Consider the following 72,089-nt stretch of genomic DNA (forward strand, 5'->3'; position numbering starts at 1 on the left):
TCAGAAAAATAATGGTCACATTTTTAGTATATCTTAAGTCCAAATAGTACATGGGGCATAGTTACACCAATGACTTATTCATCTTTTATCCAAATTTCAAATTTAACTGGGCATGGTGTATTTTTATGAATTCAATCAGGCAACCCTACTGACCCAAGTGACTCCCCAAATTGTTCTCAATCACATCACCCTATTCATCTCCCTCATTCAGTCACCACCATTTAAAAATATACATGGACACATTTACTTGTTGATTGTCTCTGTCCCCACCTGGGCTCCGAGCTCTTTAAGGGCAAGACCTAGGTTTATTCCATTCATTAGTATGTGCTCAATGATTAGGATATGATGAAAGTTCAGTACATGCCTAGCAAGGAGTTCAATAAATATACAACAAATGAATAAATGTGTATTATTTTAGCAAAAGAGTGAGCATCCTCTTTTAAAGAACTTCTTCCTAAGTAACATGGCAAAATTTCACAAACCAAAGCAATAGAATATGTAATCACAATCCGATTAGCTCAGTAATTAGACCTTAATGTAACTAAGTTCAGTGGATGGTGAATTGAGGAGGCTCAGTGTTGAGCAACATTAATGTTACTTTGAAATCTTTCCAAATGATAAGAATCACTGGAGGATCATGAGTTCAAAGCCAGCCTCAGCAACTTCGTGAGGCCCTATGCAACTTAGTGAGATCGTGTCTCTAAATAAAACACGAAAAGGGTTGGGGATATGGCTCAGTGGTAAAGTGCCCCTGGGTTAAATCCCCAGTACAGAGAGAGAGAGAGAAGGAATTGTAATCCTAGTACTCTATTTGGCTCAGTGGTGAGAAGTATTTATAAATTAATACTAATTAAGACATTAAAACTGGATTTAACCTAAAATTGTGCTACACCTTTATTTTGCAGATGAGAGGGAGGGAGGAAGAGAATGGACATATAAAATAAAGTTGACTTCATCTTGCACAGTAGAAAATTATAAAAATGAGGATCTAAGAGAGAGCACTATAAATTTGAAAGAGAAATGGAGATAAGTATCAAAAGCAAGAAATAAAATAAGCTTCCAGAGAACTCAAGTAGGGTTGGACAGAGGGGAAGGAAGGTGTGGGATCATCATTTTTAATATTTTGCATTATAGAAATTACAAACATCTTAAATTATATGCATATATTACTTGGATGAAAATGTATTGGACAAAAACTTGCATCAGCAAAAAAAAGGCATAAAACAAAAAATGATAATCTTTCTATTACATGCTGAGTTAGTTAGGGTTCTCCTGAGAAGAATCAACAAATAGTGCACACACACACACACACACATACACACACACACACAGAGAGAGAGAGAGAGAGAGAGAGAGAGAGAGAGAGAGAGTTTGAGTTGAAGGATTTCAGTCACGTTGTGTCAAAGTCCAGAAGTAAGGCTTTTAGGAGCTGATTGAATCATAAGCATAAGGGCTTTAACCTCATTAGTGGATTAATCCATGAAGTGGATTATTGGGAGCTGGGACCTGGTTGGAGGAAGTAGATCATCAGGTCACTGAAGGCATGCCCTTGGGGACTATATCTCATCCCTGGAAACTTCTTCTTTATCTCTCTGCTTCCTGGTTCCCATGAGCTGGGGAACTTGCCTCTGCCATGTCCTTGTGCCATAAGGTTCTGCCTTGGAGCCAGATGACCATGGATTTCACCCTCTGAAATCATGAGCCAAAATAAATCTTTCCCCCGTTAACTTGTTTATGTCAGGTGTTTTGGTCACAGAAAGCTAACACACCCAGCTCTCTTCTTTTCAACTTAGTGGGAAGTGATATTTCATTGCCCTCTGAATCCAATGAGTATTTCTAGAATTAACACAGTAAAATTTCTCTGAAATCTCAAAAAAGTCTTTAAAAACTCAATTGTGTTCATCCCCAGACCTGGAAGGTAGATGATTCTCATTTATAGTTGACTCATCCCACACCAGAAGGTAGGGTCAAAATCTTTTTCTTCCCATCAGTAAGTGCTTTGAGACATTTACCTGTGAAATTCTGACTTCCACCTACAGATAAGAAGGTAGGGATGGAGCTTGCCTTTCTTCTCCTTGTACTCTTTTGGGCAATAAGAAGACAGACTTTCTACCTCTGACCATGATGGCACATGCCTCTAATCCCCACAGTTTGAGAGGCTGAGGCAGGCAGTTCATGAGTTCAAAGCCAGTCTCAGCAATTTAGCGAGGTCCGAAGCAACTCAGACCCTGTCTCTAAATTAAAAAAAAAAAAAAATTTAAAAAAAATTTAAAAAGGGCTGAAGATGTGAGATGTGGCTCACTGGTTGAGCACCCCTGGGTTGAATCCCAGCTACAAGGACAATAAAAAGGAAGACAGACTTTGTATTATGGAGTTTTTTAAAGTTATATAGTAGAGCTCCACGGCATAGTTGATAGAGCGAGCCTTTTCAAATGACTTTTTTAAAAAAGAAAACTTTACAGTCTCAATTTAAGATGAAAAACATCTCTGGACACAGAGCAGCTTAATAAGAGAATAAGAAGATGACTAGGGCAGAGTCCTGAGGATGTCACCTTGTCATTATCGACGGTATTTTCTTCCTTTTTAGCATGGCATAATGTAATCCTCCAATGCTTAGGTACTTAAAAAATATTTTCCCTGCAGCAGCAGGAGTGATTATCATGAATGATAAGTGAATTTGTCCGCATTAGCGCACCCAAGTAGCTCCCATCAATCCACACCGAGACGTGCCTGAGGCTGGGGGACTCCTGAGGCTTGGGCTGAGGCTCTACAGAGCGGCTTGGGTGGGTGCTGTCCTCTGTTTTTCCTCCTAAGATTGCAAGAATATTATGTGTAATCTAATATTTGCTAAAATATTGAAAACTCCTTTTAATTGAATAAATTTACCAAAAAACTTCATGGATTTAAATGGTCTTACGAGTCATTTGCCAGAAAAGATTGATTCCTCTAATAGGATCCAGCTGTAACTTGCCTTGAGCATGGTACAAATTCTTTAGGGGAACTGATGGCTTTTTCTTTTTCTTTTCTTTCTTTTTTTTTTTTTGTCGTTTGTCAGTGTAGTTGAAAATGATACTCAAGAGTTCTATTTATCAGTAGGGGAAACTTGTTTAAACACATTCAGAATGCTGCTCCTGTTTTTATTGAATCTAATCCTTCTGTTTCTCTTGTTAATAAGGTTTAAATATAAACACAATCAAATTTGTTCTTTGTGAGCTGTTAAAGCCCAACAGTAATACAAAGCGAACCAAAATAGCTCTCCAGAATTCAAATTTGAGATGAAATGCTGTTTATTTGTAAGGCGGAATGATAACACCTAAGGAGATCAAAAGGGGACTGAGGCAGAATCTTATGCTCAAGTGAAACTAATGACTGAATTGCAGAATCCTAGACTGAAGATTCCTCAGGACAGACACCAGGTCTTAACCTCATTGTAGCCTGGGTTCCTGGAACAAGCCCATCTCCCTGGAGGTAACTGTTGATTGGCTTATTATTATGGAATTGCAGTGACCACCATAAATAACACCCCCTTCTTCCAACCTGAGACACACAGAGGATCAGACAACTGGAGACAAAAATGTGAGTTTTCATAAGTGGTGTATATGTTGCTCAATTTAGGTTTTCATAGTTGTCTTATATATAGGCCAGAATATTTGGGTAAGATCAAACTAAATTAGAGGACATGGCTGAATCATGCATCCACAGTGGACTTCTTAATCCTTCATCCTGAATGAGATGCACCTGGCCTCTGTGGTGATGCATGTCTCTAGCTGACTAGAGGTCCCCTTGCACAAACAGAGCTGCCTCCTGAGCTCACTGTATGACCAAGACATCCCCTGAATGCACACGTCCTGCAGACATGCTGCCCCAGAGTGAAGGTTCCCAGTATCCTCTCCAACCCACCAGTCAGCTAAGTCAGACCCTTCCAGACAGATAGCTGAAATTGTCCCAAATGCTTTTCCTTCTGGGAGAAGAAGGGAAATTGTTGCTCCTCTATAGAAATACACACCCATGGAAGTGAAAATTTAGTCAAGTGGGGGGTGTTATTTCAAAATTAAATGTTTTATTATTCTCTAAGAACTTCACGAAGAGCTGGAATTCTCAACTTTATTCTTGTTATGACCAGAGCAAAACTGTTGGCAAATATCCCTCCGGTTCACTTTAGTATTCATTCCGATGCTTAGATCCATGTTTGGAATCTGCCTTCTATTTAGATTAAACCATGTTATTGTCAAAGGCATTACTTGATCATACTTTCATGTACACATTTGCATTTTCCTTCTGTTCTCTGCCACGATTGATCTGGCCTACCGTTTTTGTAACCTGTTGCTGGGAAACTCAGTCAGCCTATGCTTAGGCAACTATTTAAATCGGGAAACTGTTCTTTAATGACCTTAATTGGCTGGAAAGAAAAATCCTTGTTAGAGTGTGCCTTCCTATTCTGTTTTGGGTTTCAGAATTTCCGGATGTGTGACAAATATTAAACAAACGATCACTTTGAGTTGGCAGTTCAGGCTCAGATCAAAGGTACCATCATCAAACACTTAGCGAGAGGTGATGAAACCTGTCGTGGCTGCAGTGCAGGCTGTAGAGCCGGCAAGGCGTCCTGGGGTGTCTGCAGTGGCTCCTGGGAGAGTCAGATCAATGAGGAGGACACCTCCGTGTTGATGTGCTGCAGGTGTCTCCTCATGCACCACTCTTTGATTTCCACATGGCTCTTTTGATATTATTCAAGCCTTGGTTCAGATCAGGTTTGACTGCTCAAAACTAAACTACTAGAATTGTGAAAAACTTGAGACCTCCTCTCTGGATTTAAAATGGTATTTTCTTTAAAAAAGAAAAAAAAAGGTAGGGGAGGTGGGGAATGTAAAAGCCCAGATCACTGTATTGTATAATCATGGGAGAGACTAGAGACTCACCAAATCTACCAACCCCACAGCACCCCAATCCTGCTGGGCTACTTCCTTGACCTACCAAATAAGAAAATAGAAGCAAACAAGTCTAGTAACTGGGCAGAATTTCAAGGCTTGCTGGTGAGTAGTTCAGGCCTTCCACTGTGTTTTGACCCTCTGTTTACATTAGTCTCTGCTATTTTGGATACCCAAGTGAGGAACTTCTACAGATCAGTACAGGGAGTGGGGGTGCCAGTGGTAACCTGCCTTCTGCATACTGTGCTCATTTGTCCAAGTGGTAAGTCCTGCCATGGGTTGCAGATTCAGTCCCTCCACATCCCAAGATTCAACCAAGCGTGGATTAAAAATATTTTTTTAAGAAATGCATCCGTATGGAACACATACAGACTTTTTTTCTCATTATTATTCCTCAAACAATATAATACAACGATGTAGGTAGCATTTACAGTGGATCAGGCCTTCTAAGTAACCTGGAGGTGACTTAACATCCATGGGAGGATGTGATGGCGATCAGGGACTTGAGCATCTGTGGATGTCGGTGTACAGGGAAGTCCTGGAATCAGTTCCCGTCAGATACTGAGGGACAATGGAACCACTTTCTAGACCACAGCACGACAGTCCCTTGGTTCACACGCTTTTCCAGTCTGGTCAGCTGTCACTTCCCTTCTAGATATATCCTGCATGATAGTCGCTGCACCAATAGTCCAACTCCACTGGAAAGGTCAAAGCTGAATCTGGGACACACAGATAAGCATTGACCCCTGAGTTTTTGCCTCCTTGCTAGAGTGGACTCAGAACATTAAAAAAAGTTGGCCTCGAGGTTGGCATCTGTTTGGGGAGTTGTTTGGAGGGTCCTGGAGATTCCTGTGGAGTGACAGGGAGGGTTTTGGCATCAACTCTCAAAGTGTGAACCTAAAGAATCAAAGCAAGAGTGAGAGGAAGGGACAGAAGGGCAGGGCAAGAGCACCATCCTGGCACGGGTGGCCTCATCAGAGAAAGCAACCGCAGAGGACCCAGACCCACCAGGCCCCGCATGTGGGGTCTGGAGCCACATGGGTCCATCTCACCCTGGCCTTCCTGCTGTCTGAAGAGGCCCAGAGCTGGACACCTGGGGAGTCTGCAGGGCTCAGGGGAGGAGGCCAGGGGTGGACGCTGACAGAGGGTCCCGACAGCCCCGGAGGGTAAAGGCCCAGGAAGCAAGACTGCCATGTGGCACCACTTCAGTGTAATTAGACAGAGGAGGGGGCTCGAGGCCCCACAGCAGACACCTGGGGGTGAATGCAGAGAGGGCCAAGGGCAAAGGTGGAGACACACAAGCCACCTGGGACCACTGATGGACACTCCCCCCAGGGTTGCCGAGTGAGGAGGCGGGTTGGGGAGTCTCAGATCAGAGGGTGGAGGCAGGCAGCGAGGTGCAGGGTCTGGAGGCACAGGGTCCAGGAGAACCCAACACAAAGGGCTGTGACCAAGGCACTGTCCCCTCTGGGTGTGCTGGGGGAGACATGCTGGTCAGGGGGTGGCAGGCAGGAGGGGAGCATTTTAAACATCTTTAAATTTGTTTTTCCTGTATCTGTTTACTAATAATGTGATTTTGTGAAAGCCAGATCAGATTTTTTCTCCTTATTTCTTATATTTTGAAAATTTCAAACTTATTTAAAAGAAAAATACACTCTCTACCCATACATATATCCTTCACTTAGATTCACAAATTGTTACCATTTTGCTACATTTATTTTAGTTTTCTAGCTCCATACTCTTTTCTAAAATCATTTGCCTGTAAGTTGCAAAAATCAAAACACTTCTAAGTACTTGAACATGCAATTTCTACAATGGCTATTGCATTATATAAATATCAACGTATCTAGGAAAATTAACATTCATTTTACTTAATATACAGTTCACATTTGTTTCCTCAACTGTGTGCCAAATGTCTTTTATTCCCTAATCCAGAACCCGTGATATTTGTGCAATGCATTTGGCTATGTCTAAAACAGACTAGAATCTTTTTCAAATTTGGAACACTTCATTTATTGTTTTTCATAACATCAAAGTTTTTGAAGATAAATGGCTAAAATGGACCATATTCTAGTTTTGTCTGATTGTTTTCTCATGATTAGATTCAAATTAAGTATCTCTGGCAAAAATATTTACCGAGGAGACCTGCCTTTCTCAGAAGGAAGCCATGGTTTAGGAGTTGTATGTCTCAACTCTGTAACAGGAAGAGTTCCCACTAAAGTAGCATTTGGCCTGTTCATTTCTTTGTAATTTATATCGACGGGCTTCTCCCCCTAAAGATTTACAAACTATTCCGGTTACAACCAGATCATTAAAATAATTATTAAACACCAGTTCCGTGCCCAACATTGAGTTTGATGTTCAGATTCCAGCTAAAGAAAACAATCTGGTGAAAGAAACGGAATTCTAGAACTTTGCTGTCCAGCTCAGAAAATTTCAAAAGAAATTCCCAGACTGAATTCCAGAGTTTATGGGGGAAACCTCGGAGAATCTGAGGAGCAGCTCCTTGCTCTGTGCTGTTCCAGCAGAGACAGCATCCGCTTTCAGGGCAGCCTGACTCATGGGTGCCCTGCTGGGACAGCCAGAGGACTCCGGAGGCCAGCTGCACAGTGGGAAAGCCCTTGGCTGCGAACTCCAAGGAGCTGGACTCTTGTTCTTGACTAGGTGTGCGCTCCTTGCCTCTAGGGGAGGGGCTTCCTTGAGGTGCTCTATATATTGTTTTCCAAATACAGACCCTAAATTATTCAGAGAAAGAGTGTCTGAAGTCAAAGTCAGATAGCCAAATTGTCCTGAAATTGATTAAAAGATATATCTTATTTCTACAAGTGGCACATGCATATTGAAAAATTAAAACAGATTAAAGGGGATTTAGGAAAAGTTAATCTGTCTCCCATGCAAATATCTAGTCCGGTTCATCAGAAATTACTGCCATCGGTCTCATCTATTCTTCCAGGAATGTTCCAGCAAATACATATATACACGTTTTAATGTGCAAATCATAGGAGCAATCTCTGCATTTTAAGTCTGTTGCCTTTGTCTCATCCCTTAACAATATCTTGGATATTTTGTCACATCAGCTTATATACACATCTTGTGGCTTTTTACTTGCTGCATAGTATTCAACTTGATAACAAGAACTATTAGACTAGTTGCTTATCTCTGGCTTTCCATTATTAAAAATGCCACAAATGCACATTTTTATACATGTTTTAAGATATTTATAAAACAGAATGCTAGAATAAAATTGCTGGGTCAAAATTGTACATCAGAGATATTAATAGACATTGTGAAATCGCCTTCCCAGGAGGAGCTTATCTCAGTCCACTCTCCAAATGACGCCTATGTTCCCTCATCCCAGCAAGCCTGCACATTCACATGGCTGACTGGTGAAGTGCTTTGCTTATTCTAGTTCACCAAGGTTTATAAAGCTGTTTGGACTTCTTTGGCCCATTCATTTTCTGAATATTTTCTAACAGTTTGTCCCTTTGCCTATTTGCCTATTGACTTAGATTACACCACTTTTGGTTCCAACATTGAAACATTTATAGAGTCAAATGGAAGCATATTTTCTTTATAGAATTTCAGTTTTATGACTTGAATAGAATCTCTTTTCTATGATTATTAAGAAACAAAACAGAACAAAAACTCCTATATCCTACTCAGAACTCCTCATCTTTTATGTTTAGAATTTTAACCCCTACAGAATCTACTTTGGTACAAGGACAGGGGCAGGATTGGAATTTGCTTTTTTCCCAGGTGATATTTCAGTGGCTTCAAGACTCTCCTGATCCATTGTTTCCCATTCTTTGGACCTTTGCTTTCATTTTTGAAGGTGGCTATGTTTCATCGCGTGAAGGCAATTATTCATAGTAAAAAGGCAAATCAGACATCATTATTCTTGTTTCTGAGAAATGTTCAGTTAGTTTTATTTAATTTAGAAGCTGCTTTTTAAAAATCCTTTTTATATTACAACTCAATCTGCTCAGTGATTTGGTATTCATTTTTCTTCAAACCAAAGAATGCATGTGTCATAAATGTTGATGAAGTTTTCTTAAGCAAAATTTAATCCATCTTTCATTTCTAAATGATATGGTTGCAATTCCAGGTAGAAAATGATAGTGAGTTGTTTGCCATGCAGCACCGGAAGGCAGGAAATGGACATTATTGCTTCAATTATTCAAGAACTGTCCCTATACTGGAGATATTTTAGTGTTTTTTTCAATCTTGCTTAGAAACACCTCCCAGGTTTCAATTACATTTATTTCAAAATTAAACTCATAGATGAACTAAGAGAGTCATGCTGGAGTTGCCTGTGAGCTCATCATTAATCCTTTATGCTAGGGAGTGTATCTATCACTAGCTCTTGCCTTGGATCTGCACTAGACAGAAGACAGGAAGTCCTGACCTCGCAGGAAGATCCCAATCAAGTTCTGCCAGCTGGTTCTGCCATTATTAACTCAAGAGCATTTAACTGGATACTTTAACTTGAGTAGGCCTTAAAAGATTTTAAAATGCTCTTCAAAGTGGGAGTGTGGGAGGAAGCATGGACTTCAGGAGCCCCGGGTAGACCTCACTAATTGGTCATGGCATTATTTCTCTTTGCCCATCTTGTTAACACTCTGCATCGTTAGTATTTAGAACAGTGTTTTGTACAAAGCAGATTTTCAGTACATGTTTGTTGGGTGGAGAGAAGAATGGATGGTGAATGTTGGATTGGATTGATGGGTGGATGAGTGTTTTAGTTAGCTTTTCATTACTGTGACCAAAAGACCTGACAAGAACAACATAAAGGAGGGAAATTTACTTTGACTCTCCATTTCAGAGATCAGTCCCTGGTGGGCCAACTTCATAACCAGAGGCCATGGGGAAGGGAAGTAGCTCAGGACATGCCAACCAGGAAGCAGAAAAAACATAAATCCCACAGGCACAACCCTAGTGACTCACTTCTTCCAGCCACACCTTACCTGCCTAGAGTTAACACCCAGTTAATCCACATCTGTGTGGATAGATTAATCCACTGACTAGGTTAAAGTTTTTGTAATTTAATCATTTCACATGTGAACATTTTTTTGCATTGTCTCACACATGAATTTTGGGAGGACACCTCATATCTACACAATAATGACACCGCCAAGTGAAGCCTCAGCAACTTCCACAACCCAGCAGCAACTATTGGCCGATCCATTAACACTCAAGATGAAATCTATTTACCAGGCCTCATTGAGGTTTTATTCCAGACTCATTCTTCCTGACTAGTTAATGAAATTCATGTATATTAAGGAAGCACTTTACAGAAAAGGCTATCTTGCTTGATGTTCTTGCCACAATGATGTATTATTTACTTTGCATCATGATATAATTAAATAAACTTTTTATGTCTAGAATTTCTGTAAGACTCCTAAACAAAAGGATGGATGTTCTCCCTGTTTCAATTAGGGACCGCTCAAGGTTTCTTTCCTTCTCCTTAATTACAAATATAAGTCAAATTAGAATGGGAGCTCCTCCCTCCATCGAGGACAACGGAAAGTGTTTTATAATAACCATAGTTGCCATATTTTAAAGTGTAGATAATTAAAATCTCAGCATGTTGCCCTCTGAATCACATGCAACAAAAAAGTAAAACCTTCTTGCAGTGTTTGAAAGAGCCAGCCACTGCACTCTTCCCTCCCCTTCCCCCTCAAACATGCATTTACTGAGGACTGGATATGACCTGTGAGTCACAAGCAGCAGGGAAGCAAAGGTGAGCAGGCGCTTTCTCCTGTGTGTGCACAGAGCGGGGCTCTGGGACAAGTCCACCAACGTCTCCAGGGGCTGGGAGCCCTCCCTAAGATAAAGGAGTGAATACAGAAGTCAAGTGAGCATGGCCATCGAGTTCTGGTCGACTGCCTACAGATTTGAAATGAACACTTACTTCTCCTATTCCCAGTTCACTCTAGCACTATTTTTGCAGCCACATTTGTCATTTAGGGCCAATTCTGTCTGCCTGTTAAACACTCGTATCTTCATTCATTTCAGAGCGTGCTCCTGAGTAAGATTACGTAAGTGCTTATAATAGATTCTCATCAAACCATATAGATTTAAAAAAAAATAATGTTCTCATATATACCCAACAAAACAAGAGGACAGGTACTGAGCTAGGTGTCCATGTCAGGGCTGTGGTGACCAGAGTCCCAAAACCTTTTGCCAGGAATTCTATTTTTTTTTAATAACTTTATTCTATTTATTCATTTGTATGTGGTGCTGAGGATTGAACCCAGGGCCTCACATGTGCTAGGCAAGCGCTCTACCGCTGAGCTACAGTCCCAGTCCCTGCCAAGAATTCTTAGTATATTTTTATAAGATAACTATTATAGACCTCGAAATAAGAACAAGAAAATGTATCAGATGGGAGGCCAGCAAGGGTCAGCTGGGGGGCTCTGAGCAGAGTGGAGTGAGCAGGATTGGAAATGACGCCAGATTTTTAAAATGTATCCATAGGGAGCTCCCTGGCCATCGATTTGACAGTTTCCAAAAACATACAATTCAAAATGATCAATGTGTTGGACAGAGAAATAGGAATATGAAAATACTGAAGGTAGGAGTTAATTTGCCATTTAGACATACATATGGAAGTTTGTTTCATTACTAAATATGTGGATTTATTCCCTACAAACAAAACTGAAGAGTAACTGAGGTGAAACCCGTTTGACGCACAGTTTGCTCAACAAATAGGCAGAACCAGGTGTAAAGACAACTGAAAGGCAGTTATGAAATGGTGGGTTAGTCTGCGGGAATCAAGGGAAGGGAGAGTGGTACCTTATTCTGTGGACACAAATTTCCCTGGAGTCAGTAATAATGTCAATCAGGGGGAAGGCTGAAATGATAATATCCCAACAGTGAGGTATGTGGAATAGACAATCAGAAATTAGATATGGCACACTGTTGTGGTCTTCTTACGTTTTTGACAAGGAGACAGGCCTTGGGAATTTGGGAGACACCCATGAGTGGGTCACCGTGGCATTGTGAAACCATGGAAATGGGCATGAAAAAAGTTAACTGCTTTTAATTCCAAGGGGGTACAATTTGGGCATCAAAACAGGCGGGTACTGCTAAAGTGAACACTAGGACTGAGAATCCTGCCGATCCAGACATTCTCTTGGTTTCATGGGGACCAAATTTTGTCCCATGCATGTACCATTCTGATACGTTCTTATGGGAGGCATCCTGACAGGCGGTAGCTCAACAAATTGAAGTAACAAGGGCTCGTGAGGGCAGGGTGTGATTTTTACAATGGCTGGAAGGTGGCTTGATCTCAGAATCCAGGTGTCCCCATGTAGCCCAGGGATTTAGAAAAGCTGAGCTCTCAATCTTTCACAAGTGCCCTTGCTCTGAGGGACCCACACATGGTATTCTCTCTACTGCCGCAGTCTGGCTGGGCACAAATAACCAAGCCACCGCAAAGCACTTGTAGATTCAAACAGCAACTCTTTATTCCCAGAACTCTCACCGGCACTCTCCACACTCGCTCCCCGGAACACTCTCACCCTCCACCGGGCTCCTCCTGCACTCTCTCTCGGAACCCCGCTAGAGCTCAACAGGAACTCCAGAGTAGCCGGCGCCTGAGGCAGTAGGAGCAGCCCTATTCCTGGAGCCACCCTATTGCCAGACAGCCCTTCAAGGCCTAGGATTCCAGACGCATCAATGCACTAAGCTCAGTGTTTGCAAGAGAACAAGTGACACCTGGTGCTCCCCATAAATATACACCCTGTGACTGACCCCAGGCCCCTGAGTCACCTCCTCCTCACAGCCTCCCTCTCTGGTTTGGTTCATGGACTGTGCACATCTCCATGGCCTCTACAGTGACTTCTCCCTCTTACTGCTGAGCTCTTGGAAGTGCAATTCTGATTTGTGTATATTTGCATATATATATATATATATATATATATATATATATATATATATATATATATTGTATATATATTCCTATATTTATATTTAAAATTAGATCAAAATGAATATGATTTTTTGATGCCATCTCAGTATAGTACTTACCTAAAATAAGAAGACACCTTCAGTTTTGGAAAGACTTATGACTAGATTTCACACCACATCTTTTAAAATTAAAATACATGGATCGTCTTCATCACAAACTCTTCCTGAATATTTCATGTGTTTTGAGCTTTATTTGCTGTACATATCTTCACAGTGTGCACAGTATTCAAATATTCCCAACAGATGGTCTCACGTGCTACATATTATATAGCATTAAATGAATAGTTTGGTAAACAAATGAGTCAAGAATTAAAATATTTTACAGCTTATAAATCATGAAAGATGTTCAATAACAGTACATTAATAAAAAAGTCTTCAAATGTAAACATAAAAACATTAAATGCCACTATTGGATTAGTCAACTGTTCATGAAAATGAATTATTTCTTTAAAAGAAGTGGATCTCATAGACTATGACCTAAATTCATCAGGTTGATGGCTGGTTTCCCTTCTCAACCCAACTCCTGCAGCTTTCCCTCTCATTAATGCCTCCTTAATAACTAGGAGAGGAAACAAAACTCACGAGCCAATTTTGTTCTCTTAAGATTATCTTCAATAAAATGCCCCTGACATTACTCCACAGATGGGCAGAAACCACTGACGCTCTCCCCTTGGATGTCATGGCATACCCCTACATCACTTCTAATGTACAATGACTTTTCCCTAATCACTTGGTGTCTTTAATACTGGATGCAAGACTTAACTTTTAAATTTCATTCTATTTCCCTAGAAGTGAGACCTCAATAGTCCTGACTGTGAAGAGAATATAAGCTCTTTATGAACAAGTCATTTGACAGAATAGCATAGCAACGTTAGAAAGTGGCCACGGCGTAAAACCTCCCACCTAAGTCACCGCTGGCTTCATTTGTTCATTTAAGGTCCATTACACATCTTCAGGTGCACATTCTTACCTCTGCCCTACTACACCTCACATAGGCTACGTCCTCAATTCCCTGTTCTACATTGTCACCTAAGCACACTGTGAGGCTGGGGAAGAGCCTTGAGAAATCATTCTAATAAGTTCAGGTGCTGCTCTAAGGACAACACTTTAAGCCAGTGATCCAACAACCCATCTTTCCTGATCTGTCAGGGATAAAAAAGTATGGCCGAATTTTAAAAGGCTAATGTACAAAAGCAAAACATTAAATAGAAAGTTCCAGAAAAAACCAACCCATGTGATTTTCTGTTACTGAAAATCGCCATACACTGTATATGATTTTACCCACACACAGCACAATATTATGTAAACTGATCTTTGGGATACTTAATGGTTTTTAGACAATTTTTAACACAAAAAGTAAGAGTGCCATCAATAAGACATTGCAAAGTCACAACTACCACAAAGAGAGTGTGTTTGGGTTCCAGGATACCCTTTTAGAATGCTCTAAGCACTAAGGCAGTAGGTCTCAGACCACACCTCTGGTTACCAGCACTGTTTTCTTTCTTCAAGCTACAGCACAGCCAGGCTCAAGGACAGGTAAACCAGAGGTCGTCTTTTTTTTTAATTAATTATTGTGTTAAAACATTTAACATGAAATCTCATTTTAAATTTTGAGTGTATAATGCAGTAGTACTCACTACAGACACAATGTGGCACAGTGGATCTCTAGAACCTCAGTTTGTATAGCTGAAATTCTATACCCAGAGGATACTCACTCTCCATTCCCTCTCTTCACATGCAGCCCCCACCCCAGTATTACATATGTGATACTCCATATCGCATATGCCACACATACCCCTCCGCCAGCCCAGCTTGGAATCAGACACAAGATCATTTCTGGCAGAAGTACACAACACTGACCTCTGAATTGTTCTTACCCTCAGGATAGTGACAATGATCGTGAAGATGATGTCTAATGGTACATCAGCAATACTAAGGAAGAGACTGCAAACTAGTAGCTCTAAGATTTTGTTTTGTTTTTAAATGAATTTTCTGCCAATATTTGTAGTCATATTTCACGCAAAAAAACTGTACTGTTTTCAGTTTCTCTAAGAAGATCAGGTTAAGCAACCCTGGCCTTGCGTTCATTTCCAAATGGCAATACGAGCAGGAGCGGAACAGCTGTTGCTCCCTGTGAGTGGGTACAACTAGCTCTGGATTGCCACTGTCCTGTGGTCCCTGTTCTTTACACCTGAGCTGCCCTCTCTCAGTTCCCCAACCTGGCTCTCCTGTTGGAGTCTGTAATCCCCACACCAAGGGTGGCAGCACAAGTGCTCATGTTTGCTGTGACCTGCTGTCTCTGATTCCACTTTCCTGTCACTCACCAGAGTATAACAGAAGGCGAGTTAATGGTAAGTAACAGTCCTGTTCTAATTTATTTAAAAAAAATTTTACAAACTTCAGTACTCACATCAATAATAAACCAGACTTCTCGGTTCACCACAACACATCAGAATTGAAACCTCCTGACAAAGGAACTTGATGTCTTCCTCCCAGCACAAATCTTAACTTCTTAGTTAGTACGGGCAACTAATGATGAAAACATTGAACGTTTCAAAATCGAGTTTCAGAGTGCAAGTAGTTTAAGGAAAAAATAAAGCACTTTTAGTTGATGTAATTATAGGTATATAAGAATCTCACTTTATAAATACTTACTGGATAACCATAAAATCATGAAGTTGTGTATAGTTAAATAAACATTTCTGAGGCAGGCATTAAAATAAAACCTAGATGAAAAATAGCTACCTTTAAGAGAATAATAGCATTCTATTCCCAGGTTGCTCCAAATATCTTTGTCTCAGCAGATGGAGAAAGAAATGCATACGCTAGGGGGTGGATAGAAAGAGGAACAATGTAGAGGAGATTCACTGCAGGTTATGGAAGTTGAGAGCAATTAAGAGAGCAGGAAGGCATTCCAACCTGTGGAGATATCCCTGTTCCAAATGTATATGACTTAGATCTGAAATGACCACGGATACACCTCATCCTCTAGGACAATACAGTTTACTCACACACTTCCGTCTACACTGTACTTGGATACACATTCACACATTAGACCCATGATGCCCTCTGATGGCATCTCAGATGGACAGGTGGGCACTTGGATTAGTATTTTAAGGGGACTGGACGTGTGATCACCTGTTGAACTCTGGAGAATAAGTGGTGAGAAACCATAGGGTGTGCCAACCCCACTCTACTCTTTCTTGAGTACCATAGTTTTTTTGTTTTGTTTTTTTCATTTAACTTTCCTCCAAATCTTTGTATGTGACTTAACTAACAGGGCCGCTTGAGGGAAAAAAATGAAAACACAGAAACAGAAAGCACTTGGCATAGACCTGAGCCTACCTATAAATACTCAAACATCATTTTCTACCAAATTGTAAGCACCATCCCTATGTCATATATGTAGAGAGTATTCACATCTATTGAAGAATGTTCATCCCAACATACTTAGAAAGTACTCTTCTGCGTGACTTTTCAGGGTCATTTTCATAGTGAAGCAATTCTACAGGTCTGAAAGAATACTTGCAACAATACATCAAACAAGGGGCATCCTAAGTGTTTATTAACTGACAAGGAAGGCTGGGTGTGGCACTGCACAACTGTAATCCCAGCTACTCGTGAGGTTGAGGCAGGGGGATTATGAGTTTGAGGCCTGCCTCAGCCACTTAGTGACACCCTGTCTCAAAATAAAAAATAAATAAAAAGGGCTGGAAATGTAGCTCGGTGATAGAGCATCCCTGGATCCAATCCCCAGTATTGCAAAACAACAACAAAAACAATAACAACAAACCTTATGTACAAATGTATCATGGTAGCACTGTTTTACCTACAATAAGAAATTCTGACAAATGAATTACATTTAAACACTTTAATCACCTACAATAAATCAACAATCATATATAAAAATTCTGATTCATGCATCAGATTACATAAATTTTACAACTGCCGCATAATACAATTTACATACTTCTGAGTTTGTACCTGCAAAAATGTACACAAGTTACTAGAGCATTTACTTAAGAAGGTAGGTGTAATACTCTTCAGTTATAAATAATGCTTATATCATCCAAATACATTTCTAAATCTGCAGCATATTTTTGTACCTCAAAATACAAACCATCTGGAAGCTTCAGAGATTAATAGGCCCAAATGCATCAATTCCATTGTAACAGTGGATTATTTAACAGAAAATAAATAAAATAAAATGTCAACTCTAGTTTAATTCTTGAAAAGCTTCTACCCTTCTTATTAAATACACCAGAAACTCCTTCATATGCAGATCGATTAGTTAAGGTGCTACCTATTGCATATTAAATACTTTCAACAACTGCATCTGGATTATTCAAGTCCTCAATCTGTGAAAACCGGGGCTCTCAACATGTGCTGGCAGACCCTCACCTCCCTCCATGAGCCAGCAGTGTGATCCTTCCCGTCCTCCTTCAAGAGCTGAGGTGAATGGGCATGGTTTCTGCTGCACTCACCCACACAGGTGACACCTACCAGATCTAAAAGACATGAGTCCATGAACATCAAAAAACTTTCAGCTTGCTTTACAAATCCAAGGTAGAAAGCTTTCTAAAAATCTACAGAGGAAAATAAAAGCTCTAGTGTGACAATTACTGTAGATACATTAAAGACAGCAAGGTCTGGTTTTCCTTTTTTTAAGATTTTCCTTGTTAAAGAATAAGCACCCTTATAAGTAAGGGTGGTAGGTAGGGGGAACTGGGGTAAGGGAGATGGTGAAGGAAGGATGTGAAGAAAGCAAGTCTGTCACTAATGAGCTTAGTTTCACTCAGGTTTCCATTCATGAAACCCTTTTAAATACAAGGCAACATTTTCACAGCTGGAAAATTACAACTAAATCTTGATTTACTGCCAAAAGCAAGAGAAAGTAGTTATATATAATCTATGGATAACACTACCCTCATGGGAGGAGGCGAGGCTAGGCGCAATACAGAAGATAGCAGCAAAAAGCAATACTTAAACACTGCTCATAAATGAGTTACACAATGATTTATATACAATTCTAAGTAATAACCCTGGTACTCAGTAAGTGAAACTTGACGCCTAAAGTGGTAGAAAGTTTTGGTCAATATTTTCAAAGCTGATTTTTAGAACTGGGAGGTAAAATGGTGGTAAAACAATACTGGTTTTAAAATAAGAGCAGAAAAGTTTAATTATATAACAAAAGTATGTTAGTATAAGATAGACCAGATAACATCAATTCTGTAATATTAAAAAATCCTCCTGTTGGTGGAAGCGTTTCTGAGAGAGCATGCACTTTTAGGCATAAAAGCAGAGGTAAGATCTGCTTATAAGTCTATTGTACTGTGCATTATTTAATGTGAACATGTATTTAATTTCCATTTCTAAGCTACTAACAAAATATATCATTAGAATGCTTAGAGTTACACTTTGGAAAAATAAATTAAAGTGATCTTTTTGGCCTTTCTTCTTAGAATGCCAGAAATTAAAACGACACTGTTTATACTTCTGCTCAAGCACAGGAAACACTGTCATATTTACTTGGGAACTGGTTTTACTTTTTGTTTTTAGTTTGTTATATTGTCTGATTATGAAAATACATGGTAAGTTTACTCTGGTCATGAGTGAAAATTCATAAACATTGCAACAGAACATTTTCAGGCAGTAGTAAATGTAGATTTAGTTTTAAATACAACACATGTTAGATTTTAAAGATAAAAATAATGATCTAGTTACAGCCAATCACTTATGGACAACAAGTCTACTCTTAACAATTTTTATAGAGGGAAAGAACTGCTCCTGAAAAATAATTTCCTCATAAAAATAACAGTTCTTCTTGAACCATACTTTTAAATGTTTTACTTATGGAAAACATACCTCCAATACAAAACAGACATCTCAGTTCATTCTAGAAAAAACAAATTTGACTATAGCAAACCATAGTAATCTATAGATATCTGTCATAATTTTGAAAACACATGGATTTTTAAGTTTTTTTTTAAAACTTAAAAGAGTCCCAACAATACTATCAGAAAAACCTGCTAAGAGCAATGTTTTGTAACATTTAATAAATGTTACTTTAAAATGGCACCATGCTAAAAGATAATAATTAGCAAGACCTCAAATGAGAAAATAAAATCCCACTCTAGATTATGAGGTTTAATATAGAGCTTTAATAATGAGTAGAGGGGAAAACTGATGAAAGCTATATTTCTTAATTTCTTAATTTTAGAAAAGTATTTAATTTTTTTTGTATTGGGAAAAATTTTCACAATTCCAAAATGCATGTTCTTATAGGAAAATTAAAGAAACTCAGAAAATACAGACAACAAGGGGTTTTAGCTTTTGAATATAAGCTTGGCCAAGTATTCTCTGATTCAAAATATTATGATAAATAAAACTATTATGTCTGCTTTTTCTTTAACTTTCAATGAGGTCTTAATAGAGATAAGTATTAAAAAATGCAATTCATTCATTCATATATCAGTCTCCATATGGAAATTAACTTTACATTTTAAATTCAGAATGACACAGCTAAACTTTCATAGTATTTTAGATTTTTAAAGCTGAAAAATTAAACAGAAGATTAGCAACATTCTTAGATCACTGTTTTTTCCCACTTAAATTTCATAATTTTGTACAAATAAATAGAGCTAATCTATGGAAGGAATCAACATTTTGAGGGAGTGGACTTTAAAAAAAAAAAAAAAGAACCCCTAATTTTGTGATAAACCAATCACTGGAGAGTAGATATAGAGTACTATGTAACGTCATGCTAGTAAAAATCTGCTCTAAAAATTCACTCCTCTCCAAATAAGTCTTATTTTTGGTTCAAGACCCAAAGACAACCATCTGTTCTGTTATTGATGAAACTTGAAACCAAGCCTAATTTTTCAATCCTAGAAACTGCCCATTGCTTTGGGTTATCAGACACAGATGAGCACCTACATTTTTCCCCATTATTTTCAGATGTAACTTTGTAATATTTTCTTTGCTAATGATTTAAAGGCATGCAGAATTTCAACAAAACAAATTGCATTAGCTTATCTTCTGCTTAAACCTTAAACAAAACTCATGTTAGGTAAAAAAGCAAAGAAATTCATGCTGCTGTGAAGTTAATGATGTGTACTAAAATTTGTCATTCTTTAAAAAAGGACTTGGATCACAATTTTTGGAAAAAGAGCAAAAGTGTGATGCTGGGATCATAAACAGCAGCTCACTCTGAAGCCAAGGCTCACAGTCAAGAGCAATTTGAAGCAGCTTCTCTAGAGGGACCGCAGTGGTAGTAATGACGATTTGTCTTGCATCAATACAGCGAACGTACCATTTCCAAACTCAGAAATTGGAATCCGTACCTTAGAGGCAACCAGTTGCTTTTCAATGTACTAAAAACACATGTATATATGAGGTATATGCATGTATTTTATATACAAAGATACATGAAAATGTATTCATGTATGTATATAAAATTTAAACTGATTTTTGTAGTGTTATAATGAGCTATATTCATGAAGCTAACTAAATCTGCAAATTGACTTCTGAGAATTCAACCAGTCTCCATCTGCTTAATGCAAAAAAATCTATTCCTGAGAAGTAACTCGTGGGCTTATGAAGATATTTCTTGGCCTATGTCAGATAAGTGGGCCAGCACCAGCACCCAGGTGAATCCTACAGAACTGCTTATTCATTGAGAATCTGGCCCATTTTCACTCAAAGGTTCAAAGTATTTTGCTCACTTCAAAGGTCCCTCTTGATAGTCCCTGCTAGTAATAGGTACGGCCATTTTTCTTAGAGGAGGAGAGTAGGCTATGAAACCTGGCAGAGGGGCCTCTTCAAGTAACAGGTTTTTTTTCTTTATTTCTTCTTCCCCTCTCTCTTTCCAATTATAAATGCAGTAGACTTGGCTTTATGAATTATTGGCAAACTTGCCAGCTTTCCTGGATGGTTCGTATGGCACTCTGAGAATACTGGGCGTTTCCTCCATTACCCTGACCAAGAGGTTGTCGATGTAGTCCTCAAGTTCCCGGATGTGGGTGTCTTTCCTCCGAAGGAGTTCTTTGTGTTTCACCAGCTCCTGTAGTACCTCTTCGTAGGTCAGACTGCGGTACCCTGCAGTGGCATCAAAAGGATTGCTGTCCTGGAACAGAATACAGACTGTCACATTAGCAGGCAGAGTATCAGGGACAGACCCTATGAATTATTTAGAACTTTAAGTTATGGTTCTTCAAACCCTGATGAAGGTTTCTTCCATCCTCATCTACAACTAACGTGCCTGTTTGCAGACTGGCCAGCCAGTTCTGAGGCAGGAACTAAGGCAGATGTACCAAAGCCTGCATTATAACTCTATGTTCTAAACCCCTTTTTTCACACTGTGAACAATTTCCTAATATAAGAGACTGACCATATAATTTAAGACTAAATTAAAGGATGAAATATTCTGTAATTTAGAATTTAAGTTAGTAGCTGTAACTAAAATAGGGTAAAACAAAAGCTATCCAAGATATTAACTCAGAGGAACCGTAAGAAGCCACTGAGAGCTACCACTTGGATATCAGTCCTCATGGAATTGCTTCCACTGAACTGTGGTTTAATGTTACACCTTGGCTTTTTGTTGGAAGATGCCTACAAGAAGCAGTAATATCAAATCTGCTTCACCAATTTGCTGTGACATGTTGAAGCACTTGGAATTAAATCAATGAGCATCCTTATGCAAAGCTGCAAGGGAATAACTTGTTTTAATTTAGAGGCTGGCTGGGCCTCTTCTCCCCTAAGTTACTGGTTTGTTTCCTTTTCTACACACAACACCTATCTGATTTACCTTATTTCCCTTTTTGCTTTACCTTATTTCAATTACAACTATATTAACACTTAGGGTTACTGTATCTGTATTCTTTACTGTTTCATTGCTTATAAGCTTATTCTATTGATAAAAAATTATTTTCAAACAAAAGAAGTATAACCAAACAATAAAGAAAGGGGTACTGATTTAATTGATTTTTAAGAAAAAGAATTCCAATATTAATATATGGCAAACCCCCCCCCCAAAAAAATATTTCACAGTAATCAAGAAAAGCACTTCAGCAACTCTGCATGCAGAAATGCATGCTGGGCATTTCCAGCAGTGGGGTCTGCTTGGTCATTAGGGAATGAGGTTCCAAGCCAGTGGCCAACAAGAGGCCATCAGTGGAGCTGGGCTAGAAAATAAGATACAGAATAGGGAGCAGGGAGGCTGAAATGGTAGGTCCCAACTATACCAAACATCTTGAAAACTATGATTAACGATTTTTAGACTCTTTGCTAAGGGAAATAAGAAACCAAGATTTCTAAACAGAGAAATTATGTGGTCAAAAGCTATGTTCTAGGAAAATTAAAATGGCAACAGTGGGTGAGATTGTTTGGAGAAGCTGAAAGTAAATCCAGGGCTACTGACAAGATTTAACAAGAAGGAACAGAGAGGGTATCAAAGAAAAGGGAGTTTAAACTCTATAAACTATATTTAAAACAAGTTATTTTATTTTGGCATTAGAAACTGGGAAAAGATGCAAGTATATTAGTTAATATTTATCTCTGTCCCTAAAAATATTTCAAATATTGATCTAAAACTACTGAAGGAAGAGTTAAGTGTCCTCTGAATTTTTACCCTTTTCTCTCTCAGATCAAATAAGTCCACACAGTTCCTAGTTTATTTAACTGGTCATAAGTAGTGTAGAGTTATATATCTTATTATACATTTCTTAATTACATTCTTAAAAATAATTTATCATATTAAACAGCTATCTACAGAAATAAATAATGAACACCATAAAGAGGAGTAGATTTGGAAGTTTGTTAAATACTCGCTACTGTTTCTACTCAAAGTAGAAACTCTGCATACACTTAGGCAGAACCAAGCTGGGGGTCACTTTCCTAATCTGACCAAGAAGGAATCTCCACAGTCCCTTTCAACTCTAAAATTCTGTGCCCTACAGAGTGAGTTTTCTGAACAGCATTTTAAAAAGTAATGAAGTCCATCTAATGTGACTTCAATATTCTAATAAAACATTTACTGAAAATAAGGAGTTTGGTGAGAATTGCAGGGGTTAATGAAATTAAACTAAATGGAATGTGAGTGATTGGTTGACTGCTTTGTTTTTTTCTTAATTTAACATAACAGCAGCATCTGCTGGAATCTCTAATCTTAATGAAATTATACATACATGAACTGACTTCTCCAAACTAATTAAGTGATGATATACAGCTAAAAAATCATTTGCACTGTTATATTTAGTACTACATCAGTAATTCTTAATGTAGCTAAAAAATTTTTTTAACATTTCATCAGAAGCTCAGGAAGAAAGACATGTTAAAAATTCGTCATTTTGACATAAGTAGTCTAAATTAATGCCATCATATAAATCAGTCTAACAACTTAATCTCTCAAAATAATCTATTATCTCAGAACACTGCTCAACACTTTTAGCCATAATTGAGAATATACAGAAATATTATTTGTCTTATTTCCCCCCCCTCATAATGACCTAATACTAACACATGGAAGATTTCTTGGGAATACATTTCTATTTTTTTTCGGCTAATTTTTCCTTTGTCCTTTTATGTGAAAATTTTACCCCAAATTTCAGCATCAAGTTTCTGGGCAGGAAAACATCTTAGAAACACATGTACTATAAACTATATTCTGGAAAAGAATATAAAATAATTAAAAACAGTTTCAGGCTTAGTTCCAGATTTTATTCAATATGTGGAAACCACGTAAAACTTCTAATTTTAGGCATAAGATTCTTAAATTGACAGATCTACTCAATGAATACATTTATCCTTCAGTTTATTGATATGACACCAAAGAAAATAATAAAGATTAACATTAGCTAACACAAGCAATAGAAAATGAAAATATTTTCTGTTAATAAAAATTAAGAGGAAAGCTCTCAGGCAAATATAAAGATTGCTTTTTTCAAGATACATTTACTACTAGTCATGGAAAAACTTCAAAAATTGAGAACTCTCCAAACTGGCAAAGACCAAATGCAGCACCTACACCAGGACTCCCAAGTACTCAGTATTTTTCCTGAGTGCTCTATCCAGCACATGTGTTTTTAAGATGTCTTCTTATTTTGAAATTTAATGTACATTTTTCTTTTCTCTTCTCCTTTCACAATCAATCCTTTCTCATTCTTATTCCACCACTGCTAAAAAATGTCCATAAGCAAATATAAGAAAATGGGGTTTGGGTTAGAGAATAACAAAATTATTACATGAAGCTTTTTTAATTGGAATTTTAAATAACAGGGTTGTGCATGAGACTCCGAGAATTACTAGTGATCTATTTTTGCTTTACACATAATCTAGCCTTTTAAACCAGGAAATATACATTTTTTACAATATTTAAATTTAAACAAAAGCAAATTATCAGGACTCAAAATAACTGGAGATTTAAAGAAAGGTTGTCCTGGTAACCAAATATTGGTGGGGCGTAACTGACATCCAAGGCAACTACAGGAGAGGGAGGAGATGAAGGCCTGGCATTCTCTCATCATCTCATTATTGTTCTAATGAGGAACTTTGCTCTGGGAATATCATCTCAGCTACTTTCACATCTTTTGTCCTAGTCCCTTCATCTCCCTTTCAGTTCTTAATTAGGCCTTAAAGAGCTCACACTGCCCTTTCAACTGGCTACTGCTCCTGCTTAAACACCGCGCTTTCACAGACAGGTGTTGGCACCAGCATAGACGACATACAAACTTAATTACAAAATACTATGTCCAGAAGGGGAAAAAATAACTTGCTGGATGGCTATTACTGGAGAACTTAATGTAAATTATTTCAAACATCTTATAATCCTCAACATAAAAATTGTTCAAATACTTTTCCTCAATAACCATCAGTTTGAGGATGAGCTTTCTCCTCTTAATTGTATCTTGCGGTAAATTAACAACACCTAGTAATCCTTTCACTGTCAGAATAGTTAGGATCCAGAGAAAAATAATCACACATCAAGGATTCTTTTATCACCTTTAAATCCTTTAACTAAAACAATTTTCACATTTTATTTCTTTAAAGAATTCTAAGGATGCTTTTACAGCAATAAATTACAAGATTTGGAAAAGTACATTTACAAGCACATAGAAATTGTAATTAAAGTTACTTAATAAACAATAGCTACACATTAAATCGATTTTTTGATGTTGCATTTTGAGATTAAGTAACCGCCTGATAGAATTCATTTTACTATCTGATCAAAGGCTGACTTCATATAGTCTGACATTTCTTGCCAGACTGCCATATTATAAAGACTTGAGTATTTATGAAACATCAAAACTTACAAATCATTTACATAAAACAGCACAAACAATATGAAGTCCCATGTTTCTATAATATTTGTACAACTTTAAAGACAGACAACTGAACTTAAAATAACTCATAAAATAAACTCTAACCCCACCTCAACCTCTTTTAGGCACATCACATCTAAAAAAAATCATGATATGTGACTGCTTAAAAACATTCATATTATACATCTGGATCACACATATTAGGGACAGATGGTGGAAACAGCAACCACCAGCCTCTTGAAATAAAAATTCTATTTCTGTTATTCAGTGAGAATTTAGTTTTCTACCCAGAACATTTGCCCATATTTTTGTAAAATAATGTGTTCTCTAGGTTTAACAGATATAGAATTGACCACAAATGCAATGGAATTGTGAGATCCAACCCTGGACTTCAGCTAATAGCAGGATGAACTTCAGATATCTGAACAATCCCTGCAAAATACGTGAACCGACTTCTGATCACTGCCAACCCTGCTAATATATTTGGTTTTGTTCTGACTAGGAAAATAAGTGTCCTAAAGTATTTGCTGCTTCTTCAAATATCTTCCTGATTAACTGGGTCTCTTGCCCGAGTGCTTTTCCTATTGTTGAATGTTAACAAACAGCATATTCTTTCTTCAATCCTTGTCCCGACAACAAAAAATCCGTCTTTGCCGCATGCTCTTATTTCATAACTATGATGCTGACTTTAACATACAGCTTTCATATTAATTTCAAAACAGCCTGTAAGCAAAATCTGTGCACTTTAAATTGGCTCTAATTATAAGTGTTCACTGGAACTTTAATTGATCATATACAGAAGCCACACCCTCTAGTATATAAAAGGCAAGTCTGAATTTCACTTTCTCTCTTTCTTCCAAAATTACCACCCTGATCTGCAGTACTTGGGCAGCTGAGATATTCAAAGAGACAGAGGCATTTTTAAGAACATGTGCCAGAGAGGAGATGGGCTTGTGTCGGGTAATTCTCTAACCCCTCGGCAACTTACCGGGATTTTCCTGAGGTCTTCATTGCTTGTCGGATTCATGTGAAAACTAAGTAATAAAACACAAATGTAAATGTTAGAAGTGCACCATGGTCCTAATGGAGAAAACAAAAAGAGAAAATACTTTTTTTTTGTAAGTATTTTTAGTTGTAGGTAGACACAATTTTTGTTTTATGTATTTTATTATGTGGGGCTGAGAATCGAACCCAGTGCCTCACACATGCTAGGCAAGCACTCTACCACTGAGTTACAACCCCAGCCCCCAAAATAGAAAATTCTTAACTAACAATGCCATAAAAACTTCTGAAGTCCTTAGTGAAGTTTAATCCAAGTTTAATCCAAGATGCAGAAGACAGTGTTTACTCAACATTCTTCAAGTATCTATGATTTTACACTCTGCAGGTAAACTCTTCAGTTATTATCAAAACCGAAGAACCATACACCACACATTGAAATATGTCATTTCCACACGTCTTTAAGCATAGTGATTTTATTTTACTTGCTTTTATATTACTCTTCTTATGTATATAAACACACTTACCTTTAGCCTTTAACTTTAGCATTATCTGAACTTAAGAATAGAAAAATTGCAGAATAAAAGCATTAAGCACTCTTTGTATAAAATACTAGAAAATTTAACTTTCAAAACATTACCCTATCAATAAGAATGAGTTCTGAGTATAGGAATCATTTCTATCATTAATATGATTTCTAAGCAGCTAGCTTTCAAAACTTAAAACTGAAATGGACCTAAAAACAAAACAGATTTCTTCCATACAGAGAATAAGAAAACATCATAGCTGAATGCTCTAACCATTTTCATCTTTGAAACATGTCCATTAGGAAGGGGACTACAACCCCAAAGAAGCTCAACTTCAAAGCCATCTGATGAGTAAATATTTCATCAGTACTCTACACATTGAATTTTTGCACAGCACTTAAGAGTATTAGCCTTAGAATCTGCTACAAAGCATTACTGAACTAGAAGCCTTTGCATTCCACACATATTAAAAAAAAAAGACAATGGTTAAGATACGTATTTTTCCATTATCTGTATATTATCAGCAAAATACCTGGAATCCTCTGAAGATTTAAGAAATTTACTTTAGAACTTCTGATTGTGTGACAGAAATCACAGACATGGATTCCTGTCTGGAAAATAATTTTTACCAACAGATACATATCCCATACTGCAAAATCCACAAGGCATACATGAGTGCACAACACATCAAGAGAATTTTCCCCATAGCCAAGATTTCATTTGTTATGGCTAAGATCTGTGGCGCCTGCTTCCAAGAACTAGTTGCTGACCTTTACTAGGTAGAGCTCCTGGGATAAATGTGGTATTTCAGCAACCCAGGATGACTCAGTAGACCCGTGATTTAAATATCCAGAGTGCATTCATTTCCAGGCTTAGATGGCTGCCACATTTTCTCGTTTCCTATAGCTTACCATGTTTTTTGGTGTTCTGCATGGTCCTGGACTGGTGTTGCTGTACCAGCAAAGCCTCAAACGCCTGACAAAAGAGTCACTGAAAAGAAAACATCGAAAAATCCCCAAAGACAACCTCAAAAGTCCACCTAGCCTAGAGGGCCATGGGAGCAGCTGCTGACACCTGTGACTTCCACCCTCTCCAATTCTGAATCCCAGCTAGTCAGCAGAAGAGTCCAGGGGGCTAATTCCTCCTTGCCCCATTCTCTCTCCACATTTTCTGAAGGGTCAAGAAACACAATTCTGTTCTGTCCTTCTCCATCTGACTGTGATACTCTCAAGGACAAGGTGATTTACACTCGGGTCTGACAGTGTACCAAGGTGCTCATGAGCAAAGAAATGGTTTGGGGGGGCCCCCAAAGCCAAGTGGTGTGAATTGAAATCCTGGTTCTGCCCTGTACTTGCCATGTGACTTTATGCAAAATTATTTAAGTTTAATTGTCTGAGTTCCTTCTTCAGTAAAATGGGAATGGCAAAAGAACCTACCACACAAGACTACTGTGAAGATTAAATGATTTAATATGTAAAAACAGTAACTAGTAGACAGAACATGTTCAATAAGTTAGTAAATAAACATTACATGGCACTTAATCTGGGCCTGACAATATTTTAAGCGCTTTATCAAAATCAACTCAGTTAATCTCCATGACCCTTAAGAGTGTCATACAGTACGTATCATCATTTCTTCCACACGTTCATTTTAAAAATAAGGGAGCAAAATGGGTTAGACAACTTGTGAGTTGTCTTAACTGGTGGAGCTGTCTGGCTTTAAAATCTGTCCTTGTAACCACAGTCCTAGTTCCATTCTCTGTAAACAGATCTTCATGGGCGCTGGCTACACTGCAGAAGCCCTGGACACTGAGGCCACACGGACTGACCAGACAATAAACCTCACTGTGAGAAAGCGCTTGGTCAAGCGAGAGGCAGAGAGACGGCATTAAGGCCATGCACTCTCATAGCAGTTGATCAAGCCAGGCAGGATTTCAAAGTCCATGAAGCACAGGTTTGGCAGGCTAGAAAGAAAGACACTGCAGACATATGGCACAGCCCAGGGCTGCTAGACAGTGTGTCACAGTAGGACACTGCAAGAGCAGTTTCAGGGGAAAGTGCCCTGGAGGACTCTGAGGCCCAAGAGGAGGCTCTCAGACCTGAGCCACTGAGCAAGAGGCAATTTCTTGGTAATGTGAACTTTCTCTCATAAACATTGTTTGAAGTGTCTCGTGTTTGGTGGCACAAGCCATCCCACTGCATCCTCTAGAGTGAACAATGTTATGATGATAAATTTAAATATGCGCCTCAGGAAGAAATCACTGAACTAAGAAATAGAAACTCAGGCATTACATTTGTTGTAATAAGGGATTTTAAGGCAGAGGCATTTAGAACAAAGAGTTTACCAAAATCACCAAATTAATAATATGTAATATCCAATTGCTTTCACTTATGGAACTAAAATGAAACTCAATGACCTCCTTAAAAATGTCTGAAAATTCTTAAGAATGATTAAACTTAAAAGGCACTACTGTGAGGGGAAGAGCATCTGGGGCCCTGAGCCCCAGCCCCTTCCCATTGTACCTGAGCCTGCTAGGGATCTGAGGTCCCCAGCTGAGCACAGAGTAGGCCAGGGAGAGGGCCCGCCCTGAACGGGGCATTGTCTGAAATCCAAAGGCAAAGCCCCTCCCTCAGGTCAGCTTTGTACACACTAACATGTCAAACCCATAAGAACTCTGTCACTCATGGCTGCCTTTTTTGATCTGTCCTTAAGGGGGAAAAAAAGAGTTAACTGAACTGGATTGAATTAGCTTGGTGAAAATAAAATGTCTCTATTTATCGAAGTGTGGCACCAATTTGTGATATCTTTCTCTTTGGACTGCTGTCCTCATGTCAGACAAGATATTGAATAATACAGCCTGACTGCTCAGCTGAGCTGCTGACAGGCCAGAAAGTGGTGTTTCTAATCAGGTACTAAATAAACTTACGACGTGCTCATGCGGAAAAAAAGGTATAAATAAACTGAAACTCCAGAATTTAAGAAATTAATTTTAGAAGTCAGAACTGAAGAAGTTTGGAGGCAACAGATTTTAAAATAACTTTTAAACTGATAGAAATATTTCAAACTAATAATTTAAAAAATTTTAAACCAATAAAATGTGCTAAGCTTAATATTCTGAAGAAGTTTTTAGGCAAAAGCTTGATAGTTTTATTTCATGATATTTTTAAATTTTCAAGAATTTTTCCAAATAAACTAATTTTAAACTTTGAAATAATTTTCAAATATTATATTTCTAAGAATTACTGGTATATCTTCTATACACTTATTAATTTATCTCAAAGTTAAAATTAATGAGTAAAGATAGTAGAAGCAAGTTGATGGGAAATTAAAATTGCTCTTCAATTTGTGCTATGGACCAATCTCCCACATATAGGTCAGAAAAATAAACCACCTTTATAAAGTGATAAAACTGATCATTTCAGCAGTGGTAAAGGTTTTTTTTTCTTTTTTAAAGAACATACATACATTCTTTTAGAGAAAGAATAACTAAGAAGGGGAAAGACCATTCAGTGAAAAAGTGTGAAGTACTTGTAAAGACAAAAAAAAATCCATAAGGATAAAGATCTATCAAAAATGGTTATAGCATTACTATAAATCAATGCAAGCTGTGTAACTCTCTGGCTCTAGAATTTTAAATCTTTCAATTTGAAGGCATATAACCACACATAAAGCTCTCTGGAAGACTTTCAAAATCAACTGTGACTAGAGTTATCACTGTACCTTTCATGTGAGCTTTCCAAACCCCATTACTGCTGAAATTATAAATCAAAGTGCATTCTGGCCTACAGCTTAACCCATTTTGTTTTTAATAAGTGAATTCAAACTATTTGTAAACTCCAGAGGTGTGACACCTGGTAGGGAGGGGGGAAGGCGGGGGTAGTAAGAGGAACAGCTTTCTCAAACACAAGTCAATTCCTTACTGTGTTTGGGAAGTAAGTCTAACTTTAAGCTATCAACACCAGTAATTTTCAAAGGCCATCTTCCCATTGATCTTTAGCTGAGTGGGCTCTAGAGACCCAGGGCTTCACTTCAGTGACAAAAGCGGGCGGAGGAGGTGTGTGCTGAGAACTGCAACACCACAGGGACCCTAATGAGTCCAAAAAGAAAAGAGAAATGCCTCATTTATAGCTCATCTCTACTTTGTGATGAAGTACAGAACGACATTAGCTCTAAGTATGATTAGTACTTATGACGCTATTTTTATTTCCATTTACAGATGAGGAAATGAGCAGAGAAGTTAAGAAGTTTACCCTAGGTAACATAGTAATTAAGTGTTAGTGTCAAAATTCAAAGAAAGGCATCCCAGCTCCACAGTCCAAGCTCTTTGGTCACATACTTTTCTTCTTGCCTAGAGAGGCTCTAAGTTGTGTGGTCTTACTGTGTTTCTTGGTGGATTTCAAGGAATCAATGCAACTTCCTGAGGATTCTCCCAACCAGAAATGATGTTAAGTCTTGGACTCAGTTGTAGAACAATGGCTAAAAAAACAACAGGATTTGAAATAACCCTGCTTATTATTCTGTTTGTCCATCCTGATCCACATTGACCCCAACCCCTCTCCCCAGGAGGCTGATCTTTGGACAGTGCACCACCCAGGTTCCCCCTCTGGCTTCCTTGAAAACTGGAGCACCAAGAGAAGGGGAGATGGGCGTGATATCCCCAGCCATGGTCCATGCCATCACCTCCTCAGTCCCTCCCCATGGCCGCCTCTGTAGCTATTCTGACACCTAAGTATGGCAGCACCTTCTAGGCAGTGCTGGGCTCTGGTGCTAGCTACACTAGCCCTTCCTGACATCCTGAACCCTGACCACACCTCTTCACCAAACTCTCATCAACTATTCATTCTGAATGTATCCTTTGTTTCCTGCTAGGATTCAAATGATATAGGATATATATAATAAATGCCACAAATTATTCACTCAATAATTTAGAATGATTGAAGAAAAAGGATTTTTCTGATTCTCAGAAAGAAAGAATCACAATTTAAGTATATGAACTATCTACACTTTCCTTTTCCCTTCAATTTCTGGCTTATGCTCCATATTTACTTACAAATGACAATTCACTGCTAACCACAAAAAGAAAAAAATAAAAAGGGAAAAGAAAAATAAAAACTTCCTGACTTCACAAGGCTAGAGCACTTTATGCTCAAAATTATTTTTGACTTAGAATTATATTTTTAAGGATTCATTGCTCCTGAAGTTTTGAAGTGGTATGACTGAAGTGACCTGGATCTGAACAATACCACCTCATAGTCACACTGCCTTACAATTTATAACACATTTCCACAAACAATTTCTCTGGACATGTTTCCAAAGGAACAGTGGTCAATAAAACAGGGTTAAGTAACTCACTGTAAAATCTTCTCTGCACTCAAATCCCACCTGCTCAATGCTCACCCTTTCTCCCTCCCTCCAAGGAGAGAACTCTCCCCAACACACTGATATTTACTCACCTCTCACCAGAGCATATTTCTGGCCCAAAGCCTCTCAGATATTCCATGACTAGTCCTTTGCCAATCTCCAAAGCACCCCTCAGAAACCCTTGCTGGCTTTGTGACTTGGTCTCACTCACCTGATGCAATCTACATCACATCCCCAGTTCTCATTGAGGACTCACTGCTTCCTTGGTGAAGGTCACCAAAAACTACCTGCATGAGGACAGTCGCTCACTCTGCTCGACCCCTCAGCTCCATCTCCTACAATGGCTCTTCCTTCCTTCCTCCCGGGACTCTCTTCTGGCAGCCTAGTTTCCCCTGTATTCCCAGCACTCCTTCTCCTTGTCACCTTCTTCTTTTCACCCTTAACTTCCTAAGGCTGTTTTCAGGCCTTTCCTCTACTTTACCCTTGTGATTCCATTTTCTCCACTATCTTGGCTGCCACCACTGACCAGATGGAGGACTACTAAATCTACTACATCTTGTTAACCACACTCTTTATCCTTTATAATACCATGTTCACAAATGTCTGGCAAAAGCCCCAAATTGGAAATATATATGCACCTCTCTTTCAGATCATCTGTTGGGTTTTCCTCCTCCTTCTGGAACAAGCAGACTTCTGAGCACCCGAAGTAAAGCACTGAGACACCCTGCAGCCCAATCCTCAGCCTGGCCTGCTTTGTAAACCCACTCCCCCTACTCAGCTCTGGACATGATCTCTCATTACCCCCCTGCTACTCATTGGCACAGTTTCCTTTCCATTACAAGACCCAATACCTCTTACCTAGAGTACACAACAGCCTCTTACCAGTCTCGACCCTCCTCATCCAGTCTACCTAGGCAGGCTGACCACTGCCTTCTCATCAAGTCTATCCTACTTACCCAACTATCAAAAAACTTATGGCCTCTAACTTCCTGGAATAATGACATACTTTTTTAGCCTGGTTTTAAAAGCCCTTCCTTCAGACTGTACCAATTCATCTTTGCAGACTGACCGGACAACACTTGATGCCCAGGCACAACCTACTCAACTCTTCAATATTTCAAACAATAAAATTTAAAAGACAGAAACGCCACCATCTATTTCAAAGAATTAAGATTAGCAGAGGGGTAGAAGAAATGAATATGAAAATGTTTCATATGACAAGGTGTGATTCAAACATAAGGTACAAAAGATGGCTTTCTCTGTATCTCCCTTCCCCCTCAGGCTTCCCATCCCTTCTTACTGGACTCTGCTTAAAGGAAGGAACCAGATCTCATTAACCTTTCCATCCCTGTATCTGACAGTGTCTACTGCATGGCAGATGTGTAATAAATGAATGAATACCTTAATACCAGTATTTAATAAAAATCTGCAGAAACTGGGATAATAGTTGAATAAGTAAATCAATAGTGGGTCAATTCAAATTCAACCAACAAGATATGAAGTTACTCAAGAGCAGAAGAAACTGTTTTCCTGAGAATATATCCTGAGAATATATTCTATATCTGAGAATATTTTTCAGTTTTTTTAAGATAGGAAGAATTATTCTAATATTTACAATTGCCACTAAAAACTGGAATAAGTTTTCAAATTGGTGGGCTTCCAATAAAATCAATTCAACTAGCCAATTTATCCAGGACGCCAAATAGGTTAGGTATTTAACCACAAGACTGATTAATTTGAGATTCTTCTGGTAAATCCAGTTCTTATTCCATAAAGGTTACATGTTAAAGGAGTCTTTTATATGATTTTTTAATAATCTTCTTTTCAAAGCCTTAAAAAAGTAAAGTGTCCACAGAGAGACTGCACCAGTAACACAATGTTTATTAGCACATTTCCATAATAGAAATGAACACAAGCATATGGAACTTAGAAGACAAGGTGAAACTCAGTGATTTTTTTTTTCCTTCTTTCTTTTTAAGAAAAAAAGCAAAGAACTCAGGACCAATCAAATTAATGATATTATAGAGTAAAATACATATTCTCTCTCCTGGGACTGGGCATGCACATGAAACACTCTGATGACAAAACAGAACTAAGACATAAGTGTCTACGGGGATTAACAGTAATTTTCTTATTAATATTCTCACAGGATATCTTTTATGAGATCTCAGAGGCAAGACAATTAAAACTTGTGGTCAGTGTCACCAAACAGCACGGACAGCAAATTTGGACCTGGTTGCTTTTCTATAATGAATAGTATGTTATTGAAGAAAGACCAAAAACTGGAGGATTTAAGGATGTCCTAGAAATTAAGAACATGTTTCATCAAGAGTAAAATGTTCACTAAGTTTAATGTACTACTTCCTCCAGGTAAAGAAAAGAGACAGTAATTATTTCAAGGACAAACAATTCACAAATTTCCAAACTCAATTCCTTTAAATCTAAGCTTCTCAAACCTTTCCCCCTTTAGTACCCTGTACTACATGACAAGACTAAATCCAGTAACAAGCAAAACTTTCTTTGCCATCTGAACTTAAACTTAAAAACTCAGATGAATTTTTGCATCATATCTCTCTTTATGTAAACAGAACTTTTTGTTACTTGGGGCAGTTTTTTTTGCTTACCCTGTTGCTCTGAGCAGACACTAGCCTGCCATCTGTCACATATACTAGTAATTGTTGTTTTTGTTTTGGCTTCTTGTGATCAAGTCCTTCTGATTTTTGAAGTAAAATGGTGGAATTAGGAAGAAGTGATGAGAACGGGTTCCAGCCTCTTTGGTGGGACTAGAATCAGCACAGTCTCCATCTGTCTATGAGATTAAGACCAACTCAGCAGTCTTCATCTACTTTCCCCTGTGAGGAGAGGGTGAGGAAAGCCTGGGCAGAGGAGACTCCTTCATGAGGGTGAGGATGAGGTGACCCTGGGCTTCTCTGGACCAGGTGAAAAAGGCTAGAGTGCCCACAACACCCTTGGCCAAGACAACCCAAGGTGAATCTTTCTGTGTCTAAGAAAAAGCCATGTCCTAGAAAGGAAGCTATGGTGCCTTCTGATCCCAGAGAGGCCTCAATTGCTCTTTAACAACTTGTAGCAAGGGCCTTGGCCAGCAAGATTCCCTGCTCTGCAGAGCCTTCAAGGTGTGCATCCAAAGCAGCCAGACTTCTCAGGGCCTCCCTGGAGTGAGGGACAGGCTCCTACATATACTTTGTTTTGACAGCAGAGCTCCTGGTGACTTGAGGACTTTTCCATATTCTACATGCCACGCTGAGAAGCCCAGCCTACAGACACACTTATCAATTAAGAGTGTGTTTCAACAGGGCTATGGAATTATATTTTCAATGGAAAAGAATACATTTTTGTATGAGAAATAATACTCTCCAGGTCCCCCAACAAATGAATAATAATCTTATTAGAAATTGTAAGTTATACGACACACACACACACACACACACACACACACACACACACTCAGCTTGTTCTAAATGTTTCTTCGTAAAGAAAAAAATACTATTCAAGAACACAGGTCCCCACTAAGTTAAAGGCTGCAGCTTTGATATACTTGAGTATCTACAGGTTCCTTTGCCATTGTCCCCATCCTGTAAGTGATATAATTGAAATTACTTTTCACGGCAAAAAGATTTTGTTCTCCATCTAAAATGACACTTAAGAATGCAGTCTCTATAATTTTGTCATTTTTTAATGCAGAGTAATACTCCATTGGAGGGAAATGGATGGCATTAGAGCAGATTATGCTAAGTGAAGCTAGCCAATCCCTAAAAAATAAATGCCAAATGTCTTCTTTGATATAAGGAGAGTAACTAAGAACAGAGTAGGGAAGAAGAGCATGAGAAGATGACTAACATTAAACAGGGATGAGAGGTGGGAGGGAAAGGGAGAAGGGAAATTGCATGGAAATGGAAGGAGACCCTCATGGTTATACAAAATTACATACAAGAGGAAGTGAGGGGAAAGGGAAAAATAATACAAGGGGGAGAAATGAATTACAGTAGAGGGGGTAGAGAGAGAAGAGGGGAGGGGAGGGGAGGGGAGGGGAGGGGGGATAGTAGAGGATAGGAAAGGCAGAATACAACAGACATGAGTATGTCAATATGTAAATCAGTGGAAGTGTAACTGATGTGATTCTGCAATCTGTATACGGGGTAAAAATGGGAGTTCATAACCCACTTGAATCAAAGTGTGAAATATGATATATCAAGAACTATGTAATGTTTTGAACAACCAATAAAAAAAAAAAAGAATGCAGTCTCACTGGCATCTTTGAATTCATGCGTCTCGGTCCTTTTTAGACACATATCAGGCAGGCAACATCAGTGTCCCTGTTGGGGATGTTCATACAAGACAATTTCTTAGTATCATTCAAGTGTGGAGCCGCAAACTATTCATACTTTATTTAAAAATTAGGTACAAATTTGAGTATAAGAATTCCTAAGACGTTCCTAGGAATAAGTCCCATCTCCACTATCTTTAATAGTTTTAGGTAGGCTGGGTCCTTGACAGTCCCTCAAAGAACTCATCTTTTCCTTTCCCCAAAAGCCCTTTCTTCTCTCTCCTCACAGATCCATCCTTTTGAGATGCTGCTAATTCTACCTACTCCATAATGCCTAGGCTGTCTAATTCTGTCCACCTACCCTCCTGTGACTTCCATTTCTATGAGCACTTACCATGGAACCACCTATTAGCACTAGTAATTACATATTTTGTATCAGACACTCTGCCTTATGCATTCTTTGAATCAAAGAATCAACAGAATTCTTACACGAGAAAGGAAAGTGATACATAACAAAGTAAGGATAAAAATTTTTATCCCTTATATCAAGTTTGAAAGCAAACATCTTTATCTTAGAAAGTCACCTTATACCTACTGTCTCATAGTCCAAAGACACAGACCCAAAGGAGGTGACATTATAAGATCTTACCTATGTCTATAAGTACAAGAGATATTCCACAAAATAACTTGATGACAATATAAGAATATTTAATTTTGGTCATGTATTTTTTGATCAGTAAGGAATAGATTAGACTGACAGAACATTAAAAAATATAAATATTACTTCAGACATATTAAAGAGACTGCTCGGGCACTATCATATACTCTTAGTGAAAAGAAAAAGGAGGTACTTTCACGTATAAAGAAATAAAAGAGCCCTCCTCCAAATCTTGGTTATAAGAGACACACAAGGCCAGGCACGATGGGATGTGCTTGTGATCCGTAACTTGGAGACTGAGACAGGAGGATTGCGAGTTCAAGGCCAGCCTCCAGCCTCAAAAACTTAGTGAGACCCTGTCTCAAAATAAAAAAATTTAAATAGGGCTGGAGATATAGCTAAGTGGTAAAGCACCCCTGAATTATATTCCTAGTACCAAAAAAAAAAAAAAAAAATACACTAGTCTTGTGTAAATTCCTAAGTCTGCTATGTACCCCTTTCCCAAAGGGGATTCTGAAATGTTCTAAGAAATTTTCAATATTACGCTGCACTTATCCATCTTATTATGAAAGTTTGAACTGCCTTCCTGAAACAATTCTAATATAAGATTTATTTTTAAATTGAGAATATATTATTACTTCGAAAAATTCCACCCAATTCATTGAAAACAATTGATACGTTGATGCTGAGTGAAACGATCATAGCAAAAGCCCCATTTTCAGACACCCTATGTGGCCAACACCACCCTCAGCACTTCCTGTGCATCCACTAAGACTGTTATCCCATTTTACAGTTCAAAATATGTAGCTGTGAAAAGCTGTAAGGTCATACAGCTATTACAGAGTGCCAAACCCAGACCTGACTAGACTCCCTTCAGAACATTCTTTTAACATTGTAAAATCCTTGTAACATTGTAAAATGTTACATTGTAAAATCCTTCACTGGAAGAAGTGAATGAAACATACTTGTGAATCCAAACTTAAAAAATAATGTTTAGCATGATTTTCATTTTTAATAATTTTGGGTAATTAATTTCTTTGAAGATGAAAAATCTTTGAGAAACAAACACATTGTATGCATCCAATAAACAAAATATGTGATTAACCTGAATAGCCCTATTCCCATACCAGGCTCCATAACAAAGAGTTCATTATACTTAATGTTGAGCTGCTGCAGGGCACTTGCTAATTGGCTCCTTGGTCGCCTACAGTAGCAAACATACTTCCTCAGGAACCTACCAGGCTGAGAATGACAGACATAGATATTGCTCCATAACTCCAACTAGAAAAGAAATGGTGAAATTACTCAGTGGTTAGTAGGTAAAAACATAATAGTGTAGTCACTATTAATAAAATATCCCTTCAAAATGCATCTAACCATTTTTTAATGAGCTTTCTTGTTATTTTCTAAAACAGAGGTGTCTATCAACTCATTCCCCAATGCATAAAATCATGTTCAATGGTCAAGACCAAACGCAAAGGTCTCTTCCTCAAAGGTTACTTCCCAACTTTCAGGAGACTTAACTGCTTTTTCCTCCACCTTTCCACAGCAAACTTCACTTTCTTCTGTTCAACACAGTTCATTCTGTATTGATTATGGGTCATTTCTTACTGTCCTCTCCATTGCTGGTATGGCTAGGATTTAGTGCTCCATAAATACAAACCTCTAGCCCTAGTGCAGCTTTACACACATTTGTTTAACCATAAACAAAAACTGGCGATTTGAATTGTTTTACTCTAAGAAGGCCAAACTGATTTAAATAATTGCTGATACATATCTAACAGATATTACATATTTATGTATACTTATATAGTAACATTTGTGGGGTTTTGGCAGTACTGGGGATTGAACCCAGGGGTGCTTAATCACTGAACCACATCCCAAGCTCTTCCTTTTTTTTTTTTTTTTTTTTTGGAGACAGAGTCTCACTAAATTGCCCAGGCTGACCTTGAACTTGCCATCTTCCTGCCTCTGCCTCCCAAGTCATGGGGATTACCTGTGAACCACTGCACACAGTTATAGTAACATATTTAATACACAAATCAAAGAGGAATAATTCACCCTTAAAAATGTAAGTTCAAAGACACAAATGTCAAATGTCTGGATCCTATTATTCTTAGAAACCAATTAAATATATATAAGGAAAACTTTCTTCATTATCAAATTAACTGCTTCATTTTATATCACCAGAAGCTATTTTAAAAACCCTGGTCACGAGGTAACACTACAACCATAAATTAAATACACAAAACCATTATCTATATTTCTAAAGGTGAAACTTTTGTTATTTAAAAAAAAATTAATTATTGTCAATGTGGTCTCAGTGGCCCAACTGGAATGTTCTAGGCACAGAAGAAGAGGGCATCTATTTGAGGTGGTGCACACAGAAGTAAGAAATATAAATTATTCTCTTAATGAGAAACTACCAGAAGGAGTGCAATAGGCTCAAGATTTGGTAAAGCCAACACCACTGGGAAAAAATGCACATAGTAATTACAAAGCTAAAGTGAAAACACTTTACATGCATAAATCCATAAGCAGTTATTGAATTGGCATTCTTGTGTTCAAAAAAAGACAGTTTATTACGGTTTGAAAAACAAACTGTCAAGAACTGCTACTGTTTTGATACTAATTTGCTAGTCTCAACTCATAACACATATTCCTGGTCTTTAACAAAGATGCACAATAAGACAGTACCTCATGGGGGGGAAAAATAAAACACCTCAAACCTTTCCTTCAATACTAATATCTAGACTATAGACTTGACACTGTTGCATTAAATATGTTTTTTTCCAAGTGCTGTTTTATAAAATTTAAGACACACCACTGAAATAATTATGATTGCTTCTTCTCCCCTACCACCGCCCCATTCACCCAAAAGTAGAATGGGCAAGTCTCGTCTATTTTAGCCCAGAAATATTTCCCAAAGATGTTCCCTTCTTTTCCACTCTCACTGCCAACGGACCTGCACCAACTTAGTTCAATAATCATAGCAGCTTTTTCACTAGTGTCCCTGTCATTCTCCTCCCCCTCCCTGCACCACAAGTACGCCATGCTTGCCAGGCTATCTGAGTCATTAGCTCAATCATCACAACCCAATTTAAAAATGTCCACGGTTCCCCAGTATCCATACAAAAATCCAGTCTTTAGCATGAAATTAAGACCTAATATTTACAAATCTTTTCTTCTATAAGTTTAAGAAGCAGGACTGATATCTTAATAGTCTGATTTTTTATATGGCAAATACTCAAAAAACAGTTATAATGGAAATATCATTTGATTATCAGAGCTGAAATTCAGAAAAAAAATTATCCTGATAGACTGGAGTAGCCACACTGAGACAAGAAGCCATGGAAAGAACTATAAGATTCACAAGGGGTTTTGGATATTTCACTTTCAGAGTATAACACATGTGGGAGGTTTTTGAACCAAAACTCAAGATTTATACCCTAGCAATATAAAATAGCTACAGGAAATAACTATATCAAATATTTGCAACTGGGAATACCATCAACTCTCAAACTTAAAGGTATTATGAGAGCCTGATTGGAGGAACCAGGGCTAACAAGTAAAAAATCAAATTGGCACTAGGCATTCTCCCCTCTGGCCTAAATCCTGATCATTTTAATGTCAACAGGGGAGCAAAGTTAGTCTAGAATAGACATGTTAACCTACAGACCACAGATGAAAAACATACAATAAATGTTTAAAACAAGTGAGAACCATATAATTTGTGTTTCCAATGTATTTTTCTCAATATACATGTTCATTACTGGCAATTAACAAAGAATGTTAATCTATATTAACAAGCTCCCCTGCTTGTTGATTTTATAAGGAAATAATTCTCTCAAACCACACTGAACCAAAAAGCTCACATATTGATTTACAAAAATTAACACACTGGGGTCACTGGAATATAATCTTAATACTTTCCTATCAGAAATCTCCAGAGGACTTACAGACTCTATCTTGTATTTGATCATATCCTAACAACCTGTTCTCTTTAACTACTGGACTCGCTATGTGTTATCCTGTGTCCAGTGCCTAAGAGCTCGTTAATTACCTAAACTATATCTCCATAGGTCTTGTTAATTACCCGTCTCCTGTCTCAGAGGACCTTGTTAATAACTTGTACAGTCTCTCTAAAGAGGTCCTAACAACACATTAAAATTAAAGATGCTTTTCTTTTAGCACCTGTCAAGTGCTGTAAATTGAGAAATTTTCACATCAGTTTATTAGCCTACAGTAGTTTTTGTGGGTTTTTTGGCTTGTTTTCTTCTCTCACACATAATTTCTCTATATCTCAATCTTCTCAATCTCTCTGCTTAAGAAAAATAACAAAGTTTGTCTTTTTTGTTTTCAATTTTAAGATTATAAATATCAATTTGCATTATCGAGTTAGTAAAAGGATGGCATGGTTAGTACCTGCAAATTAACCCATTGGGAAATGCACCAATTAATGAGACCTATATAATGAGTATTAGGATGACAAAGGGTAAAAAAGTTTCAAGTAGTCTCTGGGGAATTAAACAGAGAAGTTCTAGTTAGTGTTATGGGAACTAATCACATCATATATTTCATGTTCACGGACACTGCTACATTGGAAACATTCTGCAAATCCCTGGACACTAATGGATTAATGGCTCTAAAAATCATCTGAAGAGTTTGTGCTGTCTGTCTCATAAATGAGGCAAATTTTTGGCTGCGTAAAAGATTTACAGCCTACTATGAATAACAGGCAAATTATCTTTAGACAAATATGAACAAAAAGTAATTATTGCTATTAAAATAAATGTTATGCACAATGAGGTTTATTATGTCAAAGATTGAGCTTTAAACTCATTCAGGAAAAAAAATTGTTCGTAGGGGACGTTATAAAAATGAAGTTTTAAAACCTATGAATAGGATCTTTTCTTTAGGATCATTTATTTACCATTCTTCTTAAAATCAAAATGTAACCTTATACAAGACCATTTTTTTCGTGGACATTTTATACAATTGCATAATAATGGTTACCTGCTAATAGGCCTATTGTGATTTTTTATTTGGGAAAATTAGAAACACACTTAAATATCCATTCTGGAAGCCAATGTTTCATAGTTCCTGAGAAAGGTAGGACACAATAATAGATAGGAATTGATGAATTTTAATAGGATAAAAAAGAGAAAGAGGGAAAGAGATCAATCTGATGTTAAAGGCACTCTGTCATGCAAAATTATAAAATATGAGTGATGAATATGAGTTTTGATCTTAGAATTGCCCTAAATGAATTTTTGGCCTGTTCATCAGCTAAGAGGAGGCAGGCTCTTGCATACAGCAAATATTACAAATGGAAATACATGCTCTAATAAAATCAATCATATGAGGAATGATATTATAAAACAAACCAGTAAGTTATCCTAGGATAACTAAAAATTTGTTACCTGGTATTCATAATTGCAGTGAAGCTGAAAGTAATGGAAGTGGAAGGAAGTCACACACCTTTGTGCCCTAAGCAAAATTCTCTGGTAAGAGTCTCTCCCATTCATTGTTTCTCTGACTGGCTGCTCCACTAACCTCAAATTATATGAGCTTATCACAGAGTAGGCTTATATTCTTGACTTTTTCAAAATTTCAAAGTAAGACATAGGTAGCAATTTCTTCTGTATGTTAATAAAATGTCTGAACTAGGTGGTGTTCTGAACTTACTCAGGGAGTCTGGAGCTCCTGATAAAAGCATATACCACAGTTCCTCTTCAGTTGTCCACAGGTTGCACACCATTCAGCACACTGATACCCTGAATATTAAATAGATATTTCTATCTGGTTTTTACTGTCCACTCTAATTTAGGTGCTTTTTACCTATTCAGCCAAATCTCTTCTCTTTGTATCCATTTTAGCCAAGCTGACTTATCAACTCAGTTAGGGTCTGTCAGCCCAGTAAGCAAAGCTAGTGGCGCCAAGTTGCCTTCTGTTCAAATATGAGTTTATTAGCACAACCAATCATCAAAACAACATATTCAATACTTACAAAAAAGGTGATACAACTTCAATCAGCAAGTTTCAAACTTGACTGACAATCAGCAGGAAGTTTTTAAAATGTTGATTTTTTTATTCCAGTGCCCACTCACTAAAGATTCTAATTCCCTCTAAGGTGAGATCCAACAACCTGTGGTTTTGGAAAAAAGAAATCTCCAAGAAATTGTGATGGTCAGCATATAGGACGTGCACTGACCTAGGTGCTGGGGGCCTCTAAGAAAGAAAATTCAGCATGACTGGTAGGAAGTTTCCCAGCTCAGTGGAGAAGACTTTTAAGAACTGGACACGATAAACATCACATAGCAGTTTCGATTTATGTAATAACAGAAATCGAGAAAACAAAAACACCTGGTTATTATTCAGGAAAATATTATAAGGAGAGATGGACTGATGGCACTCAGAGACAGGTTGAGTGTAGCCCACAATTGAGCCCAGGAATGGAGATGGCATGACTTACCAGACTCTCAAGTTAGAGAGGTACACTAAGAAAATTAACTTACTAAGAACAGAATGAGGAATAGTAAATGTTAGATAGGTAAGAAAAGTCTGAAATACAGTAAGCCCTTAATTCAGAAAGAAGAGTTTGGATTTGGGGTTGGAAACCAGTAGTTCTTAAGTATTTTTGATCGGGGTTTTCTTAAATAGAACAAAAGGTACTATAGTTTACATACCCTGCTTAGTAGGGTAAATAATGTTAATTTCTGTAACAAATATATAAAAAAAATTTCAGCAACTTAATATTCACAGAATCTTTCTTTCAGTCAAAGTCCAACTTGTTGTTCCTGCTCCAGGGCCTTCCACACACATGTGGGGGGTCTAGCTGCTCCTATCTCCTGGCTCTGCCCTCCTTAAAGAACCCCTGCATTCAGTTGCTGCTGGGGCAGCAGTCTATACCTGTTAAAGGCCAAATAATAAATATTTGGGTTTCTCAGGCCATATGGTCTCTTACGCAACCATCCACTCTACCACGGTAGCACAAAAATAGCCACCCAAAGATGCAGGCGGCTGTGTACCAGCACAACTTTATTTACAAAAACTGCCTGCAAGCCAGACTTGGCCCACAAGCCTCAGCTGCCAGCCCTGGTCTGGACCTGTGGAGGACTGTGTAAGAGGCTTAGAAGTGATATTTATCTTTCCATTAGCTCTTTAATAAGGTAGAACTTAGCCACTCATCCCTACCTAAGAGAAGGGTCTAAGCTATGTCCCAGCTTAAAGAAAAAAAAAATTTTGAAAACACCCAACCATTTCCACTTTTCAAATTATTTTTGATAATTTCTCAAAATCAGTGGTTATAAACAAATTATTTAAAAGGTATAAGAATCATACAAGCATATTTGTTTTTAGAAAATGATATTCTGTAGATGCAAAGAAGAGCTGCTTTACAAATTGTGGGACAACTATAACAAATTAGTTGATGAGTCAGTTGATAAATGGTAAAGGTAAAACTCGATGATAAGTATGTCGTCAATCTACTTTTGTATCAATAAATAGAGTAGCAGCATTTTTGATACACAAACAACTCAATACCAAATATAAGCTGATAAAACATTTTCCTGAAATTTATAAAAATTCCAACTATTCTCTCAATTACACTGCTGTAGTTCTACAGATGCCCAGTGTTCCAGCCTCCAAACTTCTCAGTAGAAAACTGACCTTGTGTCAACCCAGTTCCATTTTCTTCCGGGTACACAACTAAACTATTTCTTAACTGATTGCAGCGGCACTGGGACATGACTGAGCCCTGGCCAAGGGGATGTATGGGGTAGCAATGCAAACCACTACTAGGCCTGAAACACAAAAATGATCCACCTGTGATCCTCCCCTCCCTTTCCCTGCTGCAATGATCTTGGAGGGCTTGTGATAAATGGTAACACTACAAGAAGGAAGAAGCCTGAGAGACTATGTGGTGCTGAATGACTGCATTAAGAGAGCAGCCATGTTTTCCATCCCCCCTCCATGTACTGTTTTGTGACAGAAGTGAGCAACTTTTACTGTGGTGAGCCAGTGATATCTGGAGTTGTTTATTATAGCTAGGGGAACTATTCCAAACACAGAAGCAAAAAAGTATGTTTTGTGATTTCCAATGTGATTCCTTCAGGCAGACTTCATTTGCATGAAAAAATAAAAACTTCTTAAAAAAAAGTTCCTTAGAAATTTTAAATTGTTTGCATAAAGGAAATTCTCTAGTTTTAATCATAAGTATTATTCACTTAGACAGCTATCGCAGAGTTTCTCTGTTCCTGCAATCTCAGATGGACCAATCCCCTCAACAAAAACCAAGTGCAGCTTCACAGCTATATATTCCCCTTCAGCTTTGTTCAGTGTTCTCACAAAGACTAGTCAGAAGGGTCCAGGAGACTGTAAACAGATCTATAGTACTATCGGAAAAATAATGCACAACGTGTGTCCTTGTGACTTGAGTCTATAGCCTCAAAAGTGACTTGGATATTAACTTGAGAAATTCAAACAGTCCCAAGTAACTGGGGGATGATACTGGGAGGATAAACAAGAATGCTGATGCTGTTATGTAAAGAACACACTATCTTAACAGTATCTGCCCAAATTCAACCCAAAACAAAGCTGCTTCCTAAAAACATGAACTGTATTCCTTCTCTGGGTCAACTTACATTCAACTCTTCTTTTTTACACTATTAACTAGAGCTACCCCTTTATTTAAATGTTTCACATTTACCACAAAGATGGATTATGACAGAAAATGAGAATCTTCCAGGAATTTATACACTCTGTCCTTTCTGTCCTTATATCTGCCACCTCCTAAATATGAAGAAAAAGGCCTTAAAATTTAAAAAACCTATTTTTATATACATGCAATCATTTTCTACATACATCATGAAACAGTTCTAATTTTAACAGGAACAGTAATAGTGAAGTAACCCAACCAAAGTCTTCATCGAACAATAGGTCACACGTACTTTTAAAGCTTGTGGCAATCCATGAGTGCAGCCCAAGTCCAGGGCAATTAAATATATATTTACTTTTATAATTATTTTTCAAATGCTAACATAAAATATTATTTTTCTATCATGTCCCATCTTCTTGCTTTTCATTAACTCTAAAATTACTGAAATTACTCCATCTCTAAGTTATCTCTTATCTTGCACAGTTGTTTTCAACAACATTCTGCAAAAGAAAGGTCAGTAAAAGTGGAGAAAAGCTAATATATGTTTATTTACCCCTGTAATGTAGGACTTAGTGAAAGACGTGAAGGATACTACATGAAATACCAATACAAAACATTTTAGAATAGCACTTCAAAACTTTTCAAGAACACATTGACACCAATGATAAAAATTTATTTATCTGAGGTATAGTCTATAACAAAACTGAATGATGCTTCTAAAACCACAGCAAATACCCATTTATTGATAAAAGAGAATGAAAGAAATACGTATTTCCCTTCCAAAATTTAAATACATGGCTTTTGATGTGATGGAAGATGCACAAGGGAGGGGGAGAGCAGAGCCTCCAAGGGAGACTGTCACACTACCCTTGCTGCTTACAGTGGGACAAAGCAAAGAGCTTCGCATGAATAAAACGACTGACAACACAAAAACACAATACAGGTGGGGTATCCCTTACCCAAGATGCCTTAAGCTTTTTGGATTTGGGAATATTTGCAGACTTTACAGGTTGAATATTCCCAATCGAAAAATCCAAACTCTAATAAAACTGTTCCAAAATTCAAAATTCCAAGAGTTCCATCTACTATAAAACCATTAATGCTGAAGTCCACATTTCTTAAGGAAGAGCATTTTGGATTTTAGATTTTCTGACTGGGATGCTCAACCTATATTACTCACCATTTAAGGGTTCCCTATTTGGGCTAGCTTTGTACTATGTACTTCATGAGCTATTTATCCTCACTGAATCATTCACACCTACAAAATTCATTAATTGCATTTAAATATATACAGTTCCAAATTCTAAGGAACAAGAAAAAGTAGCAGTATATATAAAACTGAAAACTCACGAGTTTGAAATTCTAATCTTTATCATAATGATTATTCCTATGATTATAAATCTTCATAAAGATCTCTTACGTATTTACAGTATACATGCGGGTCACTGAATTCCAATGAACATTCACAAAACTATTCCTAAACAATCATTTAGTAAGGATATTTATTAAATCTATCCTGAAATCATCAGAATAGAAACATTAATATTTCAGTACTAATTCTTAAACAACAGACTATGTGCCGCTACTGGTTTACTAAACCTCTCTAGACAGCCCAGGACTTAATCCCTGGAAAATATCTAGGAATACATCTCTGGCTTGCACTCACACCCCTGGATTATTCACTGTCACCATGTCTCATCAAAAGGCATGCTGTTTCTCCAAAGTTTTGGTGAGTTTTGGCTTACATAAGTGAGAGCAGACTAGGGTAGGGAATAAAAATCTTTTATCCTTTTAATCCTTCCAAGATAAAAAGTTCAATTCCAAAGATGTATGCAAAATTACTTGGCTCTATAAGCAATTATAAAAAAGAAAAAAATTCCAAGCAAAATAAAAAGAATTTATTTTATAAATAGCACAACCTTCCCCATTCAAAACTTACCTTGAAGATGGCATCATATTTGAAGCCCTGAATTTTGTTGTAAACGGATTAGTTGAGTCATAATCAAAATAGTCCTGACGATTTTCATTACATGCATTAGGTGACTTCAAGTCACAAGGGCTATCAGATCCCCCATTGTTAAGTTTATCAGATCTTCTGCCATCTTTTTTCCCAGTCACTCTCTCAAAAAGGCTAACTTTCTCCCTTTTCTCTCTTTTATTTTCTTTTCTTACTTCAATTGGTTTTGAAAATAAATTCATGCTGCTGTCCCATGATTCACTGCTTTCTTCAAATGGATTTTTCTTCCTTGGCAGTGTTGCGAATTTTTGGGGTAATGAAGCAGTCACATTTGTAAATGGGTCATTTTGTCTTCCAAAAGACGATTCACCTTCACCCACAATGCTGTCAGGTTGGTTCATTTTAGAAGTATCAAAGCTTAATGCTCTTCTGTGTGGAGACTTAAGACTTCCTACAAACAATTTTGTAGTTAGTACATAATCAGTGACACATTACATCATACTATTTGACACATTCTGCTGCTTTTAGAATGAGTGCAATTAGCTATTTAAAGGTATTAACCTTAAAAATAATCAAGGAAAACAATCTTAAAATGGAAAGGTATAACGTTCTGAAGTTAGGCTACTAACAATTAGTGTCTTATTAGACGATTAGTAATTTACTTAGCTCAGAAACCATCACACAAACAAACAATAATGTTAAAACTAGAGGACCCACTGGCATGATAATGCTAGAAATTCTCAAAGTTTGTTTTTGTTTTTTGGCTTTTTTTCATCATTAGCATTAAATTGACTTATTTCTGAACATTAAAGTTTTTTTCCCAAGAACCTTATGATGAAATTGAATGTTCATTTATGCTTCAGGCTTTCAAGGCAGGAGAAACAACAGTTAAAAAAAAAAAAAAAAAAAAGAAAAAGCCAGGGCATGAAGAGAGACTGAAACTCATTTTATTATCACCTAATAAAATATATAAAAATGCAAACAAACTTTGCTTTCAATGAACTTATCAAGGGTACAGTAGACACTCAATAATTGATAGACGACTAAATCTATAAAATACTACCATGAAACGGCAATTTTAGTTTTTCAACTTTAGAAGTTACACTTAAAAACTACAAGAGTAATTAAGACTACTGAGGAAAGACTACACTGGAAAGAAGGTACCACTTACCATTTTCTGGAACAGCTCCAAAGGACTCTATGTGGCGTCCAAGAAGATGTGTGTGACCTACAGCACCAGACTTCAGTTTCTCAGAAGACATGTGGGACCCCGTTAAATCAGACATTGAATGTGCAGAAGAGAGACGCTGAGGACCCAAAAGAAAAGGCTTTTTTGGTTTGGATTTCATCTGTATTTCACCACTTGAAAATTCAGTACTGGCATCAGGCATGGGAGTACTTGGAATGATTGCAGAAGACGTATCAGAAAATGTCCCATCATTTTTTCTACCTTTCATCTTATCTTTCAATTTTGCAAAAGGAGATCTTGTTTTGTCCTTCATTGATAAGTCAAACATACTTGCTGTCATATTGTTCCTCATAAATTGAATATTGACCTTTATCTCACCCCTGTTTTTGACTCTTTTTCCTTGTTTGGATTCTAACCTAAACCACCTTAAAAAGAAGAAAAAAAAATATGTTGTAACATGTAATGAAGAAAGGCTATCAGACCTTGGCATATACACACAGTTCTTTAGGTAAAGCTACTGCACACATCAGGGCAACCGAGCACTAGATGAGAACCTGTTAGCCAGAGTGTTTGTGGTTTCACTCATTGTTTCACTTTAAAAAACAGATCATTATTTCTGTAATGTGACATGTACTGAAGGAACAGATCTTTGTCAAGTGTAAGGATTTTGGATAAGTCTTCTTTCACAATTTGAAAATTACTCATCATCAAAAATTCTTATCAATAATAGTTAATATATTTCTATATGAGATAAGTGTCACCAATGGACAGAGAACATTTTTTAATATTAAAATACACTGAGGCAGAGACTTTGAAAGAATTCACTAATTCAAATTATTTTTGAGTATCATAAAAATAATAAATACACTTTAATAACATTAATATTTTGCCCACCCCAAAATATTACTCATGTCAAAGTATTATAAGAATTTTCTTAACACTTAAAACCACTACATACAGTTTGCTAATCATTAAACTGTGAATGATGTAATTTAGATTCATATAAAATGGATCAGTCTTTTCTTAAAGAAAATATACAAAAATGAGTGAAACACAGAAAGAGACAAATAATAAATCCTATAAATTTTTTTGAAAAGTTGAAATATTTCCTATTAGAATCTATTTGCCTCACTTACTATTGCTACTGTATAGCATATTAGAGTATCGTGCTGCCCATTTTTAAATTATGTGTAAGAAGCAAAGTTTACTTTGGTGTTGTCTACAATATTCTTATCCATGAGAAATTCTCCAGTTGTTGGTGTCACAACTGGTCATTTTACAGGGCAAACAGCCAGAAAACTGCAGAATCAAGTCTAGAAAAGAACTCCTATGATGTTTTCACATTACTTAGCAATGAAGCATGATATCCATTCCTGCAGACAAGTTATTTAAATATAGCTTTAATCAAGTGTAACAAATTTTCTTAGCTACAAAAGAACTCTGATCTAATTTTACATTAGTTCTTTCTCTCATTGTTAGCAACAGGATGTACCAAGAGAAGGCTGAATCAAATGGGAGACTGGTTCACAGTCCTTTCCAGGAAAGACAGAAATGACACACAACATCTACACCAGCTACAAGCATGTGGGATTTCCATGTGTATAATGAGTCAAAGTAAATCTGAGGAGAAAATACACCAAAACCCAAAAATGGAAAGTGGGGAAAACAGTCAAAATTCATAGAATTTTAGAAAGAAGATCAAATAAAATCATTTGTTTTAACATCCTTATTTTATAGGTGAGGGAATTGAGGCACAGAGAATGATACACAATTTCCCAACGTCAGAGCAAAGTCAAAAGAAAAAAAAATAAAGTTGATGAATAACATCTGCAGGAGAATAGAAGTTCTTCCTTATTTGATGGACCACATGTGTTAATAAGGTTAACCACATGGTGCCACATATTACAGGATGCTGCATTTACCAGGAGATGTGACAGCCCAAAATGAGGCAATGCAGTTCTTTATTGCTAGAGTATAAGCTCTTTGAAGGCAGTTTGCCTTGCACTACATAAATATTCAATTTTTCATTTCTAGAATCACATTCTTAAAACCATCAATCCACCATTTTGGACCTAGATAACTTTAAAGAATAAAGCAATCAGTGTCTGAATACAACTATAAATACAGTACATTTTCTATCCCCCCACAAAGAAGAAAAATAATCTGCAAAGAACTCCGACAAATATACTAGTTTAAAAAATGGCAATGACAAGAAGCTTTAGTGGCTTTGTTTTGAAACCTACCTAAAGGGAAAGGCTTCAAGACTCACTCCTGAGATGTTTGTTTCCCCATCAGATAAAAAGATAAAATGAAGACACAGCATTTGAGGTTCACTGAATTAATGTTGGTTTATTTCGTTCTTTTTTTTTAACCTCTAGAGTACTGGGTTTAAACTGTATATGGCCTCTGTTCAATTTTTTAGTGGGCACAGGTCCATGTTCAAAAACCACCACACATGTGGGAACTATTCCCAAGCAATTGGTGCTGTGTGGTCAGAAATGGGACAAGATTGGCAATAAGAGTGCCAGAGGCCAGGACGCAGGTGCACTGCAGAGACCCATGCTAAAGTCCTAAAATCTATGTATGCTAGAATCACACCTAACTCTAGGGACTCAAATTGTTATTACTTTTTACCAGCATTTTTTTAAAAAATCAACATCACCTTCTATTATAAAAAATCAATGGATATTACATAATAGCATCAACAATTTTACCATTCTATTATTAAACATTGTATTATATCTTAAATCTCATACCAGAACCAACCCAGACATCCATTAAAGGTGGAAATACACAAGTACTCTTTACACTGCTAGGATTTGGGCTTGGGCCCTTTTCCCTTCTCCTTAAAAAAAATATATATTTTCAAGACATGAAAAATATACATAAAATAATAGTCTTAACCATCATGTTTCAACACAACTAGAAGACATGATGTAAATACTTGTCTTCAGTGTCAAAAAGTAAAAAGCGTCACACCCAGCAGTTTCATGGGACTTCTAAATCAGCTGGTAGTCTTCATCACTCATACCAGTTTTCCAAAAAGCATTTGGGAATATGCTGACAAGGTTTAGCAATGTGCAGAATATTAAATATCTTTCTTGCAATACACCGGTGGCTGAAATCTGTCTCTTACTTTGCCACGTGTACAGCTGTGCTGGAAAAGGAAGCTATTAAATATATTAAAAATCTAGAATTATTACCAATAAACATACCTCATCAAATACGTGGTCCCCATTTAGCCACAAAGAAAATGTTAAGGGTTTCATAACATATGAAAATTGCTTTGAATGCAATAACATCACAAGCTCTGTTGATAACATTTCAAAGCATTTTCCCCAAAAAAGTTCTAATCAATTTTATATAGACACTACATTATTAGGGCATTGCTCATAGCCAAATTTATTGTAAATGTGACACTGCCAAGGAAAGAAAGAAGAAGAAACTTTAAAAGGCTATTTCATCCTTAGAACTTTGGGTTCATACTTGGGCCTACTTTAACTTGAAAAATTTATGTTCCAAAGGCCTACAGTACATTATTCCTCAATAAAAGTACTACTTAAGTACAGTAAGAAATCTGAAGTTACAATATACTTAAAAGTTTACATTCAAAACATTTTACACAGTACATACAGAGTCAACCCAAATTGGCAATTTGAAACAAATTCTTTGGTACTTACTCACTTCTTACTTTAAATTTGATGAAGAACCCTTTGGAGGAAACTGAATACAACTTTTTAATAAAAAAGTATCAAATAGTTTTCTTTTAAAAATCATTGATAAATATTTAACTTTACACTTTGTAAAAACTTTTTCTCCCCTTTAAAATATTCTCATCTCTTCAATTAGATTAAATATTTACCATTTTTCTTCTTGCATTCCTAGTATTTTTTAACTCTACTTTTTTACTCAAAGTGTATTAAATCTTAGAAAAAGAACAGATTCAAAATAAAACAAAACACTCTGATCTAGAGAAGTGCAAACACAGATATGTTCAGAAAAAGGAAGAAGTAGTTGTTTTAAAATATGTTTCAAACATAAAAAATTTAACATGAACTTAACAATATCATTATGAAAAAAAGTTTCTCAAAGGGTAAATAAATTAGTTACAACTGAAAGAAACACAGGGCTGTTTTGGAAGTCTAAGTCGTCTTACAAATTCCACCCAATTTTCTCCCATTAATTCCATTGGTCTTAATTTTCTCTCAGACTAGAAATATTTTAAGAATGGGGTATATATATTTCTTTGTTTAAAAAGCATACTATTTTTTCAATTTTAGATATAATTGCTTGTCCTAATTTGTATTGTAATTTTTAAATTGAAATATATCTAAGTCAAGCATGAAAGTCACACTAAAAAGGCCATGTTTTATTGAAGAAGTCATTAAATCACTAAATCACAAGAATTTAATCACTGTCTGTAATCTTATAGCCATTAATATGATCTAAACACACTAGTTTTGCAGAACTAATTCTCAAGTAATATAATAACAACTCTACTATAATGCAAATTCAGAGGAAAACATTAGTGGGTGCAAGATTGAGGTTTGTGTGCACTTTTAAAACTGTGTTTTATCTTTTAACAGCTTCATACCCTATCAAGATGTAATGACCCTAAAAATCGGCTGGGCTACAATAATAGACAACTGTGTTTATAATGCTCAAATTAAATACTGAGTTTTAAATTTGATAATTCATCTTTCCACAGCCACAGAGTTCAACATACATACAAACATTACATTGGCAGATTTAATTTTCTGATTTTCCATTTCATGAAAAGTTGTAATGTTTTTTAAAAATCATAAATTACACCTATATCAGTTTTAGTTGGTCAACAATGAGATCCAAGCTTCTTATAAAAAGTAAAATAATGTTAATTTTCTCAAGTCATATTAACATTCTTAAAATCCAATCAAAATGTTAGAGGTAAATAATACATATTTACCTCTAACAGAGAGAATGGGTCATTAATCACTCCATTTAAAAATTGTTTCATTACAAGGACTATTTTTAATTCAAGTCATGCAAATAGCGTGCTTAAAACTGGCCATATTTCAATCCAAAATTAATCCCCCCCCATTCAAGTAATTTTCAGGATCAGAAAATTCATAAATAAGTAAAGTGCCCCCAAATTCAAATAAATTACAAAACTTACTCTGTTTTCCTTCTTTGTTTGTCCTCAAAGATGTCATTGAGATTGATTGCCACCTGCCCTAAAAATTTATCCAGACCCACCAGGGACCTGTGCATAACTATGAGGAAAAGAATGTATTTCTCTGGATTCCCCTGCATTAGCAACCCAGGCAGCTCAAAGGAGGCCTCTTCCTTCCACACTGGCTCAAGGGTTTTTTCAGCTACAGAGGTGGAGTACTTTTCCTTGCCCAGCTGAATTATAGTGTATGTGTCATTGGTGCCACTTTTGCCTTTTGGCTTCAGATCTTTGGCTTGGAGCACTGTGACCTGCACGTGGGTTGGAAACCACTTTTGGGCTTGCTCGGACAGCATCATTCTGCCCTTTTTCTCTGCACCGGGTTCTGGAGCGCAGGGAGTGCCCCTCCCGTAGGGAGAGCCTAATTCCGTAATCACTGCATCCTAAGGACACTCGACCCGGCCGGGCCGGCTGGGGTTGCCCAGCTACCCTAGGGCAGATGTCAGAGCGCCTCGCGGGGGGAGCCCGGGGGCACGGCTTCTCTGGGGGTCCCTTTCCTCTGGAGAAGCACAGGGGCCCACATCACCTGGCCGCGCCGTCCAGGCCTCCGCGCGGACCCGCGCGACTCGCGTTGCCACCGTCCCCCGGTGCCCGCCCGGGGACGGCCCTGGGCGGCGGCGGCTCCGGGGCCTGCGGGCAGGTGAGGCCTGGCCGCTCGGGGGCTGCGGAGGTGGGAGGCGCGCCCGGCCTCCCGCCTGCCTCCTGCGGCCAGGCCGCCTCCGCCTCCCCACGCCTCCCGCCCGCCCCGCTCGCCCCGCTCGCCCGCCGGCCGGCCCGGCTCCTCCTCCCAACCCCGGTAATACGAACCGCCAGCGGCTCGCGCGGCCTCGCTCCCTCTCGCAAACCTCTCCCTCCTCCTCCCCCTCGCCTGGGCTCCTCCTCCCGGACGGGGGCGGGTCGCCCGAGGGCGGAGTGGGACGGGGCGGGGGACGCGGACGCCCCGGCGCCGGCGGGGCGCGGGACGGGCCTCGAGCTGCAGGGCTGCGGGCGCGGGGCTCGGCCTGGCCGGGCCAGCGGCTCCTAGCACTGGGCGGGCGGCGGCGGCGGCGGCACTTCCGGGTTCGCCTTCTCCATGTTGATCCTGGGAACGCGAGGGGCGGGGCCGGGCGGGGCCGCGGGGTCAGGGGTCGGCGCCTCCCTGGTTGCCGTGGAGACCGGGGCGCGCGGCAAGGGATGCGGTGCCTGAGCGCTCCCGCTAGGTTCTTGGTGCTGCTGGGGCCTGGCCAGTGCTGGTGTTTGCATGGTATGGACCACAAAGGCCGACAGAAGGGTCCTGGAGAGATCTCCAGGATAGGAACCACTCCTGAGAGGAAATCACCAGGCCCTGGGGACCGCGCGAGCTGGGGAGAGACCCAGTTTCAGTCTTTAAGGGCGGGGAAATCTCCCTCGCTGACACAGCTGGAGTTCCCTAGTAGATGGAATGGGTCCTCTAAATGTAGGAAACAGAATTTCTCCAACCTCTTATCCATCCTTTTTGAAAAGAGAAGATCCCATCAATTTAATAAAATGGACATACTCCACCCAGTCTTTGGGGGAAAGGAAGATGTCAAAACTAACACAGACATTAATTAAGACCTCAGGAGGCACTGAACTGGCATCAGAAGACCTGATACTGTTCCGACCTTTACCAAGATCAATCTATGTGACTTTGGCTGAGTGACTTCCCCTCCCTGAACCTAGGTTTTCACTTAAGTAGAACAGGTCTCCATAGTGTCTCAAACCCCATCATGACTGTTGGGACCAGCTGAGAAAGCACCTACCCCTGTACGATAACCACCAACTGCATTACCTGGATTGTGTGGAGGCCACGACCCAATTTGGGAAGAAGAGGCTGGAAGAAGTATACTGGAAAAAGTATAGGTGAACTTTTCCTAATACAATGGCACATAGTTTCAAGGCTCATTTGCTCTTCTGGTTCTCAATTAAAAAAAAAAAAAAAACTCTTATGTCCTGCCTTTATTTCTATTTATGTCTTTCCAAGGAATTCTTGGAAGTTTTTTAGACTACATTGTATATCATGGAAAGCCTTCATAAAGCTTAGCATGCAGTGTGTGTGCCAATTTATTGTATAACTTAGTGCCTTTTCTCCCATTACAGGACTAATTTTGAGAGTAAAATAATATGATAGATGTAAATGCACTTTTTTCAACTTAAAATGGCCCCCAAATGGGCAAGGTATCGTGTTTATTGTTTTCAGGCTAAATTTTAAACTTCTCCAATCCAGGCAGAATTTTCCATCCCTGGGAGACAGCGAATGAAAAGGCCATGTGTGGAAGCAGAACAGAATTATCGCACTGCGCATAGCATCTGGATCCCAGAGTGGGCAGTTGTCAACTTTAAAGAAAAATATTCTTAGGGATTTTTAAAGAGTACATTGGAACCATCAGTGGTGGAATTTCACCAGGATCTCTAGGGAGAAATAATTTGACACCTGAAACTTACAAAAGCAAAATAAGCATCATGAAATCCAATTTAATTAAGTTTAGAAGTTTTATAAATTGCATTTTTAAAGGCTTCAAGTCTCTATTAAATGCTGTAATTAAATAAACAATAGATGATTAATTATAATAGTGAATGTGTGTTTCTAAAGAGCTTAAATTGTTTGGTAAGCTTTATTAATGATTATAAACTTGTTTACAAGTATCATTTCACTCATCTCTGAAATATGGCCATCTCTGGGGTAGAAGCTGGCAGCTGTAGTTCGCAGCAACGCAATAACAGACTCCAACACAATTCAGAGAATACTCTAAAGGCAAGAGCTAACCAAATGGAATTGCTAACCTTTCTTCCTGTAGCACCTAAATTTCTTTTTGAGTTTCCTAAAAGTTGAATAGAGCCAAGATCATTCAGTTTCACTGCTGGCAAGATCAGACATTATGACTTAATATTTCTAAGGCAGAACAAGAGAATAGCATATTTTTGCCCATGGGGAAAGCAAATAAACAAATGAGTTAAGTAGAATCTTGAATTATGTTATAAAAGGGAAGAAATTTCCTAGTGTTTCTCTCATTTTATTATATTAAGAAAATAAAAACTTGTCAGTTGGGTCAAGTATATGGTTGACTCATAATGAAAAATAATGTCAATTACATAAGATCTGGAATCAAAGTGGTTCTGCCAAAATATTTTACTAAGATAGACATGGACAGTAACTTTAAAATGATACAAAGGATTGCGTGCATAAGGACAACATACCAGAATTGAATAGAGCCACATTTTTTTTTGTTATCCTATCACTGATGATATGTCCGAAAATGTTTGGTACAATTCCAAAATCAAGAGCTTGGGAAAATAACATTTTATGGGAGGAAAATGCTGAAAATTCTAATTTTAAACTGTTACAATTCTTGCTGCAATGAATAAGGATGATTTTACCAGAAAGTTAAAATAGTCAACATTATTCCCTAGGAGTGGAGGATTTCACAGATGAAAACATTTATTAAGTGCTGCACCTTTCAGTGACGTCCCAGAAGGGAACTTACTCCAAGCATTGCAGAAGATATTCCCTTTGGACATTAGCATCTCTAAAATCAGGTCTTGCAAATCTATTGTAGGACAATTATGATGCTCTCAACATTTAAATAGCCCACTGAGTCAAGAGTGCTAATGCTCTTATACACATTATGTAATGGGTATTAATTCTTTTCCAGATGGAGATGTAAAAACATCAGCAAGAAGCTTTCCCAAGGTATCATTGCAGCCTTCAGCCTTCAGCCTTCAGGTACATACACACACTTCAAATGCATGTACAACTGAGAAGTATATAAAATTCATAGGGGCTGGGGATGTGGCTCAAGAGGTAGCCCGCTCGCCTGGCATGCGCGGAGCGCTGGGTTCGATCCTCAATACCACATAAAAATAAAATAAAGATGTTGTGTCCACCGAAAACTAAAATAAATAAATAAATATTTTAAAAAATTCTCTCTCAAAAAAAAATTCATATATGTATACACACCAGAGTTACACTGGAGGCAGATCAACGTCCATGGAACCAGTCACAAACTAAAAAAGAATTGGACAAAATGATCTGAAGTTACAATGGCAATGAACTAGAGTTGGGAAATTTTGGTAATTGTTTTGCTTTGTTTTCATCACTGGGCTGATGAATGTGTCTTCGGGGATTGGGCAGTATATGGATGCAGTCTGTGATGCATGAGAAGCAACATGGTATGCGGTGTACAGAGCTCGAGTCAGCAGCCTGGATCTTAATCCCAGGTCTGCCTATTACTAGCTACATCGTATCTTTGGGGAAGTAATTTTTCTTCTCTGGGCCATCTGTAAAACAAGTCTGTAATAGCAGCCATCAAAGCATCCTCTAACATTTAATAATCCTATGTAGTATATCCACAGCACAAAGAAGCAAATTGCCTTATAATTATCTAATTGAATTTGGAAAATAAACTAAAGTAGATTTCCTTTTTATGTAACTTATTAATGAAGGATCCTCTAATTCAGGAAGAAAAAAAATATTCTTCAAGGTGTCCTAACAGTTCTCTCTATCAAATGAAAGTAATTAATGATCACAGAGGAAATATAACTTTTATTAATAGGCCCTGCATGAGGAAATTGACACCAACAGCTCAAGATTTGGAAGAAATTACATGTAAGTGGTAGTCTTTTGAAAAGCCTTAAACTTTTTACTTGTAGCCCTAACGATAACCTCTATTCATATTATTTGTAGCTTCTTAAAACTGTGAAAACATGCTGAGGAGAGTAAAAATTTAGGGAGTAGAATATATATGTGTACATAAGAATGTTTTGTGTGGATGTCTGTATTCTTTTTTTCATGGTATACTATTATGTTATACAATTTTGTCACCTCAAAAAATCAATGCACATTGATGCATACAACATAAATTGATGAGATGACTAAGCCCCATTTGATCTTTTGTCCTTCCAAAGGACAGTTGTTTCCAATTTTTCAACTATCATAAGCAATGCAGTATAAACATGTAACTTATGTCTCCTATGTACACATGCAGGTATTTGGGGGTAGCATTGGTAATTATACCTTTTTATGACAGCTGACATTGTAATCATGGGAAATTTGTGGGTATTAGGGTGGAAAACCCATGGACTTGTGCAATAGACCTGAGTTCTAATTTCAGTTCTGCCAACTGAAGAGCTATAGCCCTGGCAAGCCTTGATCTGTCTATTCCTCAGTAAGCCCTTCCAACTTCAGAATTTTCAAAGTCCTTTTCTTATATTTACTGAGAAGCAGAGATTATTGTTCTTGAGATAAAAATTTTTGAGAATACTTAGATATTTGTCTCCAAATTTTAATTGTGTTACCATCATGAGTCTTTCTAAAATCTTCCAGAATATTGGTACTTGCACAAATTTAGGAGAATCTTGTTGCTGAAAGAAATGATTATTAGAGTTTTAGAATCTCATCATCTTTATACTTTGTGAACATTGGTTAATTAATTAATTAATTTTTAGAAAAGATCCCTCTTAGTTGCTGAGGGTCCCACTAAGTTGCTGAGGCTGGCCTTGAACTTGTAATCCTCCTGCTTTAACATCCTGGGTCACTGGGATTATAGGTTGATGCCACCACGCCCAGCTCCTGTTAATTTTTTATATATAGTTAAAATCCAAAATAGGATTTAAAAAAAATATTAAACAATTGAATTATATTTCTGGGATATTCTGAAATACATGATGTTTCTAGAATAAATGGAATAAATGTTCATTTGGAAAGCATTTAACTGTTCAGGGGTGGCAAAAACATTTGGTGGTGGTATTTCTCCCCACTACAGCAGATTTAGTGCTTTATATTTGATCTTGTTAAACAAAGTAAAGAACTTTTAAAGTATTTGCTACATTTGTTATAATTTTTCCTACTTGTTATGTTTTATATATTGATGTAAAGCCTAGGGGGAAATAGCAGTTTGAGGGAATAGATGGAGCTCTTCTTGTTTCAGGGTCAAATTTTAAACAATTTTTCCTAAAGCAAAGTTCAATCAACCTGAACAATGTCCTATTTCATCTGAATATCTGATAACACAAATATTTTTGGCTTATCTTTATATCTTCTGAATTAAGTTATTTTCAGAACACCTTTAGATTATAATATGGGGGGATGGTTCCAAGCCTGTATTATAAACATTTTCTAGCAGTTGGAGTATCATGGATGACCTGCATGACGAAAATTAAACAGAGGATTCTCTTTGGGCACTGCTCACATCAAGATGTGGCAGGACACTTGGACAAAAGATTCTCCATATTCTTCAAACAATTCTTGTACTTCAGTTGAGCTTTAAGCACTATCAGAGCCTTCTTGAAGTGATGTCAGGGCCTAACACTGCTTTAGTGAAAGCACACACAAGCGAAAAATAATTGACCTAATTTTGCTACTCAAATGAGCAGCAGCCTGTACTGTAATGTTTGGCATCCATAAAGGGCAGAGGAATTGAAATGTATTAACGAACTTTATACAGGGAAGAAGACTCATCTAGGACAGCCCTGAACTCTTCAACCCTCACAACCAAAGGACAAAATGCTAAAAGAGTGTCCCTTGTGGAAATACATTGGGTACCTGCAGCTCACACACCACTGTGATCTGCCTTGAATATTTGCTGGAATATAAAGCAAAATAATGTATGTAAAAGCCTTTTGTAAACTCTAAAGAATTTTACAAATATAAAAAATTTCATCATGATTTTAGGCTTATAACATATGCATATGTATGATCACTCACAACTTTTTCTTCTGGCATCAATGGTTGCTTAAAATGATACAAGTGGAACAGACTAAGACATAAGAAAATTCTAGTTTACCATCACTCAAACTATATTAAATATGACTCAACTTTATCAGGTAAGGCACTTGTGAAGGACAAATAGGAACCTGGTAGCTCCATAGATAAATACATGTGATGGGCCAAGACTGGCTATTGCAGAGCAAAAAAAATAGACTGTATTAACACAGGCTAAATATAAGTGTATTGTGGAAGTGCAAACCTAGTGCTTTCTTGGAAAAACGTGCCTTAACAAGCTCATGTGGTTATAAGGTTAATAATAACTTATGTGTTTCTCATTCCTAGTAATTGCCAATCCCCTTGTGACCATGCTCCTAGTTTCAGGCAGCAAGTAAGAGAGTCAGACTTACTGCTCCAGAGAGGGGAAGCTAAAAACACACCAAAGACTCATTTCTCAGTTTTCCCACTTGAAAGTAGACAATAAGAGATAACAGAAGCCAATGTATGCAGTAAATAAAGAATTTGGGAAGAAGGCAGTTAATGAAAGAGCTAGACTAGGCAAAGATTTCACTGGGTGTGGGGGAATAAAGATAGGAGGGCTGAACAGGTAAATTGTCTCCAAGATCTTCCATTCTCCTCTCACCTTGTCAAAACTGAGACCTGAGCAAATTGATGATAAACTAGAATGAATATGAGCATCCAAAACTAGATGTCCTGTGTACCTCAAAAGTGAGCAAAGTCCCAGAGCTTCCTAATTCCATGCACCATGATGGCTTGGAGCAGCAATGGCAGCAGTAGAGAAGCAGGATGGGGAGACGGCGGATGCTAAGCAGAGAAGGTCTGAGCAATCCCACTCCTCAGCCTCCTGCCATCAAAGAGGCCCCAGACAACCTCTGAAAAGCTCACCTCCCCTGAAAGTGATCCAGAGAGGGCTGGTAAACCTAAAGATGTGGCCAGGTTGGGACAGGGAAGATTTGGAGTAGAAGGACCAAGGATCAGGGACAGACCATGGTGGGGTCTCCACCTATTACTTCATACAACTAGATGCTAGTGGAAATGCCAACTGCCTTAGACCTGCCTGGGATTCTCCCGGTGGCTTCAACTCTAGTCCTGCCCTTAACTCATAATTTTTGTCCTGGAGAGGATGGGGAGGAGGAAATTCTGAAACTATATTTCTGTTAATATGTATCTTTCAAATCCTGAAAGCTTGAATTGATTCAAATATGACATTTTTCTGGATAAATTTTGACAGGAGAAGAAATAGGGGAATCAAAATAGAGATTATATTGGCTAATAGGAAAATAGTTTTACTTCGTATCTATTGCCTGAGTGTGTGGCCTTAAACATATCACCAATAAAGGAGAATTCATTATAAGCTGGTGTACTCTGCTCATTTACCGTATTTTTTTCAGTTATGTTTAAAATATATTTCACATTCATTCAGTGCACCTATCAGCAAATTGATTAGGGAACTCAAATTAGTTGGTTCTCTAAAAAAAGCATGAACACTAAAAAGAACTCCACTATGATGGTCTCATTGGAGACTTGGATCTTCGACTTTAGATATAAATATTTATGTCCGCAGACTTGTCTCTGATCTAATAATATATATTAGAACCTATAATTTTATAAACATAGCATATAACATATAAATATATACTATATGTAATTTCTTTATGTTTAGTATTATATATTACTACAAATATATAAAATGTTGTATGCTACTATGTTATAAATATAATTCATAAATATATAATATATAATTACATAATAACACAATATGTTATTATGTGTTATATATGAGCTGTATATAATTAATATGTTTGATTTTATACATATGCATATAATTACAGGTTCTTTGGCTGCAGGAATCTGAGATTCACAGTCGTTAATTTGTTTAGAATAATTTTATTATATTGGTAAATGTGACACAAAATTGAAGACATGTTTCATATTTAAGCCTAGGGCCAATCCTGGTGACACGGCTTGGAGACTGAAGTTGGGATATGGGTACCTCGACAGCTGGGGCTCATGGCTGGGTTGAATGAGGGACCCTGGCATGCCTCTGGGTTTTCTGCCTCTCCCTGTCTGCTCACTGTCACTTGATCCTCTGTATTGTGCCTATTCCTGTTGTTCTCCTCATCTTAATGCTCCCTTTTCTTGCCACAACTCCTTGTGGCATTGACTTTCAACCTTCATTTGCCCGCCTGAGAGAGAGTTTCATGGGCCGAGCTCAACTTTTCTTGAGGCAGGCCTTATCCTGGAGACTCCAGCTTCAGGACCTGTGGCTGCAGCTGGGTGGAGAGAGGAGCAGATCTTGGAGGCAACAGAGGAATTTCCTCTACGAGGGGGAGGGGGGTCCAGCTACCTCAGACCGGGCTATTGGGAGACAGATGCAATGACTGATAAATATATAAACATATTAAAATGCGGACATTGAAGGCTTTTGATGTGATTCAAATTTCAGAGTCAAGCTTCGTTTAAGAACAAAAATGCATTCTACTGCTCAGTTAAATGAAATAAAGTGTTCAAATCACTAAGTGTAAGCTCTTGTAACATTGATGTTTATGATACAAGCACATATTACTCCAAGTATTTCTCTCTATATTCCACTAATGTTTGTGGATTTTTTTTTCTTTCAATCGTTGGACTAATAATGACTTTGCAAATTATAATTGCTAATATTCTCTAGAGTAGAAGGCTTTTCAGATCACCTTCCAGCATTAATACCTATTTAAATTAAAAAAAAACCCACTGAATTGCATTTGGAATTTCTGGTTTCTTCTGTTTGTCATGCAAATATTCAGTTCTGTTCTTTTTATGATAATATGAAATAAAGTAGTTTCTCATAGTAACATTGTAAATCATTTGCTTTCTATTACATGCAGCTGGTTTTGTTACTATAATGATTTTCTATGAGTGCATATTGCAGAGCACATAAGATGCAATGTGATATTCCTTTATTCAGAATTTATATGCAATTATTATTTGCCCAGAAATAATGAGACAATTTGGAAATATAGTAATTTATTATAATACATTTCTTTTTAATACATATCTACATTGGGTGGGGGGGAATCTAAATTTCTGAGAATGCCATGCCATCTCTTTTTGTTATATGGACTAGAGTTTTCATCTCACTGAAAATTCAGAATCAAAATCAAAAACAGCTGAGGTAGTTACTCGGGTGCCTTCCTTCAGCTTATTCAAAAGAATATAGGATGAACGGTAAGAATTAAGTAAACCACAAATTATTTTGGAGTGTCTGGTTTGTATTATAAATAAATTTTTCACTGCTGGTTGTTTTTTCAAAAATATTGCCTGTATTTTTGATATTCATTCCTATGATCTAATGTAAACTTTGTCCTACCAGTTTAATGTGTTGTTAGTTCATGATTACATTTTTTTATTATACTCATATGCTATAAATATTTCTCACTCTGCTCTTTGGATCTCCCCCAAATAGCAATAGTCTTTGAGACACGCCATGGAAACTGTGAAGGGAAATATCCCCCTTTTGTGTTGGCACATATTAATTTCACACCTTAAATAGAATCTAACCACATCAACAATGAGGCACCTACTTTTAGGGGTAGATTTTTAACAAGTATTTTTAAGAGAGGAAAGTTATTAAGAGGCAACAACAACAACAAAAATCAAAATGGGGGCTGGGGATGTGGCTCAAGCCGTAGCGCACTCGCCTGGCATGCGTGCGGCCCGGGTTCGATCCTCAGCACCACATACCAACAAAGATGTTGTGTCCGCCAAGAACTAGAAAATAAATGTTGGAAAATTCTCTCTCTCTCTCTCTCTCTCTCTCTCTCTCTCTCTCTCTCTCTCTCTCCTCTCTCTCTCTCTCTTTAAAAAAAAATCAAAATGGACTAGCACTCTGCTTTCAACATTTCCTTCCTCATTCATCTTCACTAGAATTTTAAAAGACTTGATACTTTTACATTAGTTGGTAGTTTAACAAAATCCCAGTAGCTAAGTCTTCAGCTTTGAAGTAGAAATATTTGGGAACCTTTTCTTATATACTTAAAAACAGTACACTCAGAATATTTTCACATTTTTTCTCCTTAATTACCAACGCAGTGTCACCAGCACAATGGACTGCATGTAATGGGGAAGACCGAAGATGACCAGTTACAGTCTTTATGTCACCTATTTTAGCAGGGTGTTGGATTTCTCACTGCCATGTTTTGTTGTTATTCTCGTTTTCTTAGTGGTCCCCCTGGCTCTCCATAAAGGAGTCCAGGGTTTATGAGAGAAGGCAGACTGGTTCTACCCTGCACCAACAAGGGTTTTGGAAGCAAGAACTGGTGGATATCGATGACACAGGCACCAGTGAGATGCTGTGTGCAAAGAAAACCATACCTGCATCTACACAGGGGCCCTCTTAGCAGTGAAGAAAAGGACATGTGCAACCAGCCAGAGCAGCAGGAGGACAGAGTCCCTGCACATGGCTGACTGCTGACCACTTAGCCCATCCTTCCCCCTTCCTGGAAGTGTCAGGTCTTTAGAGGGGTTAGAGGGTAGAGGCATCTCATTCCTGTTTGAAGAGATGGGAAGCAGCCTCCCCATTCCAAGTTTCTTGGACCACACATCTTGGGTGAGATGAGGTTGAGCGAGTGCTTTAAAGAGAATACAAACTGACTCTTAAGTCAGACAGATGGGTATGTATTTTAATTTCATGTGCCTTGACTATTTTGAACCCTGCTAAAGATATTTTAAAGGGATGTTTTGATCATTAATTCTCTTTAAAATCCCTAGGGAGACCTGATCAAACTAAGAGAAGTTTCTTAGATCTACTGCAATAAAGAGAGAACACCATCTTGCCAGAGCCTTATGAAGGCCTCAAAGTGGAAATATTAGGAAAGGGAGCAGGGGCCTGGGTGGGCGATTTAAGGAGGAATGAGGCAGAGACAATTGGTGAGATTTGGGCAGTCTGTGTCATGAGAACTTTAAATAGAAACAAATTAAGGATAGGGTCTTGAAGTGGATCCTTTTAGCAAGTTGCTGGTCTTGAGCTGTTGATTGAACAGCTTATCTTATCGATACAACTCTTTTTCTGGACCGAACATCCAGGCCATTTTTCTTGGTCTCATTATTGCTGAATATAGGTTAATTCACGATATCATTTATTATGCAGCCATGCTATAAAAATGTCTCACTCTTCTCTTTGGATCTCCCCCAAATAGCAACAGTTCTGGTCTCAGAACTGTTAACACAGGAACAACAATTATAAGGGTTTTAATTCTTTTTTTTAATATTTATTTTTTAGCTTTAGGTGGACACAATATATTTTGTTTTTATGTGGTGCTGAGAATTGAACCCAGCGCCTCACGCATGCTAGGCGAGCGAGCTACCTCTTGAGCCACATCCCCAGCCCCAGGGTTTTAATTCTTGACTGACAGATGTAGACCACCCCCCACCCAAACAATTCAAAAAGTAGTAATTGGAGAAAAATAATAGAATGTCATGTTTGTGCTCTCACTTCACCGAAGCTTTGAAATAAGTAAATTGCATCATGCTATTATCCTCATTTGGAATTGGAAGCTCAGAGTTAAAACATTTGTCCAAGATCACAAAATGAATGAGCAGAGAAGACAGAGTTCAAAACCAGGTTGTGTAAGGATGAGCTGCTGAGATATTTACTGCCTCTGGGGTGACCAAGATTGTCTTGTCTGACTTTAAAACCTTTGCTGTCATTGTTTCCTCACTTACCAAAGTAGGTAAGGGCTTAGCCATTTTTCTTGGCAGAGCTTTGGTGCGACTTAATTTTTTCATTTAGGACTTCAAATGAGAATCTGTCTTTGACATGACACGTGTTTGAACTTAATTACAAACTATCTTCCAGAGTTCTTTATTTCTGTCTCTTCAAAAAAGATCTTAAAAGGCCGGAAGTGCTTCTTACACTTCCTGTGTACCTGCCTGCCCGGAAGAGAAGCTCGGTGCTGCATGTGAATTGAACTGAAATATTTATCATTCATGCAGCGACAATCATACCTCCACCACAGAGTTCTAGCTACTATTTAAGGCTCAGTTGCTCCACCAAATATTTGTTGTGAAGAATAAATAAATATTTCCCAGAGTGTTCCGGTGAGCACATTACCACTGCAAACAGATTTTTCACTGGCTTTTCTCTTATGTTCAAGTATCAGGAAACAAGAGAAAAAATTATGTTGCCTCAACTGTGTCAGAAATAAAGATAAGACTCTGGGAGCATTCAAAAAACCAAGACCAACTGGTTCTAAAACAGGGTGGATTTCATTCACCATGTGTTAATCAAAGATAGTTGCTTCAGCCCCTGCCCAGTTGGACTAAACAGTAATCAGAAGATGGAGGAGGTAGTTTCCCATATGCATCAAAAACAAAAGAAAATAACAAAAAACATCTCTTATATCACAGGGTGTGGTGCTGGGGGGTGTGGTGCTGGGGAGTGTGGTGCTGGGGGGTGCAGACTGGGGGAAGGGAATGGGGCAATTGTATTCTGAGAACATTCTCTATAGACTGTGGCCTTTTACTATTTCCTTCCTTTTACTATTGTCCTTCCCCACCTCCACGGATCACCTTCAGACTGCCTTTCCTTAGGACTGCCACAAAGGGTCACATAAGTTAATTTTTCACCTGGATTAAAATGTTAGCACCTGGGGACCTCATACCATTAATGTTATTTGCCAAAGTTCCCACATACACAGAGATCATCAGAGCTACCATCCTTTGATTAAAATCACCTGCTTTCCACAAGATCCTCATTGTTAAAAAGATGGAGGAAATGAACCTGAGGTAGCCAGTGGTTGTTGAGTTTCTCAGTGGTCTGTCTTGAAGATGAGTGATTAGATTCTACTCTCACCATTTTCTGGTGGTGGTCAGGAGCTGTTTTATTAAGAAGGCAGAGTGGCAGGTGAAGGTGGCTTTCAACCATGAGCCTTGGAGCCGCCTGCCCTATTAAAATAACCAGTATAGATGGGATGTATGTATTTCCGACTGGAAGATAGCATTTGTTCTATGCCTCCAGTGAAGATCAACTCACAGAGTGGAATTGAAAACTGGGTAGTTGCTTTAGATATGAGTGCTTTGATCTGAAACTACCTACAAAATTATACATTTTATTTTTGTCATGGTTTTGGAAACTGAAGCAGCTCTGAATTCTTTAGAAAATAGCTTGAATTATCCATTTAACTCAGTTTATGGACTCACTGTCAAACATGGGGGGAATTCAGAAAATACCCAGTCTCACCTGAGGACAATTTTCAAAGCTTTGAGTCTGTAGCTGAAATGGCTTCTTCGTGGCATGCCAAGGGGACTTGGAACTGTCCCTCCCATACCACCTATTATTTCTTCTTTGATCTTCTCTTGTCCTTCTACCCTCTACTTCCTATAAAAACTTACTGTGTTGCTGTTTCCAGTTCAGAAAGCTCTGAGTTGTGTAGACAAAACATTTTATTGTTTGATTTAAAAGGTTCCATTTTTATCCAAGGTCACATTCAAGTTATTGCCTACAATATTATTATAGTTTCTTCCTTATATATATTTACCTCTGTTGGGGCTTCTGTTTTTAAACTATATCCTTTCTTTTTTAAAAAATGAACTAAAATGATTTGTTCTAAGTGGACTTTGAATGAGTACGAACTTTTTATTGCCAAACCCTCCACAAGGCCACATAAATGTCACAACCTTCTTTTTGGGTAAGATGGCCAAGGTTGCCTGCACACAGAAACTCTGCAGAGAATTTCCTCTAAACGTATGATGGCTAAGAAGGAAGGACTACCTGGATCGTGAAGAATGTCACCTACCTACCCTCGGCTCTTATCTCTGTTTGGTGTTCTGGGAGTTGGTCCCCTGCTCGATAACAGTTCTCACCCTGTCCATGTGACCTAAACTTCTGGTATCATGTGCCTGTTGTATGCCTTTGCGGTGCCCACTCTCTCCTTTGTCTTGTTTTGACCTTGGTTCATTAACCCCATTAGCTGGGGCTACACAAACCTCCAGCAGAGGCCAACCGCACCCCTGAGGCGTGAAGCTGCCTCTCCAGACGGCTGCTGGCCCAGCTAACTGGGAACAGACACCTTCTCTGGGTTAGCATCTTCCCTTAGGGAGCCAGATTGGAGTTCAAGTAGGTTAAAGCGTTACATTTGTAAATTTGTAAAGGATCAAGTTGTGAAAAGAAGGGCAATCTTGTTCTTTGAGACTTTATTAGCCAGTAAATGAAATATGATACATTTATAGGAGGGAAGACCCAGATCCTCTGCACTTCACTGAGCCTGAAAGATGTGTTTTATTTTGTGGAGTTGACGGAATGCCTGCTAGGTACACTTTTACAAGGCACTGCATGGATTGCAAGGGTAATCATAAAGTAAAAATGGGCAATGAGTACCTTCAAGTCTAATTTATATACACATTACCCCATCAAATGTGAAGACCCAAAGCCATATGTTTTTAATTTTGGATTTAATTTTTAAGTTTTTTAGTTTGATTTTTTTTTTGAATCATGATTAACTTTTTAAAAAACATTGCCTGCTCTTTTCCACAAACCTGGTATCAGAATAAAATGCACCAACTCCTATCAGCAAACACTCCTATCAGCACAAAGTGACGTGAGGTAACATTAAAGTCCTTGGCTGTGAAACTAGGGCTGTGGCTCAGAGACAGAGCGCTCACCTAGCATGTGCAAGGCTCTGGGTTCGATCCTCAGCACCACATAAAATAAATAAATAAAATAAAGGTATTGTGTCCAACTACAACTAAAAATTAAGTATTAAAAAAAAGTCCTTGGCTATGACAAAATAAATTGGAATTGTATAGGGAACTCCTTAATGCTTGATATTATTCTGCTAAGAAAAGAGAGCCACTGGAATCTTTGATAGAGGGAAGCGGAACATAGCAGGAATGTCTTCCCAGATGATGTTCAAATCCTAAGCCACATCCTCGCACATGTCTTCTATTTCTTGTTATCTAGTGGACATGAAAAATAAACCTGGGGCTGGGGATGTGGCTCAAGCGGTAGCGCGCTCGCCTGGCATGCATGCGGCCCGGGTTCGATCCTCAGCACCACATACCAACAAAGATGTTGTGTCCGCCGAGAACTAAAAAAAAAATAAATAAAAAAAGAAAAATAAAAGAAAAATAAACCTTCTGAGAAGGAAAAGGTATAAATTTCAAGTCTGGACTGAGAAGAACCAAGACCAGTTAGAGAGTATAAATGGCAGGGATAGAGAATTGTGAGATGATAGATAGATGATGGATGGATAGACAGACAGACAGACAGGCGTTTTTCCTTGATTTTGAATCTCATTTTTACGTTTATCACAAGCCAGAAAATTGACTGACTCAGTTAGCAAGCAGTTTACAAGGAAGTACCTTAACTTAATGGGCTGGTTTAAAACAATATTTTATTCATTTTTTTATTATTGAATTTTTTTCTTTTTTTTTTTCACTTAGAACAGCAGAGAAATATGTGGTGCCAGTTCATGCATTTCTGTTCCCACTGTGCATTCTCAGTGCACAGGAGACAATCCAAGATACACAAGCGAGGCAGGACCGTCTCTCTGACATCCTCTGCCCTCCTACTCTGTCCACCAAAGGTGCGCGTGGTTGAGAGTTGGATATGCAACTCTCGGTCTTCCTGACCTGTGTTCATGTCTATGCACATATTGTTCACATAAGCAAGATCATAACTTATCTGTTGTTTTTCAGCTTTTTTCACTCAATTTTCCATGGAGCTCTTTTTAAGCAAGTTCACACGTCAACTTCATTCTTTTTATTGGCTCATAGAATTTCATAGTATGGGAATGTCATGTTCCTGTTCTCTATTGTAGTATATTTAAGTTATTTCCAGTATATCATTGTTATAAAATGCTATGATGAATATTCCTGTGTGTTACTTAAAAAATAAAAAAAGGTAGAAGAATTTCTTTGGGGCAGTTTCCCAGATCTAGAAATGCCAGGTCAAATAAATAGTAAGCCTTTAAAAATGTTGTAGATTGTGTTACACTTTCTTCTAAAGAGCTTATTTATCTTTTCATTAAATGTATTAGTGCCCATTTCTCACATTCTTGAAAGATCTTGACATTACACATTTTTTAAATTTTTCCAGTTGTGTGAGTAAATATGTACCTGCCATTATTGTCTTGATATTTATTTACTTAATTATAAAGGCAATTGTGTATTTGTCTCCATACATATGTTATTGTTCTTTCAGAATTGCCTTTTCTATCTTTTGTTCCTTGTTCTTCAGTGTACTTTTTTTCTTCTATAGTGATATGCTGCAGGCTTTTTTTTCTTCTTTTTTTTTGTATTTTGTGTATTAATGATCTCTTTGTTGAATATGTTGCAAATATTTTCTCCCAGTCTGTTACTTCGAATTTTTAGCTTTTTACAATTTCTGAATCCTATTTTAGCATGTAAGATGTATTGCATCTTGAAGAAATCAGCTAGCTAATTTATTATTCAATTCTACATTATTTAAGTAATTTTTAAAACATAAACTTGAATTTTATTTACTATATCCTGAACGAATTTATAAAAACACCTTTTTAAAGTTTTTTCCTCTTTATGTCAGTGTTTCCCTTTATCCCGCATTATCATCATTTTCATCTTTTAAATTATGTCTGCTTTTGAATGTAAAGAGATACCCCCCCAAATGAAGTATTTTATATTAGCACCTGTAGCAGACAGACCCCAAGGAGACCTCCACTAAGCCCTGCTGTCTGGTGTTCACCTGGTTGTGTAATGTCCTCCTGCTGTGTGAACAGAAACTTTGACTTTCACTTAACCTTTAGAATATGGCAAAGGTGATGGACATCACTGACCATCCTTTCACATTATGTAAGACTCCATCTTGCTGGCTCTGGCTCATGCTGCTCTTGAAGAAGCAAGCCACCTCTCCTGAGGCGAGGCAAGGTTGGTGGCCTCAGGGAACCAACAGCCTCACTCACCCAACCACAAGGGGTGAATTGTGCCAACATCCTGAATAAGCTTGGAAGCTGATTTTTTCTCATTTGCGTCTCCAGATAAGAGCCCAGACCAGCCAACACCTTGCCTGTCCTCTTGTGAGATTCTTAACAGAGGAGCAAGCTAGGCTCTGCTGACTCCGCAGAAACAGAAATTCAAAGACAATGCATATGTGTAGGTTTTGAAGCTGCTAAGTTTGTAATAGTTTCTTATGCAGCAATGGATAAGTAATATTGCACTCACATTAGCAATATACCTAGACGTCTTTAGGGGGGTGAAATGGCAAAGACTAGAGAATGGAATTATTAGTGTTTTGGCCTTAAATAATCATATTAGAAAAATGTGCTGTAAAGTAAAATGTAGGAAATGGTTATGTTTT

The 72,089-nt window shown here is 37.9% G+C and overlaps 1 protein-coding gene across 1 annotated transcript; it reads right to left on the bottom strand.

Moving 5' to 3' along the window:
• Positions 1 to 16,688: 16,688 nt before the first annotated feature.
• On the bottom strand, positions 16,689 to 54,451 carry RAB11FIP2 (RAB11 family interacting protein 2). Its single transcript, XM_081268872.1, has 5 exons — positions 54,004 to 54,451; positions 48,831 to 49,273; positions 47,642 to 48,110; positions 26,202 to 26,247; positions 16,689 to 21,021 (listed from the first exon to the last, which is right to left on the bottom strand). The coding sequence occupies exons 1-5, from the start codon at positions 54,354 to 54,356 to the stop codon at positions 20,791 to 20,793; spliced, it is 1,542 nt and encodes a 513-aa protein (XP_081124998.1). The 5' UTR covers positions 54,357 to 54,451; the 3' UTR covers positions 16,689 to 20,790.
• Between the last annotated feature and the right edge of the window lie 17,638 nt (positions 54,452 to 72,089).

The sequence above is a fragment of the Spermophilus citellus genome (assembly GCF_964194105.1).
Source record: "Spermophilus citellus genome assembly, chromosome: 15".
NCBI lineage: Eukaryota > Metazoa > Chordata > Mammalia > Rodentia > Sciuridae > Spermophilus > Spermophilus citellus.

What these genes read in the sequence shown, in the direction of transcription:
- RAB11FIP2 (XM_081268872.1), bottom strand. Translation starts at nt 54,356, where the DNA reads ATGATGCTGTCCGAGCAAGCCCAAAAGTGGTTTCCAACCCACGTGCAG. An exon ending in TGGAGCTGTTCCAGAAAATG is followed by an intron (nt 48,111 to 48,830) that starts GTAAGTGGTACC and finishes AATTGTTTGTAG; the next exon opens with GAAGTCTTAAGTCTCCACAC. An exon ending in AATATGATGCCATCTTCAAG is followed by an intron (nt 26,248 to 47,641) that starts GTAAGTTTTGAA and finishes TTTATTACTTAG; the next exon opens with TTTTCACATGAATCCGACAA.